The sequence below is a fragment of the Pollicipes pollicipes genome, unplaced genomic scaffold (assembly GCF_011947565.3).
Source record: "Pollicipes pollicipes isolate AB1234 unplaced genomic scaffold, Ppol_2.1 Scaffold_4881;HRSCAF=5763_pilon_pilon_pilon, whole genome shotgun sequence".
NCBI lineage: Eukaryota > Metazoa > Arthropoda > Thecostraca > Pollicipedomorpha > Pollicipedidae > Pollicipes > Pollicipes pollicipes.
The window spans coordinates 19580799-19652887 of NW_023596576.1; the positions used below are offsets into that span (position 1 = coordinate 19580799).

A 72089-nucleotide genomic window follows, 5' to 3' on the forward strand; every position below is an offset into this window, starting at 1 on the left:
CAGAGCGCAGAAAAATACATGTTAACAACGCAGTCTGTGACAGTACAAAATGTCATGTCATGCTGCGGCTGTTGCAATTTTTATGAAAACCGAAGTTATTGATTTAACAAAGTGATAATTATCGGTAATAATCCATGGCTCAGCACACCTCACCCTTAAAAATAAGCATCGCTGCTACGATCAGCCGCTTTGATCGGCAGCTCGTCTACTGAAATGAGACTGACGGGAGCTACGGCGTCAGCTACGGCTGGTTCAGCCCACGCCGATGTCAAGCACTTCGGCGTCACGACGCGCCGCTCCGTCGCCACGCCTCCGCCGTTCTCATAAACTGAGCATTCTCCACCGACCGCTGGATGTCGCCCGAATCGCGGCTGCCGCGCTCCATCGGCGGCAGTGGGCGGGGAGAGCGGAGCGCTGGCGGCCGTGACTGACGGACCCGCAGCCGGCCGCAGTTCGCCGCCGGTGCCGCTCGAGAACGATCAGGTGCAGCCCGCACGCGACGGCGCCCGTCCCAAGGTGACTCCACAAACGCTCCGCCTTCGCAAGGTGAGGACGAAGGCCGGGCCCCTGGGAGCTAGTGGGCGATGCGCGCTGAGTGTGGCACTGTGCGTTGACGTGCGAGCGCGGGTCCTGACGCTTAAGTGTTGTGACATCGTCCATACTTACTTGTCATGTTCCATTTCTCTCCACATTTGCATTTTCGTGTAAAAATGATGTCAACAGTTATGCCAATTCACGGTGTTTTGGTCAGAGGGACACCTGGACCGGTCATGCATTCGAACGGGACACAGACCTTTCGGAACACGGAAAATCTGCAAATCAGTACCCCCACCTGTCCAATGAGCTGCCACATCTTTTCCCAGCGACCCGTAACCACCGAAAACACCTCGGTCTCGGTTCGAAACGGGCGATGTCGTGACCGCTTTTCCGGTCCGTTCGACCGCGGCCAGGGAGGGCGGGAGGGGCGGGGGGGGGGGGGGAAGGGGCGGCCGCGGCTTCCTGCGCCGATCTGGCTTGGTCTTCGTTCGAGCCCGGTGGACAGAGCGGTAAGAGAGGTCCACGGGATGGAGCATTGAGAGAGATCCACGGGATGGAGCAGCAAGAGAGGTCCGCGGGACGGAGCATTGAGAGAGACCCGCAGGACGGAGCAGCGAGAGAGGTCTGCGGAACGGAGCAGCAGGAGAGGTCCGCAGAACGGAGCAGCGAAAGAGGTCCACAGGACGGAGCAGCGAGAGAGGTTTGCGGAACGGAGCATCGAGAGAGGCCCGCAGGACGGAGCAGCAAGAGAGGTCTGCGGGACGGAGCTGCAAGAGAGGTCTGCGAGACGGAGCATTGAGAGAGGTCCGCGAGACGGAGCAGCGAGAGACGCCCGCGGGACAGAGCAGCGAGAGTGGTCCACGGGACGGAGCATTGAGAGAGGTCCGCGGGACGGATCAGCGAGGGAGGTCTGCGGAACAGAGCAGCGAGAGAGGTCCGCGGGACGGAGCAGCGAGGGAGGTCTGCGGGACGGAGCAGCGAGGGAGGTCTGCGGGACGGATCGGCGAGGGAGGTCTGCGGGACGGAACAGCGAGGGAGGTCTGCGGGACGAAACAGCGAGGGAGGTCTGCGGGACGAAACAGCGAGGGAGGTCTGCGGGACGGAACAGCGAGGGATGTCTGCGGGGCGGAACAGCGAGAGAGGTCTGCGGGACGGAGCGGCGAGGGAGGTCCGTGGCCGCCGGCTGCGCCCGCCGACGCAACCGTGAGAACGTGAAATCGTGGGTGCGGCTTTTTCGCAAGCCGTCTCGTTATGACAATAGGCTTGGCCACGTTCTCGTCGTATTTACGACGGCCGGTCCTGAGGCGACACATCGAACAGGCGGAATGTGTCCGGGGTGAAGAAACCTGAGCAGCGGCCACGGTGAAACGACGGTGCCGGCGGCGCCACCGTCGATCCCGCATCTGCCACAGTGTTGGTCGGCTACCGCCTCCCTCTCCGTTTCGCGAATGACACGAAAACGGGCAAAAACGGGGGACGGCGGGGAGCGGCGGCACCGATCGGCCGGTCCGAGGCGTAACGAAGGCGGCGGCAAAAACGCAGTGGCGCTGGCCGGCGGCGGGGCACTCGCCACACTCCAAATGGGTTCTCCAACCTTCTGGCGATTACCATATTAACCGGGGCTGGGGTCATAAACACTATGCCCGGACCGCCGGTGCGGGCTTTGTTCGAAGCGGCCGGGCGCCGCCGCAGCCTGGGCCGCGTCTGTCTGGTCTGAGTGATCTGGGTGCCGATTTCAGAACCGACGTACTGTACAGTTCAGATGGAGCGCACGGCTGCAGGTTGGATGCTTAGTCAGATGATACTAAAGTCCAGACAGTTTTGGTTCTCCGGCACTGGACTGAAGTTCGGAATGAACCCGGATGGCTTAATTACGACGAACAACTTCATGCTTTTCTGTTCGAGCCTTGTCATAAGAGCCGTCGAATTTTCCAAAGCTTGAGGGAAGGATTGTGTGTGCTGAATTAATTAATTTGCGGAGACATTGTTGCGCGTACAGCCATCATTGAGGTATTCCTTGCGACTCTGGGAAGGCGTGCCGCTGAAAATTCCACCAAAGCTTGGTCGGAGTCCCGTAAGCAGATGATAACTCGCTTGAGTGTGTGCTGGCGGGAAAATTTAAAGGTGAAGGAGACGCATTTATTAGCAAAATGAAATTCAAATATGTGTACGCATGCCTAGAGTCTAACCATGATAACAGGGACGCGCTTACATCGGTATTATTGGGTGCGAGGGGCCTCTGCTGCATTAACATCATCTGTCCGTGAACATCGGGATTGCCTTAATGCAAATCTCGGATCAGGGTTTCTGACGAAAGATTATGTCCCTTGCCCCCATACCCCGTAAGCCTGCGAGTGCTTCTCGGTTGTGTAGGACCTGGTCGACATGTTTCTGGTCGTTGGCCAACAGTTACTATCGTCACGTAAAGGATAAGCCGTCTGCTAGTCAAGTATCGTATGGAGCATATTTATAATCGCGTTAGCAGAGTTGGTACAAAGTCCGAAGAAATTTGGTTTGTTTTATATTTTGGATAAGGTTTCAGAGAGTTTGTCGCAATTTTAAAGTCTGGTTCGTTCTCAGCATAATGGCAAGTAAACGCGCCCGGGATAACGTAAGCACCCGGGCGACACGCTGGACGCCCGCTAACAGGGGACGGCCGATAGGCAGCGGCTCGCCCCGACGCCCGCGTGTGACGAACCGCTCTTTCGCCGACAGGTGGGGTGCACCAGGCGAGTGCGTTTCGTGCTGCGTCCGCAGGAGAGCTGCCCATGTGCATTGGGTTGGCGCCTGACCGGGGCAGCCGCGTCACGTTTGTAGTGGCACCCACGTCGCCCATCACGGCCGCCAGCAGACATGAAGTGCTTCGGCACCAAGAACAGCACGTACCACTGCAAGATCATCCTGCTGGATGAACAGGAGCTGATTCAGGAGATACAGGTAGGTGGAATTCGCGATCAGTCCAGTGCTGATCAGGGAGGCATCAGCCCGTTTCAAAGACTGAGTAAATGGGCACAAAATAACCATCGTAGTCGGCGTGCCTTCATCACAAAATCTCAGTACCGATATTTTCGGAACGGTATTAACGTACCAGTAAGAGGTTTGCACAAGTCTATGGTTACCTGTGGCACGTTGTGTCGTGAAAATGACTGAAGGATTGCAAAAAGCGCGTCGAATTGCCACGTGCGTATGGTCTCGCGTTTTGCCGATGCCGCCGGCATTGCAAACTGGCTCGGTCCGCGCTTGACCAATATTGCGTAGTAGGCGTCAGCTGACGCGCGAAGCTGGCGCGCCTACACTTGCAGCCAACGTCATGACGCAGATAAACATCTTGCCCCAGCAGGCCCCATTCAGACCCCTTACTTGCAGGATTGAGTACTTAGTGACCGTTTTTGTGGCAGCGACACGATAATGGTCCGCGACAGGTTTGCAATTTTTCCGGGTGCGATTGACTTTCATACTTCAGTGGACTTTTCTGACTGCATGATCAAATTACCACCATTAAGTGTGACATGCCCTTGTCTGAATGGTAGTTGGCTGGGCTGCAAACAGGGCTATCATATTATCATGGCAAGTCGCACAGTTTCATGAGAGATCTTGGATCACACAGTGAGCCTGATGACCCCAGGGTGATGCCGCTAGCGTGGTTAAGACCGGTGACGAATTGCGTGACAGAGCGTTTCTACTTTGGGCCTGCGTGTGACTTGTGCATTTGACATCCTCGTGCGTATCGCCAAAGTGACAACTTACCCACACTAGTGCCCGCGTGTTATAAATGTATACAATACTGTACACTGTGTGTCATAAAGGTATGCAATACCACGCTTAAATAATAATTTAAATAAAATTTTGGTAATCAAATAATAGTAAGATAATAATTAAATAAAGAGTATGTACCGGCCTTTCATTACCGGCTCAGTGCGGGCTCCAAGACGCGATTCATTTTCACATCAGATTTGCTAATGAAGGCGCATATTTTGTATGTAATGAGCCTGTATAAATACTTTGTTAAATAACATTCCAGAAACGAAAATAAATGACCTTAGAAAATTGGTTTCAGTCGCAATAAAAATCCGACCACACGGAACATCGCCACGGCTACCGTTTTCTTCGGAAGCAACACTATTGAGTGGACCGATATCTTACCAGAACATAACGCCACCCATGCTGTTAAATACCTCCCATTCGATATATGGGAGGCAACAAATGTTACAAAACGATCAAGGCAAAAAGCTGTCCGACCAAGAGGAAAGACATTAACTGAATAATGACAATGTACTGCGGTGTTTAATACATTTGGCTCAAAAACAATTTTCGGGAGTCCAACCCCTTTGAAGGCGTTTGAAGGAACACCCGACTTTGAAGCAGCGCCGGCAACCAACTGCACAAGCACTGAAACTTGGGCCGCCTTGGCTCCCCCACCCACCCATTGGCCACCGACTGCAGTACCTCAGACAGGGCGGAGTCATGCTCACTCAGCGTGCGGCCCAGCTGACTTTGGTAGGAATCCGTCGATTGGTTCCACCAGCCGTCAGGGACGCGGCAGCAGCTCTGTCATTGCGACACTAATGTGACGGTAACAGGATGGCTTCCAAAAGAAAAGAGATGTGTCGATTAAAAGTCCGGGGGCTTCAAGGGACACGGCGCGATCAGGCCAGGTGTCTGGCAGCGCTGGAGATCTGGAGACTTCAACATGGCAAGACCACGGCCGGAGACCGCAGCACGGACCACTAGCTAACACCAGCCAGTGCCTGACCGAGACCAGCTGTTGCACAGCTCACACGCCTACACGCTGCGCCCACATCTGCCGCTCGATGGCGGAGACCTGCGTGGCGGCGGCGCCCGGACGGCGCGGCGGCGGCTGGCGTGGCCGCCGGCGGGTTCGGCTGCTCAAGTGCCGTCATCTCTGGCGGAGGGGCCGCGCTGCTGACCCGTCCGCGGCCCGCAATCTGGGCTCGAGCTAATCGCCGCCGGCCCGCAGGCCCGGCGCCTGATCGCCGTATTTTTCCGGGTGCCGAGCGCGGCGGCGGCTGTCGGCGGCCATTACCAGACAGGCGGCGTGGCCCACCGAGCCGCGCCCGCTTCGCGTTTTATTGGCCTTTGTGTTGGGGCGGCGCCGCTGCCATCAATCGGGCAGCTTTAGGGCCTCGCCGTCAACCGTATATCTGGCACGCACGCGGCCGGCCCGGAATGTGTCCCGGCCGGGGCCGCCCGCCGCCCGCGGAGAGCTGAGCCCCGTCCCGGCGGGCGGCGGCGCTGCGCGGGCAGGGGCCGCCCCCCGCCGCGTCGCCGCCCATTTGGAGCGCGAGCTGTCGCCGGCCCGGTACCGCCCGGCGGAGCCGGCCACCGCGTGGGGAGGCTTCGGGACGCCGCACAGGCTTTGATTGGGTCGGCCCGGTGCCGGAATCACCCCTTCGTGTGCAGGATGAACAGGCTGCCGTCTGCAAAAGCATTTTAATCTTGGTTATGGCGGCGCTTGCATGCAGGCGCCGCCGCTAGACCGGCCGCCTCATGAACCGGGGCGGCTGTGTAATTTGTCTCCCCTTCGTGACTGATGGCGTTTGGCCGGACCAGCCGGCCGGCGGGCACAGCCAACTCTGAAAGACCGGTGTTGAGCACGCCCGTTGCATCAGAGTCCGCTTCACTCCCCTGCAAACATTATTGGGCAGGGGTGAACTTCTGGCTGCTGCTGACATGACGGCAGTTTGATATTGAGCGCGACCAAAAGTATCCCTGCATAGTGCATAGCACTCACGACTGCTGGTGCTGATAGCATTGTCTTTCGAAACTGCACCAGCGGTTTGTGCTTTTACCGATTCCATCAATCGTTACCAGGGACGAACGACCAAACTGGCGTTCTGTGCCAACACCGAGCCTTTGTTACGCTGCAGCTCCCAACCTTCGGCGACGCGGCAACCAGAGCCGCGTTCCGACAAGCTCACGTTTCCGCCGCCAGGCGAGTGCCGCATGACTCAAGGTTCTTTCGTCGGGCCAGGGACACGTCGCGCATGTTCGCACCCGCGCCTGTTTTATCCGCCTGCCAGAGGCCTCGGCAGCCAGCCGGGCCGCATCGAGCCGGCGCCGCGCCGCCCGCCGATCTCGGGTTTCGGAGCAGGACGGCTCATTCCGACGGCACGGGTGCGGAATGCCGGCCACACCGCGCCCCGAGCGAGACGGCGGGCCCTGGCAGCGCGCGCGCGCGCCGTCGCTCTGCGCGCGGCCGTTCGCCCGGCGTGGTGCCGCCGGTGCGGGCCCGCCGGCGGTCATCTATAAACATGTGAGCCGGCCGCCCCGGGCGCGCCGGCCCTGTTATTCTCCGCATAATCTGCGGCAATTTATCACGGGCCCTGCAGAGAGGATTCCAGGGACGCGTGTGGAGAGTTAACCCTCGGAGGTGGAGCCGGACCGAGGTCCGATCGACGGCTCGGGGAGCAGTTTCACTGGAGGCTGACTCCAGTATGCTGACTTTCTCTCGGACTGAACGCATGGGACGAACGTAAACACTGATCGGGCAGGATAGAGGAGTTGGGCAACGGCCTTCCACGGCTTACGAAGGCACGCCGCCGGCAATAAAGTCTGTCTGAATCTACGCATTCCATCGATTCCTGTCGAGGCTTCTGTACATGCTTGTTCTCCGGCAACCATGATGTGTGTTCTCAATATTCTACTGCTGGTAACGAGCTTGAATAGTTCACATTTATCAAACATGAATCACGGCCGTTCCGGCTCTACGCACGAACGCTTCCGATTGGCCAAGACACAGCTCTCGTCTGAGCGGAATGATTTCCTACCGTCTTTATTGCGCTCCCAAACGTTCCAGCGCAGACGCACAAACAACTCGGAGGCAAACAAATTAGACACACAGAGCTGGGCCGACTGCCTGATTTAATTAGGTGGCCTTGTAGTCGAATGGCTGCGGAGCGCGCACGAGCCTGGCGCAGGGCTATACAGCGCTCTAAAAACCAACCGCCGCGCACAGCCGGCCGGAGCCAAGCGCTGGCTTTGAGCTGCTGCGCTTCCTTCATCATCGGCGGTGTGAAAAACAACGCGACGCTGCCCTCGCCTGTCGACAACGTGGCATTAGGCTGGGAAGACGCCGGCCGTCCGGGACAAAGAAGCCTCGGCCGAATTACACGCGAACTAGGTGTGACCTGCCAATCCAAATTACACGCGAACTGGGTGTGACTTGGCCGGCCGAATTACAGGCCACCTCTGCCGGGAGGTCAAGAGTGGCCCGGCTGCGGCCTCCGACACGCTGGCCGGGCGCAGATGTGGACGGCGGGGGCCACGACGAGCGCCGGCTGGCGCGCTGGCTCGACTGCTCGACACGCAGCCGAGCCGCGGGTCGGGCCGAGACGCTAACGGTGCCGCCGCGGGAGGGATGACCTCTCGCGGCCGGCTGGCCCCGACACCGAGGCTGCATCTCTAGGCGACGACGGCCCGGCTCAGGCTCAGGCTCAGGCGCGCCGCAGGCTTTTCATTTGTCCTCTGCGCGATCCAGCATGGCGGCAATCTTTTGCATCAATCTCTGTTCGGGCGCTTTGGTCTCAGGATCTTCAGCGCAGCCTCGCCAGCGGCACCTTGCGTGGTGTCTGTGGCCCTGTCTCGACGGCCGAAGACGGCCGTGGTGGCGGTGCTGGCTGGCTGCGGCACTCGACCGTGACCCCTCGGCTCGGCTGGTGGTGGGCGCGCGCCGAGCCCCGACAGCCGCTCTCAGCCCATCATGAATGCGCCGACTGGGCAGGCCGCGGCTCCGCCGGCTCCGGGACGGCGCGGCGGGTGGGCGTGTCTGGGTCGCGAGCCCCGGGGGGCAACACACCCCGGCTCTCGACGGGTGGCGAGCGCTCCGCTGGCGGGGCGCACCTGTTTCAACAGCTGGCCTCCTTTCCGGATGAAGTCAGGCCACCGAAGAGCACGGATCCATTGATATTGATGGGATTTCTGAGAATCGCAGCGTGGTGCTGACGGAGCAATACGATCGCGGGCTAAAGATGTTTATTATTTTCCTCTATTCGTCTTGTGGACGGACGGACGGTAAAAGATTGGTGAAAGCTATCGGCATCAAACGATAAACAGATCTATATACTTTGGACAGCCGCGCTATTACCGGGTCTTGGCCTTGAATGAATGACAAGGCCAGCATTGAAGGTCGATCTTAAATTCGAGTGCCTATTTTACCTCCCGCCGTCATCGAACCGAGCCCTCAATACACGGACACTTTATTTTCGAGCAACGTACGAAGTCGACCACCTTTGTCGTCGCCATAACGCAGCGTGCTCTGTCACCGGACCATCGCTGTCTTAGGCCGTCCGTGGGCGGTATTTGTTTGACTGTAGGGGCCGGATGACCCTGAATTCCGACCAGGTAGATGCTAATCTCCCCACCCCCCCACCCTCCCCTACCCATTCGACATGAATCTCCCTGGGCGCCTACCCCTCGCCGTTCGCCGGGCAGATACATACCTGGCGATACCCGCCTGCTCCGACTAATTCCCGCGAACCTCCGCGTGGTGCGTCCCACCGCCCTGACACCGACCTGGCAGCGAGGGCCGCGCCGCCGGGCCGGTCTGCTGCCCGCACGTGCGTCGCGCGGCACCGTGCGACACAACCGGCGCCGGGTGCGTCGCCGGCCCGCACCGGTATTGGCCGCGACAGATCCGTTCATCACGCCGCTCGGCCAGCTGGTGGCCAGCCGGGCGAGCGGGCGGCCGGGCCTGCCATCGGCTGGCGTCGATCGCCGCAGGGATTGTCATAGCCGGCCGGCGCCGCCCGCCCTGCGATGGAGTCATTCATGTCTCCAGATGGAGCCGATTGGGCGCCGTCTGAATGGGCCGCCGCCCGCGGACGGATGCCATCGGAGCACTGACGAGTCGCGCTGGCGGCCGGGCGCCGCACGACAGAGCGTCACGGCTTGAATCAGACTCACCACACGCAGGCCTCGCGACGTCTGAAGACCGCACAATTGCCGTGTCAATGGAAAAATGCCCTCACTGAGGATTCGTCTCTCAGGCCGCTGAATACGGGTTGGTTACTTGACTAACTGAGCGACTGACCGGATCGATTCAGTCGTGCAGTGCTGATGAGTGCCGTGCCGTGTTGACGACTGGTCTGGCCATGGCCCGGCGGCTACCAGCTGTGGCTTGGGAGGCACAGCTTCCGTCGTCACTATGCCAGTCGTGGGACCACGTCGTCGTCGGTCACCTGACCATTCTCTGTCTCTCGTAGGATACCACGCTGGGCCAAGAGTTGCTGGACAACGTGTTTCGCCACCTGAACCTGCTGGAAACTGCCTACTTCGGCCTTCGCTTTCTGCACTCGTCAAACCAGCCGGTGAGTGGACAGACGTCACCGTCGAAGCAGGCGACGTTCGCTGACGGTGGGTTGCACGATGCACACACCCTAGGTGTGGAATGCGGCCGTTGATGGCCGTATGCAAGGGATAAGCGGTTGGTGGGAAGTGCACGGATCGGATGGCTTCGGCGCGGCAGGCGGCTCGTTCGTCAGCGCGTGACGCTGACAGCTCTGTGGTCAGAACAGTGGTGAGTTAGTTGTCAACACGTGGCAGTGATGTCTCGGTCGCCAGCCGGTCAGCAGGGATACCGCTTGGTCGACCAGAGACCCTGCTCGGTAAGCCAGGGCATCGCTTGGTCCGCTGGGACACCACTCGGTCAGCCAGGGACACCGCCAGGCCAGCCAGTGACACCACCCGGCCAGTCAGCAACGCCACTCGGTCAGTCAGGGACATTGCTCGGCTAGCCAGTGACACCACCCGGCCAGTCAGGGACCCTGCTCGGTCAGCCAGGGAATCACCCGGCCAGTCAGGGCGCCACCCGGCCAGTCAGGGACACCACCTGGCCAGTCAGGGACATTGCTCGGCCAGCCAGGGAATCGCCCGGCCAGTCAGGGACGCCACCCGGTCGGTCAGGCACATCGCTCGGTCTCACCTGAAGCAGGTACGGATGTCACCCTACCTGCCATGGAGCGGTGCACCGCAGCTGCGGTCAGGCGGGGTGGGGCATTGCGGGGCCAGCGAGCGATACCGCTGCCGAGAAAGCCGCGTGGAGCTGCTGAGCTGCGGTGAGTGGAGACCGTCTGGAGCCTCTGAACTGCGGTGAGTGGGGACCGCTTGAAGCTGCTGAGCCGCGGTGAGTGGAGACCGTCTGAAGCTGCCGAGTTGCGGTGATTGGGGACCGTCTGAAGCTGCTGAGCTGCGATGATTGGGGACCGTCTGAAACTGTTGAACTGCGGTGAGTGGGGACCGCTTGAAGCTGCTGAGCTGCAATGAGTAGGAACTGTCTGAAGCTGCTGAGTCGTGGTGATTGGGGACCGTCTGAAGCTGCTGAGCTGCGATGATTGGGGACCGTCCGGAGCCGCTGAACTGCGGTGAATGGAGACCGTCTGAAGCTGCTGAGTTGCGGTGAGTGGAGACCGTTCGAAGCTGCTGAGCTGCGGTAGGTAGGGACTGTCTGAAGCTGCTGAGCTGCGGTGAGCATGGACCGTCTGAAGCTGCGTAACTGCGGCGAGTGGGACCGTCTAAAGTTGCGGAGCTGCGGTGATTGGGGACCGTCTGAAATGGCTGAACTGCACTGAGCGGGGACCGTCTGAAGCTGCTGAACTGCGCTGCCGAATGTCGTGTGAAATATCTGAAAAGGAGAGCGAGAGAGCAGCAGGGGAGAGAGAGGGACGTGTCAGAAGGGGAAATGGATGACGTTGGTCCGTGGTCCGCTGGCCGGCCCTGACCCGGGACGCACCCTGGACAGTTCTGTCCCCGACCCGGCCGGGCCCGTCCGGCGCCGCATCCGGCAGCAGACCACGCCGTCTTCCGGCGACGGTGAGATTTTATCGCGGCCTTTTCTCACGCCCCCTGGGAGCCGTTGCCGAGGTCCGGCGGTGGCTAATGACGGCGGCACACGGCACCACGCTCCGGGCGGCCGCGGTCGCGCCAAAGAGCCCCACTCAGCCGTGATGTACGAGCCGTGGCCGAAGGCGGGGCCTGTCCTCTGTAGTCGGTGGAACGGCGACCGGGTCATTTCGCTGATGGCGGTTGTCGGCTCTTGATGACAGTTGACCACTATTTCGACAATGTATGGTCGTTTGTGCTCAGGAGCAGCTAGCCACCTATGTTGTTTTATGACGTAAGGTGAGTACACAGGTAGCCATGCACAATGCGTTTGTTTTCGTGCAGCACACCGAGCCGCCATGACATCTGAATTATGCAATCGTTCCGCGGCCACGGCGATACCGGTCGATTTGAATGGCGTTGTAAATGAATGATGTGTGTTCTGTTGCATTGCGGAAACCTTAACCCTTTTGCAAACATTTGCATGCCAACATTTTTGTCTTCACGAAATACTTCTTTGCAGGACGGCCTATTTCTGTTCTAATGCCGAGGAAAGGAACCCTATCCTGAAAAAATAGCGTGAATCGGGCAGCTTGTGCCAACAATTCTTCGTAGTGGGATGCGCACTGTATTGAATGCAGTCTGGTCACGAGGGTACTGAGTGAATTGTGTTCTTGTAGATATCAGCTCAGCATGTCATCCTGGGAAAAATATATCTGCGCTCACGGAGCGACGGCCGGGCTACGCCCCACCCTACTCCTCCCTCGCCTCGCCCCGTCACAGGCTGACATATCGGCACGCCAGGTCACGGCGCCCGGCTGACACGGCGTCTCTGATTACGTTACCCGGAGCACGGCCAGCAGCGTGTCGCGTCGGAGCGCGCGGACTCGGCGCCGTGCGGACGGGGCGGCGCTCTCATGTCGGAGCGCGCGGACTCAACGCCGTGCGGACGGGGCGGCGGTCATGTTCAGCCGGGTGCGAGGGCGGCTGGACAACAGCACCTCTGCTGGCACAACGGCTCCCGGACTCTCCGACTGCGCTTAACCGAACCAGCGCAGGATGGTCGCTGCTGATAGGGGGGAGGCCGCTGACATCAAGAGAAGTGTATAGAAATGTCGCGGCATGAAAGCCATTTTAACACTTGTCAAACATTTGCAAACGGCTTTGGAGCTTGCCAGCAACTGGGCATGGAATGCAACGGAAACATAGCCTTCCGTTACAGCGTGCCTCTTTCAGAAGCCAGCCCATCACCTGTTTATCACTACCGTGGAATCTCGCCGGCTCACGTTTTGGTCTCGTTTAAAGCATTCTTATAGAAGTATTTCCACCGTTCCGTTTCCCTGACTCCGCTGCAATGGTGCGCCGCGAGACCGGAACAATGCCTCTCCTCCAGCCTCTATTGTTGGAGGCGTGACTTGGTCATTTCTATCTCTCCCCGGTGATGAGACGTAGCCGGTTCAGTGTCTTCTCTGGTGGTGCGACGCGGCCACTTCCATCGCTCCTCCTGTGGCGTCACGGGCCGCTCCAGACCACCACCAGAGGCGTGACGGTCTGTCGCATCCTCTCCTCTGGTGTCACGGCGCCGCGCTATAGACCGCCCTTATTGTGGCGAGCCGTTCCAGCCCCTCCCCCCTGCCTCCGGGGTTATGGTCCGATCTCTCCAGCTTCCTCACTGGTGTGCTGTGGCGGGCCGCTCCAGCCTTCACTCGAGAGGCCGAGGGCCGTCCTCCCCTCCCCCTCCCCTCCGGGGTTATGGCCCGTTCTCTCCAGCTTCCTCACTGGTGTTGTCCTGTTGCGGGCCGCTCCAGCCTCCGCTCGAGGGGCGGAAGGCCGGCCTCCCCCCCCCCCCCCCCACCTCCCTCCGGGGTTATAGCCCGATCTCTCCAGCCTCCTCACTGGTGTGCTGTGGCGGGCCGCTCCAGCTTCCACTCGAGAGGCGGAACGCCGGCCTCCCCTCACCCCCCCCCCCCCCCCCAGCGGCCACCCCAGCGGCCAGTCACGCGGCGCTGACACCCAATCTGCGCCGTGTCCCGCGCGGAACGGCGGCACTGTCACCTCAGGACCACCCAGCGCCCCGCGTCCAGTCCCAGAGTGCGGTTGGTCGCCTCCCCCTCCCCCCTCCCCCTCTGCCCCCGCCGCACAAAAACCCGGCGGCCATAATTTTCACCGATCTCCGCGGCGACATAAAAACGCAGCTCGGCACCAATTAAATGGGGTAAGCTAGATAATAGGGGAGCAATTTGGCCGGCTCCCATCCCGGGGCACGGTTATCTCCTGATTGCGTCTTTGACGTACGCTTCGATTGAGGCTCACGACCCTCTATAGAGGGCTTCTAATGGCCGCTAAGCAATAACATGAGACGGGGTGCCGGTCGGCCGTTCACCTGGGGTGGGCGCTGGCGGTCAGCCCCGGAGCGTGGGCCAGGTGACCTCTGATCGGCTTGTCAAGCGGCCGCTATCACGTGCGGACACTGTTGGGAGTCAGCCGCGTTTTCCGGTGCACATATCTGGGCTAGCGGGATATTTGTATTCCACCGATGATATCGTAATTAATGCAATGCAAGCTGAGTACTTAGTGTTTTATCAAGACTTCAGTGGTTTCTTTCGTGTCCACAACTCAGCGAGACCTCCGCCTGATGAGGCTCGGATGGTAGCATTCTCCCGCTCTGAAGATATGCGTTAATAGTGAGAAGACCGGCCCTGAAGGCAGCAATTGGATATCTTTGACAACATTTGGAATTGATTCACGCTATGAGCTAGAACAAAATAACATCAGGGAGATAAGGTTTTCTCGATACGCGGGAAAAACAACGCGAATTTGTGTAGATATAACCAGGACGAATAAATGGGGGGGGGGGGATAAGCTGTCCAAATGGTTTCTGCACGTGCCAAACATTTTGTCGCACATGCACAGGGTAAGTTATGACAGCGGACGGATTGGTTGTGACAACTCTTCAAAACCTAAAAAGTGAAGAGCACGTAATTTTTGTCTCAACAGCAAATGGTGAGAGTAGGTTCTCACTAGATAGGTGTGCAATAACCTAGATATTTTATTCCAAGCCATTAACAAAGTTCAAAAGAGGCGCAGGGGCAGTGTCGGTCGCCTCTCGGTCAAGCACGGCTCCAAATCACCCTTCAGACTAAGACCAATGCAAATGCGCAGGAACAGTTTCTGTCGCCTCTCGGTCAAGCACGGCTCCAAATCACCGTTTAGACTAAGGACCAATGCAGATGCCGCCGGACAAACTAATAACATTTGTGGTCCTAGGAGGAAGATCTCTCAATCGATAGCTTAATTTTATCATGTTTAATGCTGTTACGATATGCCCCAGGTCAAATGAACCAAATTGCCGCGGCCAGACGGTGCATATTTAACCTTGCCGCCATACTAAAAAAGTGCGCAAATTCAGGGCAAAGAACATATCGACGTCTACTAGTTCAACAAAATTTGACAAATAACGGGAGCAAATCTCACGAGACGTCAAGAAATACACCACACGTTTTATAAATTGTGGATTCTTGAATAAATACAGCTCAAATCAACCTGCTTCGGTACCACCGCGCTCGCCCGTGGCTCCCACGTACACATGTATTAGAGGTACATATTCGCCTTGCAGGTTTCCATTAAGAAAGCTGTACTACTAGAGTGTGTATACGGGAGGCTTTTAGGCATTCTGCAATTTGTCCCGTGCTGCTTTTAACCTTGGTTTCCTCTATGTCGGCTCTATGCGGATATACCCTCCTGCATATTGCAGTGGACTGACAGTGTGTTTCCTTTGTTTCAGTACTGGCTGGACCCACAAAAGAAAATTGTTCAACAGCTGAAAGGTAAAGCAATGAAATACGGAGTTCTGCTGGGACTGACCACATTTTCACTACTCTCAGGCTTGACCTTTGATCCTTAGATGAATGCAAAGTGATCAGAACCGTGCCGATACTATGGCTAGAAGTTTTAGCATTAGAACCGTTCAAGAGATTGCTTTCTAGCTGGTCCCGCCAGAACTCTATTGTATTGCAGATGCAAAACTGCTTGTAATAGCCTGCCGTAGCCCTTTCTACGTCATAAGCGCATATTGTGTTAGATTAGATTATGTTCGGTTGGGTTTCGCAAGGTGGAAAGTTGATAGGTTTGTGGGGTCGTCGATTGGGCTGGGTTGTATTGTTAGGCTAGTTAGATTAACCTATTAATTGCATTTATACATGCTATATTTTATTAGTCTAACTTGTAGGAGAAGCTGCTGGCTTGATTAGAGATACAAATTAAGACTGAAAGGACTTTGCGGAAAGATCAATGTGTCCCAGACAGCCATATGTTAATGGCATTAAGGTATTTCTCGTGTGATTTGGAAGTTAGAACTGCATGGATACCAATTCAAGGAAGCTTGCACAGGCGTGACAACCAACCCGGAACTTCGAAATAAGCATTGACTCATTGCACGGCTAATAATGATTCATGGTTGTTCTGAACTCCTTCCTAGCCGCTGCCGTATTTGGCTGCTGAACGGCGGCACATGACTGGAGCTTTCCCTATCATATCTGACCGAAGCGCGTGTAAGGGGTCCAGCAGATCATGCCCGGTTTTTACCGCGGCCCAGGGCGTTACGCCTCAGGCTGAGTTGCATCACGTGAAAGTCCGCACGGTTTCACCAGCTCACCAATACTGCAAGGGCAACTTTTGCCGCTGTCCGGCCGCGCGATCGATCGATAAACACCGGCACCTGCCGGATAAGAGCGCCCCGACACGCCAATCATGGCGCGTCTTGCAAGCTCGGTCCGGACTGATACCGGCGCGGAGCGTCCAGAGCGGACGCTGAGTGTGACAGGGGAGTCATCAGATCACGCCGAGTGTGATGGGGAGTCATCAGATCACGCCGAGTATGATGGGGAGTCATCAGATCACGCTGAGTGGGACAGGGGAGCCATCAGATCACGCCGAGTGTGACAGGGGAGTCATCAGATCACGCTGAGTGTGACGGGGGAGTCATCAGATTACGCTGAGTGTGATGGGGAGTCATCAGATGACGCTGAGTATGACAGAGGAGTCATCAGATCACGCTGAGTGTGACAGGGGAGTCATCAGATCACGCCGAGTGTGACAGGGGAGCCATCAGATCACGCTGAGTGTGACAGGGAGTCATCAGATCACGTGTAGTGTGGCAGGGGAGTCATCATATCACCAAACTGAATCACATGATATTACTATGCCGTTTTACTTATCGTACCACAGTTCAAAAGTGAAAAAACCTCAGCTTGGCGCAGTTTGGATTTCTATGGTTATGCAGATATCAGCACAATGTGCCGCTCACACTACTTCAACACATCATCATATTGCAGGGCAAAAGTATAAAGTGGATGGAAACGAACAAGTGAACATGTCCCTTGAATGTCTCGTCACTCAGGGCCAGGGAGCCACAGAGCGGCAGATACAGTCCTCGTGCATGGAGACCACGAGACAGATTCCGAGTGCCGTGGGCCTGCCACCACGTGATGCTTTCCGAGCGCCATGCACTCTTTTACCATGTGAGACACCGAGCGCCATGCGCCTGTCGCCATGTGAGGCACACTGAGCCCCAGACGCGTGTTGCGATGTGAGGCACACCGAGCGCCATACGCCTATCACAATGTGAGGCACACCGAGCGCCATGCGCCTGTCACTATATCAGGCACACCGAGCGCCATGCGCCTGTCACAATGTGAGGCACACCGGGTGCCATGCCGACTAAAACCTTGTGAGACTCATCAAGTGTCATGCGCCTGTCACCATGTGAGACATACACGGAACGCCATGCATCTATCTATGTCAGACACATGGGAGAGCCATACACCTGCCACCATGTGAGATACGCCGAGCGCCATGCACCTGCCATTATGTGATGCACACGAAGCGCCCATGGGCCTGCCGCCATGTAAGGCACAAATTGAGTGTCAAATGTCTGTTACCATGCACTGATCTGGTTGGATCTCACATGGCGACACATGGCGACCGCGTCCGGTTAGCAACTTAACAGGGTATCGTGTAACCAGGCGGTTTTGCAGGAAAACCAATCAAAGCTGCGGGTACAGATATTGACCCGCGTCCCCGCCTAATGACATCAACCAAGGCTTCCAACACGAAGACCCAAGTGCGGCTATCGAATAATCGTTCACCAACTGAACCACAGGGCTCATGGTCGGATACGTGGGCTGCTTTCTAGCCGCTTGCGCTCGACAGATTGTGACTGGTTTCAGCAATGGTTTTCAAGGTACAATCGGTTGCATCACCGGACTGGACAACCCACCAAGCCGGGTCTGTAATTCCATACCTTCCTGCGTAACTGCTTCCGCAAAACTTTGATGAATTGCTCATCTTCATGGGGCTGGAGGCGCGCGGGTAATCAAAAACCTCATCAATGAAAAGCGCTGGTCGGCCAGCGACCGGGAAACAGTCGTGGGGGTTCGGAAGCAAGGTGAGTGGGTGTTAGGTTTACGCAATCCTCTACCAGCAAGGACACAAGCTGAGCCAATCTTATCTGAAACATGGGATTGTTCAACTTGAGCAACCCGATCCCGCCCGGTCATCACGTCTTTTTTGGTAAGAGCTACCATATTTTTGGCCACTGATGGCAGCACCGTAAAGTTTTAGCAACAAGAAGTGCAATGTTTTAAAAGCTATGCTGAATAAGCTATCGAACATTGGGATGCGGGTTGCTTCCTCGGGGGCGGGTGTTCCTGCCACGTTACAATGTGATGACGTTCTCACCCCTCCCCCGTCCCCCATCGATTGACAAGGAAAGGCTAAATCTTAAAATCGTAAAAACACTAAAGAACATGGTTTTAAGCCGGGTCCACACCTGATTGGTCCCTTGTCGCACGTCATGCAAGGAAGGCTTTGCGTCACCGGCTGGAGGACTGCGTGTCGTCCAGCTGCAAGTGGTTCTGTCTCCCGTTTATCAGCATCCGTTCGGAATCCAGTTTCGCGACTCATCCAGCTTGGGGTGCGGTGTTAGAGTGCTCTGAGCCGCAGTCATCACCTGAAGGCAGGTGGCATAATTTGCAGTTCGTTCTGAGCCGCGAAAACGGTACAATATCACATGTAAGCAGTAGGATTTTAGTCCGGCAACGGCCTCCGCGGAGGCTCGACAAGCGAAATTAGAGCTGCAGTGGATGGCTTTCTGGTCCTCATTGTGCGATAATTGTGTTTGACGGTGTGCGTTGGGCCCCGAAAATGGTCTGATATCACATGTAAATAGCAGGGTCTTGCCCTGCAACGACCGCCACTCAGGCTAGAGATGGGAAATTAGGGCTTCATTACAAGGACCTACAGTCCTTAGTGTGCTGCAGGTGTTGCAGGTGAATATGTTGTAATAAAAGCCGCCGGTGTACCTCACATGATTAGCGTTTTTAGCAACCAAGACCGGTTTCATTAACAGACCATCTGGAAAGCTGAATTATAAATGCTTCATCCCAAAGATAACTCAGGGTACCGTGAAGCGCTTGGCCTTGGCCTTCGTATTCCGCTATGGATGAACGTAAACCTGTGGTTCCGGCTGCCGGTGTGTGGCAGGGCGTCGGATAACGGGGCTCGACTTGGCAGTCGAAGATGTGCCTTCATGGCTTTGGAGAGCTTTGCTCGGTGGCCCACCCGTCATTTTTACATCGGACAACAGATGCAACTGAATACAAATGTTTTATCTATCCAAGGTGCACTTCTACTCGATAATTCTGAGTGCTAGAGTGCTGGAATGACATAAGGCAATAAATATACGTCACACTCATACGCTCCTCCGCAGACCAGATGCCGTCCTTTTCAGAGAAAGCTGATGTTCCCTAAGAAATGTGCTCAGTGTTCACCATACGGGCTGACTGACGGCCATTTTACAGTACAACATCTAGTTTCTGTAACTGTGGATGGGGAGTCTTCAGATCCGGTACGGCGCGTCTCTGCGCACTGTTCTGACCTGTCCCCATATCCTTTTTCAGGGACGGATCCATTCACATTATACTTTTGCGTCAAGTTTTACGCAGCGGATCCATGCCGACTCCTGGAGGAGATCACCAGGTCAGTCAAAGACCTTGCACGTCCGTGCGTGAGTGTTTTGTTGCATGCTATGTGCATGATTTGTAACTAAGCTGCTGGTAGCGGACTCACATTTCGTCCCTGATCACCTCCAAATGATATCGACGAGTTTGACTGACGTATCACCAAATCCCCTTTACACGAGACAAAAAAGGCTACATAGCTAAGACAGCTAACCAACATTGTGTCGGTCAATCTACAATAGTGGTCATGCAATCTTCGCATCTCATTAAACGCACTCCATTTTATTAATCCTCTAAAGGGGAAGCAAGATAAATACCGTTCCCCAAGCGCCATTTGTGAGACGCAAGCAAGAACGATTAAGGGTATATTCGCAGCTCACCAAGAATGTTCTATTGCACGTGACGTGACGTAGAATCTTTGCTGGCGCGTTTGTAGCGTGGTTCGTTTTTTGTCTATATCTTCGTAACTGCCGTGACAATGACTGCACATGCTGAGGCTTGCGATTTTCGTCTGCAGGTACCTTGAGTGCTCCTGGGAAAGGAACTGGCAAATGCTGCTCATTGTAACGTATAAAACAGCTTTCCATCGTTCGTGGTCGGTCCTGGTCATGCAAATTGACCTTCATTTTTGAATCTGTTGCGCCATTTCTGTCCACGCCAATGGAGTCGAGGAAAAAAAATGATGCGTGTCCTGCAAACATTCTACTTAACGCCATGTAAAATTGTTGTCGTCCGGGCCGCTGCGAACTCCAAACGGCGCAGAATCTATGGGGTATGACGTCATACCAGACGTCGACAGCGTATAATCTGGGTCTCCTGGGTTGCTACAAATACAACATAAAAGGCAGCACAGCCAAATTCGGACAGCTGATAATGTTTTACAGGGCAAGTTTGGCATACTTTTTTTTTGCTTCGTTCAGTTAAGCTCTGGCTTCCCCTTTGGACGTTGGGGATATCATTTTACGGCGAGTCTCTGTGTCCTATTGTTGCCATGAAATGAATGGTGACCTAAACTATGCACGGTGAACGGACACCTTATACTCTGCAGGCGTGCAGGACACTTTTTATTGATCACTTCCATTTTTAAGGGCACATGAAATAGATAGTATGGCATTACCTTGTTTGGCCTTAGATCAGCTACATGACCTTTTTGGTCTGATACTGATTCAGGACCTGATTTTGTGTTCGCTGAGCTGGAAAAGCTTTGTTCCAGGCTCTGGATCCCAGCCTTAATTTTTCGGTTCTATGTTCGTGGTAGTCTACGCAAGTTGTTCAGTGCATTAACGAGGCGCATTGTTCACATAGATAAGACAGCAGTATTGGCCTTATTTCTCGGAGAGAAGCCAAGAGAAAGGAAATATAATTGGGTTGATGGTTCGGCAACATGCCTTTATCGAAACAGTAGCAGAAGTTGTTTTGCTATTGCTTCGATACAGGCATGTTGTCGAAATATCAACCCGATTATATCTCCATTCTCCTGGTTTTCCTCCGATGAATAAGGCCAATGCTACTGTTTTATTCACAGCATTTAATCTGACCTGGAGGGTACTGGCGGACTGCATGGGCCCAAATCTGACACCGTTGGATGTCTTAGAGACCAATACAGCCCTGGGTTTTGTTGCGTAGCTCAGTTTGGGATCAATTGGCAAGGGAGCGCGAGCCACCACCACCTCGCCAACGACACCAATCAAAACACCCTTCTTCCCAACGTTGATTAATCTTGCGGTGAAAGCCATGGTTGAGGGCATTACGTTAGCCATGTGTTGCCACGTAATGTCGCAACTAATCCTGATATGTGTATTTTGGGACGGATTTCTTCGTTCAGGCTGAAATCATTCAGGCTCCACTGCATTCCTTATGACCATCAACGTAGTGTGGATGCTCCTAATCCGTTATTTTTTCAACAGGTACCAGTTCTTCCTGCAAATAAAGCAAGATATCCTGGAGGGCCGGCTGCCGGTAACCCCGGAGCTGTCTGCAGAGCTTGGGGCTCTCGTCATTCAGTGTAAGACCTGGCGAGGCGGTGTGGGTGCAGTCAAGACCACCGAGAACCCGTTTCCTGGGAGAGATGAGTTCCCCCAGGGGCGTTTCTTTATACTGCTTCCTGGCGTGGGTTGAAACCTTCATGGGTTTCGCTTATGCTGTGACATTCTTTGCTGATTCTAGAATTGAAACCTGCTGGTGTGATATGTTTTTTATCGTTTTGGTCACGGACCACATTAGGCATCGGGGTGATGGTGCCAGATCTAAACGTCGGCAGAAAACGGTTTAGCATAGCTTTATATGCTGCAATGTCCGCCGCGGTAGCTCAGCTGGTTAGAGCGCCTGCCTTACTTCGAAGCCGCCCACCCGTGGCGGGGTGAATGCGGGTTGCCAAAGGCGCTCATTATTTTGCCCAGACAGGTATGGCCTACGGCTGGTGGCAGCGGTCGCGCTAAATGTCAGGTGACGTCAGAGGGCTTGACGGACCGTGCCGAGCATTGCGGCACGCTAAACTTTTGGCTGCCACGTTCTGCCGTTGACTTGGAATTGCACGATCGAATGGTGATAGTCAGGACTCACACAACAAGCACTGCTTAGCGTGGGCCCTGATCCCAGAAATCTATCCATGCACAAGGCTCGGATGGAATCTTTTTTAATTGGAGTCTGCGGAGAACAATACCGCTATAACGGTCGCTTAATCACACGCCTTTTGTAATGATGGCACTGGCAGACCAGTCGCTGCAGTTCCCATAGCATTCGTTATTCAATGAATTCGTCAGATGATCTTCTGTAACCATGCACCTGCACAGGAATTCGGCACATTACTGTGGGTAGCCTGCGAACTAGTAACGCATGCCTGCACGTAGAGCCATTGCGGTATTCAACTTCACCGCGGTTGTCAAATCGACTGACTTCAACATCATGTCAACGAATTGACCAATGCAAGCGCATCACCCACTCCCATCTCTCATCGAAATCACCTACCTTCGTACTTCAGTCGCGATCGCGCGGTGCGTGATGCGACTCAATCGCTTCCGCAACCGCGCTCTTCTGGATTCACTCTCGTGGTCTCCCTGCAGCGGAGCTGGGCGATTATGACCCGAAGCGTCACGTGGACGGCTACGTCGGCGAGTTCCGGCTGCTGCCGACTCTCACGCCCTCGCTGGAGGAGAACATCGAGCAGATCCACAAGTCCCTCGTGTGAGAACCGATCCGCGTTAAACATCCCGCCGCCCCCACATGAGCACGCCAAGGCGATGTCCATTACGCGACACGTTCGCGTCACCGCTGAGAATGGTTTGCACGACACATGACGTCGTCTCGTACACCCGTGTCTTACCTGCCACATGCCAAATGGAGCACTTAACCTGTCACGTGTTTTTTGGCAGCCCGATTTGCAGGCGATTTCCCCGGAACTGGCCGTCTGTCCGCCTGGATTCACTTGCAGCGCTGTGTCACAGAAACAGTGCCTTCCTCACGCGCACCCGAGGTGCTGCCATTACGATCGTCTGTGGCGTCATTGGCGAATTCCCGTAATCAGTGATCAGTGGCGCGTCTGTACAGTTGGCTTACGCCAGCGTTTGACGATCATTTTTGCGGCTGGCAGGGGTCGCGTGCCATCAGTGGTGGAGTTCAACTACCTGGAGAAGGTCCGGTGGTTGGAAATGTACGGTGTGGACCTTCACCCCGTGTTGGTGAGTAACAGCTATGATCTTTTTTTACGCTCTCTTCCATTTGTCCGTATACTTATCCCTCCTTCTGTCTTCCATCTCTCCGCCCCCTTTCCTTTCCCCCCCCCCTCTCTCTCTCTCTCTCTCTCTCTCTCTCTCTCTCTCTCTCTCTCTCTCTCTCTCTCTCTCTCTCTCTCTTTCTCTTCCTGTGTCCATTTCCTCTCGCGCTCTCTGTTCCTATCTGCGCTATTTCCGTACAATTCCGTTTTCCTCCCTCCACTGTTGCTAAACCGGCGTTATATAATGGACCTGGATTAACGCTGACAGTTCGCCTAACGTCAATTGTCATTTGGCAGCGACGTGCGCCAGAAACGAGCCTTTTGCAACGTTACCTTTGTTTATAGCCCTCGTTCGACATACCAGTGGGGACGTAAGCCCAAACAAATGCATGGTTAGCCTTTCACGCCGGGTTTTAGCTCTAAAGCTGCGATGAGCGTGGTGACCTGCTGGGTGTTTTGACAGCCCAGTGACGGCTGCAGTCCCAGAAATATTGATGTCCGTATCGGCCCGAGCCAGCAAACGCGAGTTTTCCGATAATCAGTGGTACAAAGCTTCCCAGCGCTACATTTTTACCCGCCAATTCGACTTGTGTATCTCCAACTTCGCCAGCGATCGGCCTTTTTCCCCGTGCGTGATTTGTTTGTATTTTTATTATTGGTCCGGAACAGGTCGTCTCCACATCTCATAGCTGGTACTGAACTTGCCACACCCAGCTTACATTCCTGTGGCATCGGCTGCCCAGAAAGAAACCCAGAAAGCTGCATGATTTCATTCACATGCTTTGCTGCTGCTGCTGACAATACGGTCTTCAACCCTCGCACGGTTGCTGCTATGCGCCGATTTTAAACCGAGGGAGAGGGGGAGGCCGTTGCGCTTATAGTTTGTGGCGCACAAAAATCAAGAGACGATTGAAACATCAGATAGCTTTTGCAGCTCTATACCTGTACAATGCAATCGGGCGCTTGCAAGCAGCCCGCCAGTGCCCTGTTTAAGTGGACTGGGCCACCAACAAAATATGTGTTTGTGTTAAAGGGATTGGGCCCACAGACACATTGTCTTTGAGCTGCATACTAAGGACGTCGCAGTACGCTCTTTTGATTTATTAGACATCTTTCTTGTTGCTATGAGTTTCATATTTATGCTGCAAAAGTTACAGAACTTTTTGGGCCAACACAGACCCAATACAATGACAGACAATTGCTGCAAATTGTTTTCGTGGTATCACAGCGTTTTGGTGCCTTTCGTTATGTCCGAAGAGATCACACAACAATGCTATTATTTCAGATGCTAGAGGTTTGCTCGCTTCGAAAAATGTGTTTCGGTATCGGAATGCTGTACTCGCTCTAGGAGAAATCAGAATGGAAACCCGTTTAGTAGTTCCACTCGCTAATATGCGTGGATTGTAACATGTACTTATACTTCATACATTTGCCTTTACCAGGTGCTCGCTCTTTTGCGCTGCGATGATTAGGGTTTGGCTGCAACAAGGAACCTTGATGAAGAGTAGTGGTTCCCTTGATTACGGTATCATTTTTTTCTGGCACTTAACACGCACCCGGGTGGCCGACTGGATGCCCTTCGCTCGGGTGGGGGTTAATTTGACCCCCCTGAGGTCTCGGGAACTAAGAAAGCTAGAAACACCAAATTTACAGTGTGTTGACCTGTACGTGAACTCACTTAGGTCAAAGTTTGAGGTTCCTAGGTTATAACTTTTGGGTCAAATAAGGTCAAACAATGCAGAATTGCAGACTGGCCACCAAGGTGCCCCAAGAACATAGGTAACTGTTTCTAAGCAAAAGCTCACATGCTCATTTAAGGTCAATGGCTTCGCTTGACCTTTCAAATGTCATCTTGACCAAAATCATGCAGGACCGCTCTGAGGTTTGCATTTGAATAAGCGACAAAGATTACGCTAGGCAGTATGTTTCTAAAAACAAAAATGTTGACCTGGGTTATTTTAGGTCAATTACCTATTCTCACCTCTGAGAAGTCAATGGAACATGTATAATGCTGTTCCTACTATCAATAAATTCGAAATGAGCACCAGAAACTATCCCATACATCAAGCCTAAAGAAATTAAACAGGTTAGGTTTCACCGTGGGTGACCTTCATACCTAACCTTAGGTCGATGTAATTTGCTTATTCAATATTTGTGTTGCCTAAGAAAGCATCTCAGAGACGTATGGCTTCGTCTAACACTCCGTTGTTGCATCATATTGAACAAATCACTAGAAATTGACTTCGCTGAAGCCATGGCCTGACTTTGACCTGCCATAAGTCAGCGACCTTATAAGGTACATCTAAATGTTCTCGAGACGCCGGCTCCCGGTCCCGCCAGGGCGCCTGAAGGAGCCCGTCACCAGTCTGGGGTAGACCAGTCTCGAGACGCCGGCTCCCGGTCCCGCCAGGGCGCCTGAAGGAGCCCGTCACCAGTCTGGGGTAGACCAGTCCCGAGACACCGGCTCCCGGTCCCACCAGGGCTCCCGCAGGGCCCGTCACCAGTCTGGGGTAGACCAGTCTCGAGACGCCGGCTCCCGGTCCCGCCAGGGCGCCTGCAGGGGCCCGTCACCAGTCTGGGGTAGACCAGTCCCGAGACACCGGCTCCCTGTCCCACCAGGGCTCCCGTAGGGCCCGTCACCAGTCTGGGGTAGACCAATCTCGAGACGCCGGCTCCCGGTCCCGCCAGGGCGCCTGCAGGAGCCCGTCACCAGTCTGGGGTAGACCAGTCTCGAGACGCCGGCTCCCGGTCCCGCCAGGGCGCCTGCAGGGGCCCGTCACCAGTCTGGGTAGACCAGTCTCGAGACGCCGGCTCCCGGTCCCGCCAGGGCGCCTGCAGGGGCCCGTCACCAGTCTGGGGTAGACCAGTCTCGAAACACCGGCTCCCTGTCCCACCAGGGCCCCCGCAGGGCCTGTCACCAGGACGAGCACAACATTCTGAGGACTGAGGCTTGATATCGGGTTTGAGGCAGGCTGCTGCATTATCACCGCCTGCTTGTCTTTCTCCTTAATTCCACAGCTCAGAAATAGCCCGGACGGGATCAAGAAGCTCTAACCAAACCCAGACCAATCAAACCAAAACTTTCCGCTTTTGTTTACTACGAACCCAGCGCTACATATTTAGGCGGTCGGTGGCGTAAAACTGATAATGTAATGTGCATGTTTCGGGGGGAAAAATGCGGAGAGCAACTTACCAATTCTGTGAAGCGTCCAGTATCGGTGTAACTCGCAGTAAACAAACGCGTTATTGTATGGAGGTAACCGGTACTGCACTTACAAGTCATCACGTGTCCGATACATGTAACTGCATAGATCTGCCCTTTCAGGGTGAGGACCACACGGAGTACTTCATCGGCCTCACTCCAGCCGGAGTTATCGTTCTCAGAGGGAAGGTCAAGGTCAGCAACTACTTTTGGTAAGTAAAGCCTGTGTTGGATTTCTTTCTGTGCTTTCAGATGGACACTCGTTATTGTTCTCGCATTTTTGGTATAGAACTTCGCAGACTGGGTAAACCTTTAGGCGCCCATATGAAATGGGTGACGGTTTGGAATAGGCGCATATTTGGGGAGAATTATAGGTACGGCTGCAGGAACGGGTTGGGGAGAAACAGTCGAATATGTCGAAAAATATATCTTCTGCACAATATAATTGCTTACGCTTTTTATCTAGCATTTACTCCATTCATATGGCTTTCGTAATTACCACCGCAATTTGTAAGTTTGCGTTTAAACACTTCTGAAACTTTTGCATAATCTATAACTAAAATGCTGGAAAATGCAAACGGGCAGGTGATCGGTGGGTACAGGTGATGAAAAGTGAAAAACGGGTGGGTACAGGCACAGCCATGTGGGGGCGTTCATTAGGTAAGGAGCATTTGACCCGGTAAGGCTCTAGCTGGTAAGCTCAGCTGGCGGACGGCGCTGGATAGATTTTGAGGAGTCCGTATCCGATACAGTAAATACTTGTCTTTGGGCTCCGGATTCGGGATCCACGCACCAGTGCCAAATGTTCACATCCTTCTGAGCCGTGAGTTACCGATGTCGATGGCTAATCCACACTTGTTTCGAGCCAGCATGTTCGGTAGCACCCTTCAATAACGATTCATTTGTGTGTGTTGGCAGGCCTCGCATCTCCAAAGTGCACTTCAAGGGCAAATACTTCATGCTGCGTGTACGAGATAAAAATGTAAGTCAATGAATGGCAGACAGAGCAGTAGAACTGGCTACCTGACTGAGAAGCAAGGCGGATCACGTGGTCACCATCTTGTCCGCATTTTGGACTCAGTCTCCACCTTTGCCTCCTTTAGTTGCGGGTGGTGTGTCTGTCAGCTGCTGTGCTGTCACTGTCATGTCATGTTGGCGTTGCCTGTGCTTCGGAGGTGCCCCGCAACGTCAGAACCCTGTCAGGCGGCGTGACAGGCGGCGCTACTGCTACGCCATCACAGCGTAGCGAACCAAGTTTTCAGCCTTCGACATGACAGCTGAATTGATACGCTGCATTGGTGCGCTGTAGTTTGTCATGCTTGTCAGGACGCTTCACAGGACATTAACGCGACGGTGGCTGGCAGGCAGCACTGACATACTTTGGACTTGCAACGACAGAAGATACTTCTCAAGTTGGAAAGCATTTCTATTAATGAATTATCTCCAGCCCTGAGCAAATAGTCTAACTGATGTACTAACTCTTGAGCTGCTAAGTGTTGAGCGTCAGCTACCGTTGACTTCAACGTGAATATGTGTCCCCGAGTTGTTTTCTTCCTTTGGTCATTGCATTTGATGCACGTTCAAGTATTAGCGTCATATAAATATTTCTGCCTTTTCTAGGATTATTTGCCTCCTCCTGCTTCAAAAAAGCGATAAAGATATAGATACGCAAGCAAGATCGGTTAGACCTCGGCCGCCGCAAATAGACGAAATGATATCGACCTACACATCAGTAATTTTGTTCGCCCAATTATTAATTTGAACGAGACTTCAAAGACAAAATGATAGAGCCTCGCACGATGCATTACGAAGCTTGTTAATGCAGAATCAGTGGTGTACTAAATTATGCATACATATATATAATATATATATATATATATATATATATATATATATATATATAATATATATATATATATATATATTTATTTATTTATAGAACTATGCATTTACACATCTTTAGATACATGCATGTTTATAGATATGCGTATATGCATCTTCATATATAAATATATATATATATATATATATATATATATATATATATATATATATATATAACTATTTCTTCATCAACGGAACTTTCTTTAATAAAACAATTGAGACCTTCCAACAGCATTTGATCGCTCTCTCCTGCTATAACGCGAGCATTCCAGCGCAACAGCTCACGGCATGCAAGCATTCAGTCCGCTGCCATGCCTACCATATCAGCACGGCGCCGCCCGCTCATCTCTTTCACTCGGCAGAACGAAGAGAACACGTACGGGTTCGAGACGCCATCCAAAGACGCTTGCAAGCACCTGTGGAAGTGCTGCGTGGAGCACCACAGCTTCTTCCGGCTGGTGCAGGTGAACCAGCCGTCCGGCGGCCGGCCGCTCTCCATCAGCTCCAGGTTCCGCTACAGGTGAGCCCGGGCGGCGGGCGTGCGGCCTGGCCGCGCTCACGACCGGTCTGCGCGGCCGAGACTTTTCTCCGCCGGCGTGTATTGTTCGATGACTCCGGCCGGCCCAGGACGCTGACGTTAACGAACGCCGTCTGTCATTGACAGGAGACGTGTGACCTTGTTATTGCGCGGCGCGCTCGTCCGGGTAATTCCGGCCGAATGTTCCAAAAGCAATACTTTCTATCGACGCAGACACTGATGACTAATGCCGGCGCAGTGTGCAAATTTAACCGCTCTTGTTCCTCCCTACAACGCAATGCATCCTGCAGCCAAGCCGCACCCTCCCTTCCCCCCCCCCCCCTTCTCCACCAGCTCCTCACTCGATCCTGCCTGCACCGTGCGTGCGCGCCGTCAGAGGTGGCCGCGGGCGGGGGTGGCCGGCCGGGCGGCCCGCCCGCGGCCACGGGCTCCATATGACGTCATCCGGCTGTCGTGCGAGCGGGCGCGCGCCGCCCGGCCAGCCGTGGGCCCGTTGGAGCCTCGCCGGCGAGGGCCGCCGGTCGCCGCCAGCGCCGCCGCGCCGTCGTAAAGGCGCTGCAACCGCACCTGAAGCGAATGGCTGACGCGGCCCATCCGCGGAGGCCGGCTCGCCTCGCTCAATCCGGTTTCGGCAGACGCCTTTTATGATTGCAAGGAACGTTAATGTCCTGGAACAATTTGTGTGCAAACCAGCGAATATTATGGGTGCAGAAAGATTCCCACGCGATCGGAGGCCGGCGCGGCCATTCACTTCAGCGGCGTGACCCGGGTGCCGCCGGCGGCTGCAGCTCCGAGCACAGCGGCCGGCTGCAGGCAGCGGCCGCAGCTCCGGCTGCAGCACCCGACGCTGTCCCGGCAGCTTCAGCTTAGGCAGTAATGCTCGGGAGCTGCAGCTCCGATGGTAATGTCCGGTTGCTGGAAGCTGCCGCGACTCCAGCGCCGCGCCACCAGGCCTGTCGCCCAGGCCCCTGTGCGCAGCGTAAGAAAGCTACGAGCTTTCGACCCAAGAGGACGGAATCAACGTCTGACCATCTTTGCCTGAATGTGTGTTGTTTAGCAGTGCCGCTGATCCCTCCTCGCTAAAGAACCACGAGCGCTATAGGATGAACTCGCAGAGGTGCAGTTGCTCCTGTGATGCCGAGTCCGTGCAGTGTCTGGCTGTAGCTAGCCGTCCTGTACTTGGGCCACATTTGTGACGTTCCGCCGGGTCCGACTGACTCGCTTTGGTACCCTCCTCCGCAGCGGCCGAACGGAGAAAGAGGCGCAGCGGGAGGCCAGCCTGCATCGGAGACCGCCACCCAGCTTCAGTCGCTCGTCCAGCCGGCGCTCCAGCGCCTCCAGTCGCGCCGGCGACTCTGCCCACCACGGTCAGTCCCACAGCCTCCCGTCTGTGGGTCCCCACCCAACCACAGACACCCGCCCCGCTCCAACACTGGCCCCCGCCCCGCTTCGCCATGGGTTCCCTCCCCGCTCCGCCCCACATCATCCCGGTCCTCGCTCCCCACGGTCACGGACTCCCACCCCACCACAGACCCTCGCCCTGTCCCGCCATGCGCTCCCGCCCAGTTCCACCCCACACCACCACAGGCCCCGCTCTCCCCGGCCACGGACTCCAATCTCACATAAGACCCTCGCCCTGTTCCACCACTGGCCCCCGCCCCGCTCCACCGTAGGCTCCCGCCCCGCTCCGCCCCGCATCACCACAGCCCCCGTTCCCCGGCCACAAATCCTCGCCCGCCCTGCACCACTCCAGGCTTCCGCCCCAGGCCCCCGCTCCGCCCGCACCGGGTCCCGCCGCGCGGGCGAGAATAGTGTCCTCGTGTGAACGACCGCGCGCCGCCGCCTGCGGCCGTGCGTCGCCTGTATGGCACGTCCGCCGGTGAAACGCTGCTAATTTGTGTTAGGCCGCGCGAGGCGGCGGCGGCGGGACAGCTCGTCAGCTGGCGGCAGATGCTGGCAGACAGCTGTCCTGAGCGAAGCTCTCCCCGCCGGCTGTCGGACAGTCTGTCGTTTCCGCGGCTGGCCAGTAACGCGCACTACAAAGCTGCTGAGAAATGCGAGGTGCTCGCTTCGGCTTGGGGAGATTTTCCCATTTGAAGCCCCATTGAAGAGACCGAAGGCTTCGCGTGCGGCAAATCAATCGTCAAAAGTCCATTTACGTCTGATAGCAATCCTTTGATGTGACTCTGCTACGGCTATTTGCAAATCCATACCCTTTCTTACGAGTGACGATTCATCCCAGATTATGGATACAAACCAGTTTTTAGGTTGACAAAGATGGCGAGCGTTACAGAGGAATGGATTCGCATAAATCCGATAAAACGTTTCATCGCTTTTACCGTTCGACAACACCGTTGCTGTATGTGAAGAAATATTGCAATGCTTGAAAGCCGCTGCGGCGCTTCTGAAAGAAGACTGATTTGCAGTTTAGCTGCTCTCTTTTCAGTGAGCGTAAATATCGTCAAAAATGACGGCGATTGTGTACAAAAGCAGCAAGACGATTAAACAACGGTTGCATCAATTTTGTAACTTCTTGTAGAAATGAATGGAGCTAGTCATCATAATTCAGAAGCAGACGACTTCCAAGAAATACCACAGTTAAAGAATTATCTTTCAGTTTTAACGTGCATCCAGCAAGAATGCATGGATTGCTGCAGGGACAACAAACCGTGGCCACACGATGCAATTAAGTCTGTCAGCAGCTGTGCTGATCGGTTTAGCACAGGCACGATCATTGTGCAAACTGGTTTGGTCTGGGGTCCGTCAATTTGAAAGTCAAATGCATGTAATGACCACGGAAACGGCTACTTGACGGCTGTAAGGCAATTATCCTGCCCACATCAGTCACTCATGCAATTCATATAAACGGATTGCTTACGATTTGGGTTGGTCAAGACCTTGAGCTGATGTTTGGGCTGCCCTATGTCGCCTCGACAGTTCAATCTAGGATGGAATCTGCGGTTTTGGACAGCAAAAGGCTGTCACAGGGAAGTGAGGAGTACTACTTCAGGTGCTTTTCAGACACACGCAGTTTCAAGGAGTTCTGTTTGTTTTCAGCTTCAAGAAGGCAAGAAGACGACACTGACAAAAAGTCTCTCTGTCGTACCGCTCTCTCCATACCTCAACCAGTACAAAGGTATGTCAAGCATAGCAATTGGGACATTTTTCCCAAATACGTCGATGAACACATAGAAAAAATTACACACATTTAGAATAAGGGCACATATTTTTCTTAAGCCCTGATCTATCTCAAAGCATTCTAAAACGCACAATCAGCGCAATCAGGTGTGTCATTCCGCCCCGTCCGCTGCCAGTGTGTCAGCCCGCCCCATCTGTCGTCAGTGCGTCATTCCGCCCCGTCCGCTGCCAGTGTGTCAGTCCGCCCCGTCTGCCGTCAGTGTGCAGTCCGCCCGGTCTGCCATCAGTGTGTCAGTCCGCCCCGTCTGCCGTCAGTGTGTCCAGCATGAGCCGGGCCGGCTCGGTGTCGCTGCAGTGCGCGTCGCGACCCGAGTCGCCGCGCTCAGTGCGCTCGGCGCCCTTCAGCGCCAGCCACGCGCCGGCCCTGTTCAGCGGCGTCAGCGCCGCCGGCAAGGCGCGCCGCAGCGCCAGCGTCGAGAGCCAGTCGTCCGTCGACAGCCGGCCGCACCGCAGGTCAGCAGCGCCCCGGTCGGCCCCAGACCGCGGCCAACAGGTCACGGCTGGTGACGGCGTGCCTGTCGACGGTCGCCCGGGGCTGAACGGGGCTCAGATCAGGGCTCTCTTTCAGCTGGCGGGTGTGGTCCCAGACGCTCAGTTTAAATGACGACTGAGTTGAGCCTACTGCCAATGCGTAGTGTAAGTGCAGGAACTAACTGACATGTGTCTAACAACACGGGCCACCGAAGTAGGTACTGACCGGTGTTTGCGCATTGAATTGCCTTCCCAGCCCCAATGTCGAGTATTGGTCGGATATATTAGACATTTTTGCCAGGAACTGGTTCCTAGAATTGCCAAGCCTCTGAGGTGACTGGGCACGGCCAGCGGTACAAAGAGGTCTGTTTCCAGGCATCGACACGCGCGTAGCTCGGGCAACGAGAGCGACGCCAGCTCGGCGCGCGGCTCGTCCAGGTCGCACCGGAAACACCGTCACCGGCGGAACGAGTCGGGCTCCGAGTCGGAGCGGAGCAACAGCGGCCGCCGGCACCGCAGCAGACGGCACAGGTAACAGATCAGCGGGAGACAGCACAATTGACGGGTCAGCGGGAGACGGCGCAGGTAATAGATCAGCGGGAGACGGTACGGGTGACAGATCAGCGGGGACGGCACAGGTAACAGATCAGCGGGAGACGGCACAGGTTACAGATCAGCGGGAGACGGCACAGGTAACAGATCAGCGGGAGACAGCACAAATGACAGATCAGCGGGAGACGGCACACGTAATAGATCAGAGCGAGACGGTACAGGACAGCACAGCTGGCATGAAGAGATGGCCCAGTCCGGATCACCAGTGGAAAACACGTGGGACACATATCAGCACCAGGCGCCACAGGCGCCACAGGCAGGTTAGATCAACGGCAGCGGACACACAATGTACCATTGCTGAAGGCAGTGCATACGTGATGCCACGAGCAGCATGTCCATCTGGTTGCACCATTACATGACAAACGTGCTCGTTTTACATTTTTGCGGTGACCATCCGATCTGGCAACATCACTGTTGCAAAATCTGCGAATACTATGCATTCTCCGATGCCAAACACCGACTTTTGAGCAAGGCCATCTACGATCGATAGCATGTTTATAGCCCTCCCGTCTGCTCATCACATGCACTGCGGTGATTTCGACGCGATCAACATGGAGCTGCTGCGCATGCGCGGTAGATCGAGCGCACCGGTCGGCAGGCGGCCGCTCTGTGACCGTCTGTTCTGCTGCAGACCGAGCGGCACCAGCTACGAGCTGGTGGACTCGGAGGCGCAGTGGCGTCAGGTGCAGCGGCGTCAGGCCGAGGGCCAGCTGGCTGCGCCCGCCACTGCCGCCGTCCAGCACCGCTCCGGCTACCTCAACTCAGGCATGGAGACCGAGTCGGAGCTCTCCTACCACCCCAAGCGGCGTGTCAAGAAGCACAGGTGAGACGGACGTGCGCGCGTGGGACGGCCGTTTGACGGCAGCACTGATCTCTCCTCTGTTATGGCACCGGCTGACGGCGGGACGGAGTGATGCGGTTAGGTGACGCTCCGCTATCCACACCTCATCGCAGAATCTCCTGTTGGCGTCTGAGCACGTTGGTGCCGGTCGTGGCTTCGCTTCCTTAGCAATTCTGACCTGCCAGGTCTCTGCCTTCACCCGTACGACCTGACACACCTGATGCTCTAGGTACCACGCATCTACACCTCTGAGCGGGGCAATCCCCAGCCATCCAGACTCGCAGCTGTCGGTCACTGAGCTGTGCTGAGCCGGCAGGTCCCGATCGCGGGTCGCCGGAGACGGAGCGCAGCCTGCGCCTGCCAGCTGAGCTGCGGCGGCACCTCCAATTCGAGCTGATCGACCCGCCGGCGGTGGACGGCGCCGAGGCTATCCCCTACACCCGGGTTGAGACGGATGCCCGCGTGCCTAGGATCAAGTACGCCACCCGACGCCTGCAGAAGGACGAGTGAGTGATGCAGTGATGCGGGCGTGTCCGGTGTAACGTTGGTTCAACGCGACGCTCCACAATACTCGCTGTTGGACGTGTGGTGCTCAGTTATACTCGTCAGCAGCTTCTTCTTCACGATGAAACTAGTAAATATAAGCCATCGGCTCTGTTGGCACCAGCCGTCGTTTAAACATGTCGCACGTGTGGACGAATGGGATGCACAAAAGGTGTTCTTCACGCCGTGATGAGTTTTACATGCGTCATGGTATTCTACCGCGAGGAACCCACGACCACACCACAGCTCAGCTGGGTTTTGACACATTGCGCCGCGCTGCGCTGTGGGCAGCCGGACACACTGAGAGCAGCACACCTTGAGCCCACCTGACTAGCGCCGTCCTCCACCAGCGCCAAGGAGCCGGGCCCGGAGGCGCGCCTCGACGCTGACTCCAGTCCAGGTGGCGCCACCTTCTCGCCCATCCCCCCGGTGTCGTCGGCAGCGGCGACGTCCCGCTCTGAAGCCGGCTTCAGCACTTCGACGCCCCTCTCGGCGCACTACTCGGTGCCACCGGCCCGGCCGCGGCCCGTGCCGGCCGGCGGCACGCTCTCCAGCTACTACGTGACGACGGCGGCCGAGCGCGCCGGCCGCGCCTCGCTGGCCGTCCAAACGGCGCCCCCGGCGGTCGACGGTCGGCCCGGCAAGCCGGGGGTCGGCGCCGCGTCCGCCAGGTACGGCTGGCCGCTGCCGGGCTTCTTCATCTGACAGCCTGGCGGGCCGGGACGGCTTGACCGCGGCGCCGGTCTGGTGACGCTTACCCGTGATCACGTGACGTGCAGCAGGGCGTGGGCTGTGCGGACCGATGGCGAGAACAGTCGGAAAAGTGGAAAGCTGAGAAACCGCGCATGACATTAAATTACTGGTGCCTGTGATTATTTTGAGAGCGATCAAACTTCGATAAAACGTACCACCCTTAGAACGTTACAAACAATGCATCTAACTCTGGTGTAACTTCGCCGACGTTAACAAGATGTACATCCCTGTAAGATGTGTACATCTGCTCTAACGATCTGCCTCCAAACTCGCCTCTCCTGGCATCTCACCAAACTTTTCGGTAGTAGACTAACGAGGAACAGCTGCATCGCATGCATTTAGTTTGTCTAGTCTTAACTCGTAGAATTTTCTATGCATTTTGTGCATTTCATGTATTGTCGTCTTTTCTGGTGTACTTGAGCCTGAAGCCAAGCTCAAACAACGCTCAGTCTGGCAATGCGAATTATGTGAGATGACGGCTGTGATGATTTCAAAGAATGACGAAGTACAGTCTCAGATCATGTTAATACAGGTCGTGACATCCAACTGGTGTAGTATTATCTACTAACAACCAACGGAACCCAAGGGAAACGCGGTCTTTCATCACTAACATACCATCCACTTTGTGAGTACCATTCGCCATGTTGTGCTTTGTTGCTCTCCTCGCATGCTTGGTGGCTTTTGCTTAACCTATTAGCCCTTTCTGTTAGCTTTCGTGGATTCGGCCGAGCTCTCATCACCAAAGGCTAGCGTGTCAAAGAGTGGCGGTTTGTCCTCTGTGTAACTCATGATCCACCCGCTGTCTGCGCACCTCAGCGCGGTGTTCCGCCACCGCATGTCAAACAGTCGCCGAGGAGGTGGCTGCCGATCTGGTCTGGACGGCTGGTGCGCGCGTGCCGGCAGGGTGACGCTGCCTGCCTCGCGGTACGGCCACCTGGGCGCCCCGCCCGCTCACGCCGTCGACGCTCACCACGAGCACTCCGACTCCGGCCTGGGCAACGAGTCGCCGAATGGTTCACCAGGTACGACCGGCAATGAGGGAGGTCAGCGGCTGACGCTGAGGGGAGACCAGCGGCTGACGCTGAGGGGAGGTCAGCGGCTGACACTGAGGGGAGGTCAGCGGCTGAACGCTGAGGGGAGGGTCAGCGGCTGACACTGAGGGGAGGTCAGCGGCTGACGCTGAGGGGAGGTCAGCGGCTGACGCTGAGGGGAGGCCAGCGGCTGGCACTGGGGGGAGGCCAGCGGCCGGCACTGGGGGGAGGCCAGCGGCCGGCACTGAGGGAGGCCAGCGGCTGGCACTGAGGGAGGCCAGCGACCGGCACTGAGGGGAGGCCAGCGGCTGGCACTGAGGGGAGGCCAGCGACCGGCAGTGATGGAGGTCAGCGGCTGACGCTGAGGGGAGGCCAGCGGCTGACACTGAGGGAGGCCAGCGGCTGACGCTGAGGGGGGGGGGAGGTCAGCGGCTGACTCTGGGGGAGGTCAGCGGCTGAGACTGCGGGGAGGTTAGCGGCTGACACTGAGGGGAGGTCAGCGGCTGACACTGAGGGGAGGTCAGCGGCTGACACTGAGGGGAGGTCAGCGGCTGACGCTGAGGGGGGGGGAGGTCAGCGGCTGACGCTGAGGGGGGGAGGTCAGCGGCGGCTGAAACTGAGGGAAGTCAGCGGATAGACCGCAGCGATAGTGTGACTCATGTAATGTGGCTGTTCATGTAGCCCTTCATACAAAGGGCTTATATTCAAAGTTCGCTACGCTCGACAAACTAATGTCGGGATACAGCTAGGAATGGGTAAGCGATCCCATTGTCCTTTCGAGCACTTCTCCATCTCCCACGCACCGTCTCTCCCATTCCCCAATCCCACTCCACCTTCGTTTTCTCTGTCTAGCTCTCGTCTACGTGTCTCCACCTTTCGTCCTTGGTTAATGGACGTCTTACAAACAAACGGACTAGGTCAGTGTCAGACCCCGGACCTGACACTGGACGTCATGGCCGGGTCAGCCAGCGTGACAGTGACCCCGGTTACCCCGGTGACCTCTGTGAACTCTGTGCCGACAGGATGACGAACGGGTCGCCTGTTCTGAGCCTGGCGGCCACCTCCCGTGTGAGTAGTGCGCCGCTGGCGGTCGCGGCTGCCGCCACGTCGGAGTCGGACCGCGTCTCGCCGGCCCTCTCGCCGCTCTATGACTGCGCTCTGCCTGGCTCGCGCACCCCTGGGCCGCGGCCGCCGCCCGCTTGGACCGCCTCGCTGCCCCGACCACCGCCGGCGGCAGCCCGGCCCGCAGCCGCCGCCGACACCGGCTCGCTGCCGCGCCCCGGCTGGCGGGTCACTTCGACCCTGCCCAGACCCTCTACCAAGTCCTCAGCCGACATATTCTCGGCGTACACGGGCGCGGCGGCGCCGCGGCCCAGCCACGTCATCCTGCCGCCCACATCCTTCCAGAACCCGGCGCCAGCGCCGGCCGGCGGCCCTCACCACCACCACAAACGCCACCATCGCCCACCAGCGCCGCCACCACGGCCTCCTCGCCGGTCACTAACTGTCCAAGCACCACTAACGCGGGCTTCGAGAGCGGAGGCGGCGTGCCGGGGCTGAACGGCTTTGTGACCGAGCGTCGGCAGCTGATGAGTGTGGAACGCGGCGAGCGGACGTGGGCGCAGAGCGACAGCAGCGCTACCGCGACGCCGCGCGTAAGTATAAACTTTCTTTGCTATCGACAGGTGGCGGTAGAGTAGAGTTCGTGTGCTGCCTGCGCTGCTTGCACTGAAACAGGACGCTGGGCTTGGTGGTGGATATGGCACCAGCGCTTGTTTGGAGGTCGTTCGTGTTCCACGCTTTTCCCAATTACGTGCCTCATGGTGAGGATACTTTGATGCAGATGTCTAACCAGCCATGTCGAGTCAAAATATTTTTAAGCACCTTGGCTGGTCCTACGCGCAATCGCACTGTTAAAAATGCATATACGTACTTCGACAATGCAGCTTCACCAGTAACGCTGTACATATTTGGTTTTTGTCGGTTTTTGGAAATCACATGACTTGGACTGCTAATTGCGATGAGATATTTCAGATCTAGCGATCCGGGTAAAACAATAGATCCTCAAGTACAGAAATCATGATTGAAAAAAAGCATCCACCCTGATTTTCACCATTCATCGCTTTATCCCAGGCCCTGGTAACACCGTCTCGCCGGGGTCTGCCACGGCCGCTAGCCATAAGTCGGCTTTAAAGCCGCCACGGTTGGAACCGTGCCGGGGCGCCCGCACCAACTCCAGGGAAGGGACCCGCACGGTTGTGCGAAGCATGGCCCGTTAGTGTTGGCTGCCCACTAGGACTGCAGACCTGCCCCAGTGCTCACAGATCTCCTCTATCGCATAGCGCTCAGGTGGATATTGCTGGTAGAGCGGCCCTAATCAACACCAAAGCAAACTGGCCAACTACTGATCACTTTGCTGACAACCTGAGCAGAAGTGACGTTCAGTGGCGGGGTTCTCCGCCAAACACAGCCTCATAGTTTTTAAGGCATTTGACAGGGTGACCAAATTGCTTTTCAAACTTGCGTTCATAGGGAAATTATGTAATCGGCGGGAATTTGTTCGTATTGTTTGCTTGAGCTCAGATCAAGCCACGACGCATTGCCGGTTTGTTTAAACCTTGTGCTTCTTCCCGTTTTTCCCTTGCAAGAAAATGTAGGAGTTTGCAAGGAGCTGTAACGTATTACCTGTCATCACACAAAGCATTCCAAAGTTTCCTGAGCACCATGCGTAACGATCCGCGAGGCCGTGGGGGTTACCACTTGTGCTGAGTCGATGGGGGCAAAGCTCCGTTCACACCGTCACCCGTGTGAACGGGTGAGTACCCCGAGTGCACCCTGAGAAGACCTTTCACGCTCGGGCAGCCGACGGCTCCATCAGCCGCCGCCGCGTCGCCGCCTGAGCCGCGTAAGCCCACTCAGTCGGCTGCAGCCCCGTCAGCGGTGCTCATACCGCGCGGCGGCGTCGGTCGCCGCGCCGGCTGGTCATCGCCACGGACGGACGCGCGGCGGTGGGAATAGGCGGCCCCGGGGCCGGGCGCGCGCCGGGCGGCGCCCCCTCTCGCCCCCCGTGTACATAACTGGCCGGCTGCCGGGGGCGGGCTGGCTGTGTGACTAACTACCGCCGTGTGCCACCAGCAGGGTCGGCGGCCGGGCGGCGGCGGCGGCGGCGGCGCTGGCGCCGGCGCCGCGGCCGGCCTCAGCCGCGCGCAGCGCTCAGACAGCGCCGGCTCGCTAGAGCTCATACTCACCCCCGCTTGTTAACTCCACCACCCAGTGAGTAGAGCTCGGCACGGCACACCGACTCATCCACGGCCGCATGCGTGTAGTCAGGCTCCAGAATGTCAGGCTGGTGCGGGCTTCTAGTGACGGCTGTATGTCTGCGTGCGGTTACGTGCATATGCAAGTGCGCGCATGCCGTGCGCGTAAGGTGTGTTGCCATCGTTTTGTCACGCCACGAGTGTCTACGCTCGTAGATACTCATCAATTAACTTAGAAGTGGGCTAAAGAATTGATCAATAAATATACGTATTATGCATTATATATATACATGCATATATATATATATATATATATATATATATATATATATATATATATTTCTAAATTTAAACAAGCATGTTATGCATTCCATTTTGCGAAAAGCTCGCTGGATCTTTTAAGTGCCAAAATGCAAATGGCTGTCCTAAACGCGACTTTATTGCTGGCTTTGCATGATCTCTAAATATGTTTTTCACAGTGGTAAAACACAGCATATCGACCTTTCTTAATAATGCACACGGCTGTTTTTCATCATTTAGTCTACTTACGTTAAGTTTAAAGGAACCCTGTGACGTCCCATTTATTGCACGCATCAAGCATGCCGCTGCTCGGCAAAGAAAACAACGACTTTGACGTTACGATAGAAATGTGTCTACTGGTTGTAACACGTGGCATATCTCACCCATGAATCAGTTATGCCTTCATCCTGCTTGTCAAAGCTCAATTACTGTACGTGTGTGTATTAGTGTCGTTTGTCAGCACCTTCTCGCCCACTACCTTTCCCCGAATGTCATGACAGTATGGACCTCAGCTGACAGTCCTGTCCTATGATGACATTTGCCACGTACTTACTGGCTGCCCGAGACTGCATTCATTTGCTTAACCCAAACCATATTAGACGCGCCAAATGACAACTCAAGATACAATTTGCCTGAGGCGCTGCAATCCAAGCGATTGGACTTAAGTTGTATCTCAGAAAGAAAGGCTATCTTTCGAATATGTGCATACATTGTAATGTAAAAGACAGAAAGGGTGATAATCCTTCAACAAGAGACATAAAGAACAGGGACGAAACATCAGCTGACGTTGCATGGCGGAGCAGACGCTGCTGTGACGGGATCCGCCGCGGGAGTAGCGACGAGAGGGGAACAGCCACTGTCACGTCCACGGAAGGCGAAGGCGCGAGCGCGCCGTGTGACCATGGACGCTGTTCGCACTCCATCACCTTAATATCGACACCGCGATGTATATTCTGATCGATGGCTACCAGGCTCCATACCATTATGCAAATGCACACACCCGTAACTATTGGCATATGAGAAATGTGGGGGGCAGGGGGGGGGGGACCGTGACTAGATTGCGACCGCGCCGGGCGGTCGATACAGCCGGCTGTCCCGACACTATGACATTAGTGCGGGTCGTGGCACCAGCAAACCCGCTGTCCCGGATCGTGGCACCAGCTAAACCCGCTGTCCCGGGATCGGGCACCAGCAACCCGCTGTCCGGGATCGTGGCACCAGCTAAACCCGCTGTCCTCGGGATCGTGGCACCAGTGGGCCTGGCCGGATCGTCCCAGTGGTCCTGCTGTCCCAGGATCGTGGCACCTGTGAGCCAACCGTCCCGGGATCATGGCACCAGTGTGTCAGTGTCCGGATAGTCACCAGTGTGTCAGCTGTCCTGGGATCATGGCGACCAGGGCACCCGCTGCCCCGAGATCATGGCACCAGCAACCTCAACTTCAACCAGGGATTTAAGTGTTCTGACCGCTACTAGTGCCGCTACACCGGCGTGGTCGGCGCGCTGCAGTGGGGATGGGCGCTCGGACATTGTACACCAGTTGATCAGTGGGCCGTGTTTCAGACAGTGTACCTGTCGTTCGGTGACCGGTGCTAGCCTTCACGTCATACTGTTGCGTGTTGAGGCCGTTCATTTGTGCGACGTGCGTTTATGCTGTTGATCTGGAACGCTGGCCGTCGCGTGAGTCAACAATGTCTTTTATCAAAGGCATCTTCTACAGCGTAGTGTCACGCTGTCTTATGAAAATTTCGTCTAGTGTTTCAGCTTCTGCCGCTGGAATGATGTCAAGCCGTTCAACTTAAAAAAGTGAAGCTTGAAATACTAAACCATGTTGGTTCTGAAAAATGGAAGTAAAATCTAAGTAGGGCATTACATATGGTAACAGATAAATGTGTAGCGTCTCATCACTTGGAATGTGAGATGTGCACATTTAAGGGCTCATAACCATGCACATACGTGGTAGGAACATTCCCCCCCAAAGTAAATTACTTTTTTAGTTTGATAGCGTTTATACTGTTCGGAATCTGTTGTGTATAATGAACTTGGGAATACATACGATATATTATAACCTATGGTGACACCATGGCTAATTCAAGCCTTTTTACGCACATGGGTTTGTCACGAAAATATTGGGGAAACCCGAAAAGTCTGCCCAAAACAGAGTGGTACACAGCGAAACGCGTTTCATATTTACGTCATGAAAACGGTACCACACACATTGATGCGCAGTTATTCCTAAGAAGACGGTGATCTGGTTTAACTTCTGAAACAGTCATAACAATGACTAGGCTGCAAACGCGGATGTCCTCAGTCCAAGTGGCATTCTTAAGCTCTCCTTAATTATGAGCTTAAAGTTTAAAACCCAGGCTAAACTGACAATTGAGCTTCATAAAACTGCTGAAAATGTCACCACCAGGAAGGAACCAGCGTTGGTTGATGTGCTTATTGATTGTGAGAAAGCGGTGGTGTAAATAAGACTGGGTGGCAGAGAACGACCGGTTGTTACTTCCATTGATTTTCCAAACTAAGGAATTTAAAGTGAAGCCGGTGGTACCAATTGTTCGTTTAATATTGACCATTCATTACTGCTAGCGAAAAGGCTAATGCATCTATAGTACTAATGCAAGACTATGACGTTTAAAGTCATAATGGTAACACTGTGAGACATGACCATTTGTGCGATCGTCTATGTCATTTTACACGAATATTGTTGAGATTTCTTTCACTTCTTTACGTCTTGCAACGTAACGGAGTAATTGGTTCTATGAAAGTAGCTCCGGTGGTCAATTAAGCTTGCACACCGGGTGCCTCACTTGATACGGCGCTTCAGAACTTCGTGGAGCTTAGACCCGAAGTTATTCAATATCTTACCGGCGTTAATCGTGTCGGGCGTACGTCGTGTAATTGAAATTATGTTGGGCGGAGGCGGACTCGCCGACGGGCCCAAACTTGCGTATGGACGGACCGGCGGTGGCGCGGCTCCTGGGGCACCAGCCAGGGTGGCTTTCTAACTAAACCTCCACCCTGGACGGAGACCGCCGGATGGCGCGGACCTCTGGGGCACCAGCGAGGGCAGCCGTCTCAAGTAAGCTGTCCGCTGGACGGACCGGCGGATGGCGCGGGCTCTGGGGGGCACCAGGCCAGGGGGGTGCGTCTCAAGTAGCTCTGCCGTTGGACGGACCGGCGGGTGGCGCGACTCTAGGAGTGCATCCAGCCAGGGTTGCGTCTCAAGTAAGCTGCCGTTGGACGGACCGGCGGGATGGCGGCGGGCTTCCGGGCACCAGCCGGGTGCGTCCTCAAGTCAAGCTGCCGTTGGACGGACCGGCGGATGGCGCGACTCATAGGGCACCAGCCAGGGTGCGTCTCAAGTAAGCTGCCGTTGGACGGACCGTGGATGGCACCGACTCTAGGGCACCAGCCAGGGTGTGTCTCAAGTAAGCTGCCGCTGGACGGACCGGGATGGCGCGACTCTGGGGCACCAGTCAGGGTGCGTCTCAAGTAACTCCGCGGACGGACCGGCGGATGGCGCGCTCTGGGGCACCAGCGAGGGTGCGTCTCAAGTAAGCTGCCGCTGGGCGGACCGGCGGATGGCGCGGCTCCGGGGCACCAGCGAGGTGCGTCTCAAGTAACTGCCGCTGGACGGACGGCGGATGGCGCGACTCTAGGGCACCAGCAGGGTGCGTCTCAAGTAAGCTGCCGCTGGACGGAGGCGGATGGCGCGACTCTGGGCACCAGCCAGGGTGCGTCTTAAGTAACTGCCGCTGGACGGACGGCGGATGGCGCGACTCTGGCACCAGCCAGGGTGCGTCTCAAGTAAGCTGCCGCTGGACGGACCGGCGGATGGCGCGACTCTGGGGCACCAGCCAGGGTGCGTCTCAAGTAAGCTGCCGCTGGACGGACCGGCGGATGGCGCGACTCTAGGGCACCAGCCAGGGTGCGTCTCAAGTAACGCTGCCGCTGGACGGAGCGGCGGATGGCAACGACTCTAGGGCACCAGTCCAGGGTGCGTCTCAAGTAAGCTGCCGCTGGACGGACCGGCGGATGGCGCGGACTCTAGGGCACCAGCCAGGGTGCGTCTCAAGTAAGCTGGCCGCTGGACGGAGCGGCGGATGGCACGACTCTAGGGCACCAGTCAGGGTGCGTCTCAAGTAGCTGCCGCTGGACGGACCGGCGGATGGCGCGACTCTAGGGGCACCAGCCAGGGTGCGTCTCAAGTAAGCTGCGGCCCAGCTGATCGCGGCCGCGGCGATATTCCGGTGTGCCCAGAGTGGCAGGTTCTCTGGCGCCTATAAGCCAAAGGACCATCCCATGAGAAAGCATCAAAGCTGAACAAATTGCTGAGGATGTGATGCCTCTTGCACGTGTGGACTAGAAATGAAATGTGTGTCGTGATGTAGACACACAATAACAATCGAGATTGATATAATGAGATATTTAAATTGATACGGTTCAGCGGATTTTCGGCAGCCTGTAGTACGGTGGAAAATGCAAATGAAGTTATGAAATAGCAATTTGCACATACTTCGGCAACGGAAAGTTGCTTAAAGCCAAGGCCATCTGGCTCGGTAAAATAGCGAGACGATATGCTTAGATGTTCCTAGCAGAATGCCGTCTAAACTAGCAATGAGCTGCTGATATGAATGGTAATGTTATCGGCACTCGACAGTAGCTCCTGTCTGTATGATGGTTGTTAGAATTTGTTTTTGGGGGTCGAAAATAGCAGAGCTGATTTATCATTGATAACCAGTCGATTGGGTGAAAAGGGCCAAATATTGTGACAATTGGAGGAACAGTACGTGGTGATTTCGTTGCGATGGAAACAGTAGATCCTATAATAATGTAATATTGCAACAATATTACAGGAATAAAACGTATACTAGTCGCTTTGCTGTGCCGGAATGCTACCAGCGCGCATGCAGTGAGCGCATTGGGTCGCATGGTAATGCTGTTGTGTTTGATATGACCGGACAAGGTCCCTGTGTAGCTGCAGCTTGTACCGTCTAATTGGGCTGTGAAAAGGGACGCTCCTGAGATTTACCACCAGTCCAAGTCAGTCGCTCTCCAAACACTCACAACACGTGCGACCGACCACTGGCTAACCCATAATCACAGCGGTTCGTTCCCAGCTATTGTGGCACCGTTCCTAACCCTGCCGACCCTTACCCTTGTACCCCTGTGACACTGCTCCTGGACCTGCTGCTCTCGCACAGATGTTGCGACGCTCTTCCTGACGTTGCCGCTCATTGCTGCCGTTGCAACACTGTTCCTGACCCTTGTCACTCTCCCGCTGATGTGACGCTGTTCATGACCCTGCTTGTCCTCACCGTTGTTGTGGCGCTGTTACAGGCCGTGCCGTCGGTAGCCGCCGGTCATCGCTCCGATGTGCACCTGCCTCAGAGGTTACACGAGATAGCCACGCCACTCTGAGAGCCCGCCTCCTGCTGTTGGCGAGACCAGACCGGCGGGGGGCCGCGCGTAGCGTAACCTAAGGTCAGCTGACAGCAACGGGGCGGGGCGTGACCTGACCCCAGCTGACAGCAGCGGGGCGGGGCGTGACCTGACCGCAGCTGGCAGCCGTACGGCGGGGCGTGACCTGACCCCAGCTGACAGCAGCGGAGCGGGGCGTGACCTGACCCCAGCTGACAGCAGAGGGGCGGGGCGTCGTGACCTGACCCCAGCTGACAGCAGCGGGGCGGGGCGTGACCTGACCCCAGCTGACAGCAGCGGGGCGGGGCGTGACCTGACCGCAGCTGGCAGCCGTACGGCAGGGCGTGACCTGACCCCAGCTGACAGCCACGGGGTGGGGTGTGACCTGACCACAGCTGACAACAGCAGGGCGGGACGCGCCGAGTATCGCACCCTCGACTTCACGGACCGGCCGCATTGGTGGACTTAAGCCGAGTACTGCTGATCATGCAGAGCGATGTGATCGTGGAATGTGCCACAGACGTGGGCCAATGCGCCAAGTATTCACAACCGCCGACATAAGGTTGCAAGTGCATGCACAAGGCAGGTTGACTGCTGCCTATTTGTTTCACCGGACCTGATGATACAGTGCGTGTTATTCGAACGAGCAAATCAATGCTCAGACTCGTATTACTTGTTGCTGGTTTTCTGTTTGTCCGGTGCGAAATGTGCGTGCTGGTTTTTGTGAGCCACCACATCTATTGAATATGTATTAATTATACTGCAATTTTGCGAGTGGCCTTCAAATGGCTTTTTGTAATTTATGCCGTCCCAGCTGTTGCATGATATGCTTCCCCAAGTGAACCAGTTCGGAAATAAAAAATGATGTGTTCAAGTCCCTGGTGTTCCATGGTGTCATAGAATCAGGAATCATTTGGGAATAGTAATTTAAAACGCGCTGTTGATTCAAACAAGATGGTTTTTTTGCCAGACAGCTAATGCGTTTTTATCTTTGTGAATGTCGAGGTGCAAACCTTCAAACCGAATGCGCATGCGTCAACATCAATAATATGGCATCTTTTCGCTGATTTGCTACTTGAAAGCTATTAAGGTGTAGTGAATGTACGTAAATTAAAGATGCGTCATTCTCAAAGGCTGGCTTGTAACATGTGATTGCAGCAGGAAAAACATCTTCAATTAACTTTTGTGGACAAAGAAACTTTACGAGAACATTCACTGGCATTGTTTTGAGATATTTGCTAGATGACTCCAGAAAAAATTGTTAAACTGAAGCTGACCCTGTAGATGAACCTTTTACACATTGCAGCGCTCTCCCCCATATCCCACCTCATCTATGTGGCATTCACATCGCTTACTCGACTTGGCAAAGGTACGCATTGACTCAAGATTTCTGCGGTGTTATGGCTTTTCCAAGGCGGCAATCTGGTGCTCCGATCTAGACTGGTCGAGCAGCGCATCAAAACCCAATAGCATGCCACAACCTATATCACCCGAGGTTTGGCCGGCGAGTCACTGCTCTTATTCAACCTATCAAGAGGTCACCCGGTCAGTGGCGTCTCAACCGACCAGATCCCATGTCACAGAATGGTGATAGCCTGCCGTATACATCGCCTGAGTTAAAGCCTGACAAGAAGTCATCTACGGACTCGGTCGCCGTCCATGCGTACTCGACGTGTGTATCGCGCAGGCGTGGTATTCACTTGGTGTGAATCACAAGCGTCGGGGGTGGAATTATTGTGTGGTGCTCGTCGACTCATGAGTGAGAAAGCGGCGAGACGCCCAATGAGTCGCAGACGAACTTGAATGGGAACAGGATATGAACAAATTGACGAATGGATGAAAATTTGGATCTTATTTGAGCTTAACTGTTGAATGGTTAGTCGCTCGGTGTAATCCAACTAGCGGCACGGCCCTACGCGGAAGCGTATGATCATTGGGCGGTATGCCAATCGGCAAAGTTATTTACAACAACCGCCGAGGTGATGAGCGATGGGTGTTTTCGTTCCGTTGCGCGTCGTTTTGAGCCATCTGATTTCGACGACTGCACGCGCAACCATGCTGAACTGACGCCGTCACAAGTCGCCAACTCGGTCGTAAAAACATCACCGCGCTCGCGTTTGCCAGCCATCGACGTTCTGACGTCGACCAGTCGTCTGTTTTCGCAACACCAGCCTCCATTGGCGCGAGAGATTTCAGCCCCCTCAATCCCCAAGGCAACCCCGCTGTTGGCCTGTCATTTCCAGTCGGGAAACCCATTTGACAACCGGGCTGGCGCCATGGTGCACAAGCTGCAGTGGAGATTCTGCTGTTTTTGTCGCAGTATAGTTGGCCGCGTGACAGAGACGGTCTGCACCATGGCTCTTTGAAAGCGGCCGGCATGTGTGCATGATGTGCATGCAATACGCAATATAAATGTGAAAGCACCGTTCGAAAGATGAGCATTTAGTGACAAGAAATAATTTATTTCAATTAAAGTGAATCGATCAAAATACGTTTGATGTCAGAATTAGCGAGGGATTTGATGTTAGACCTTGTTTTGGCCGAAACTAAACATCATTGAATTTGCCCGGGTTTGATGCAGTGGCGCTGCAAATTATACCGTCATGTTTCAAATTCAATATACGGCCCAGTCTGCGTGATGATGGTTTGTTAAGACTAGGCCAATCCTGATATATCAACTAGGAGTAACATTCATGTAATTGTATCAGTTCACCTAGCCACATCTTAAAAGCCAGCTGGAACCTTAGTTCTTAACTACGTCAGCAACCAAAACCAGGAAGCAATACTGTACGGGCAGGCACTGAGATGCACTAAACGATGTTAGGAAAGCCGTGACACTGGATTAGGGGTTTACGAGCCTCGGGTGTGAGATGGCGCCGACTTAGGCGCGGGTACACAAGGATGGAGCTGAGCTTGTTTGTGATATTGGAGATTTTCTCCTCCCGTGATAATGACCGGTCGATGATAGCAACGGGCATCGTTTCAGACGGATAATGTGTTAGTGTGCATTCGTCAATCATGCGCCGCTTTACCTGCTGGGATATTCGAAAGTGTATTCCAGATAGTGGTCACCAAATCCTTTCAAGAAACATCACGTCAGTGATTAGGACCGGAAAGCCCAACCATAATGTAATACCAAAATGGTGTGGAACCGCGCCTGGCCGTCTTAACGAGGGCACTGGGTGAGGCGCTAGTGCTCCTTTGCTGACTACCTCGCGTTGAGATCTGCGCCTTCAAGCTTGTAACACTCACATACGCGGAACCACGTATGATCATTTTTGGAATGACCGGTCGATTCGTCATTTTCCTGAATGTTGTTCCCTCTGGTTCTTTCGTAAATCATAGACCTGGTTCCTGGTTCCTGGTTTCTGGTTCTTATTGTTGTTTTTTCGAAAGCACTGGACCTTGAGCACTGGTTGTCATGTATTTTTTTTACTACAAGACCCAGACTCATGATTCTTTGCGGCAAAGTCATGCAAGTCACAGAGGATAACCCACATGTTTTTGCTTTTACATTTTTTACACGTCATACACCACAGGATAGTACATATATTTCTCCTCTTGCACCACAAAAAGGTCACACATCACAGGAAAGTAAAACAATCAATATGCCCTGATACACCACTGCAGCTAACAGGGCTTAACTGCTGGTTGAAGACCATTGCCCACGCCGTAGAAGTGATTGCTTGCTTAACAGCTGAAAATATGACCTCAATGACCCATATATGTGCATTAAAAAACAGCTAAACGTCACAAACCACAGACAGACATAGCAACGAGCGCACCACGCTTGAAAATATAATACGGGAGAACCAACTTATTTCTGCTTTCACACCACATTAAAGTCATACGCTGCAGGTAAGTTCAGCAGCCTGCCGTCATGCCACCATTACAACGAATCAAGCTTTACTGTTGGTTGAAGACGGTTGCCCACAACTTAGAAGTGAATGCCTGAGAGCTGGAACTATCACCTGGATGACCCACACATATTCAAAAGGCTACAGTTAAGGTCACATACCACAGACATGTCAATTGTCACGATACCACGACTTCAGCTAATAAGGCTTTATTTTTAGAACTTCAGCCACCAGCTATCAGGGTCTCCCAAATTGCTATCAAATTAGCAATTTCCAGTGCTGCAGCAGTCTCTCTTTGTAAAAATTTGCATTCTCCTCTAACAGGAGTGTGACGAACGGGGTGACCAAAAGTGGTTGAGACCCATAACTTGAAGAATTCCATTTTCGACCTTTTAAGAAGGGATCAATGCAGACTATGTATTTTCTGAAAAGAAACAGAAGATATAAATACTGGGGCCCTGCTGCCTGATCAAATTTGCAAGCTTGTAAATTCCTATCAAATGGCGCCATTCCTGCTGATATCGAAACATGTGGTCACAGAACCCACGGCCATATTTCAGATGAGATGAATGTGACCCAGTTCAGAAATCAGATACTGGCACAATCAGAGCGGTGTCGCGAGTGTGGGTCGCTCAGATGACAATTCGTTCCTCATCCATAGTCTACGAACCAACAAAGCCTCTGGGAAAATTTAAAACAATGACAAGCTCGTTTCCCTGACAGGTCATCGTATCTGATTCTATAATGATGTTTTCTGACCAGAACAGGGTTTTCATGAATATCATTAGTTACAAACTAATTATTTTCCAGATGGTTGTTAGCCAAACGCCAGTTGGCCAATGTCGTTTTGCGGAGTCTGTGTTTTACTGTCGATTCGGTGGTACCCAATCTCTGTTACAATAGCCAAAACAGATATGGGCAAATCGGATGGCGGAATGGAGCAGTCAGTGCAAGTTGGGCCAGATACCGCCATTATTTGATGTGCTATGCACGTGTTCCTGGTCGTGTTGCTAATAGGCTGTCATGTAAGCCTCCGATATCCTGTGTTTGTGGCTGCTGGGTGGTTATTGGTTTGGAAAGGAGCTTGCATGACAAAGACCTGTAAGAAATGACTTGTTGGCAGGCGCAATGGAAGGCAAATGCGCGTTAATTTCAGTGAATCTGGGGTTATCGTGGCGAAGGAGCAATTTCCCACGTCTGCCGACATTCTACCAGTCAGTCTCCGAGAAAAAACTGATGTTGCAAGTGCCAAAAGTGGGTGCTTAAACCATATATGGAAGATTGCACGCGTGCAGGGAAATGAATTGTCAAATTCAAATAACTGCATCCCCCATGTTCCATTTTGCAAGTTTGCCAGGTGGTTGTAAAATCTCATTGTGGCAGGGTTGCATTAGACGACTGAAACTTGAAAAGCTTTCTTAAATGTTCAATGTACGTTGTCTCTACTAATTTACACTCACTTAAATGAGGTGTAGCTTTAGATCAGTTGGTTACCTCAGCCCTTACAACTCTAAGACAAAAAAGGAATAGGTTTAGCCCTTTTCCTGCACGGTCTCTCAAACCATTTGGAAATATTATCCCACTGCACAACACCTGCTGAACATTGAAAACCAAGGCTGATAGGAGTCACAAGTAAGCTTCTGGTTCTTGCTGCTTCTTTTGGCTTCACTTTAGACTAGAGATCGGTTCTTGATGGAACTCAGCTTAATCCTGAGCCGTATCTTGGTTCTTGCTGGACTTCTACATGTTCCAAGCTGGATCTTGGTTCTTGTATCTCTTGGCATGCGCTAGGCTGTATCTTGGTTCTTGCCGGATCTCTCGATATGATACCAGTCAGGATCGTGGTTCTTGCGGGCTCTCTTAGCTTGGTATCAGACTTAATCTTGGTTTTTGCAGGAATTTTTATTATTGTCAGGTTGGATCTCGGTTTTTATTAGATATTTCGACCTAATATTAGGCTAGACTCTGATTCTTGCTAGACCTCTCGACTCAGTATGGAGCTGAATTCTAGTTTTTAAGGATCCCTCGGCCTTGCGTTCTTGTGCTTTTTTTTCTGGTTACGAAACCAGCAACCAAATTCCCGGGGAACAAATCTCAGGAACCAGGCACATGCCTCATTGGAAACAAAGTAGGATTTAACAAGACGAGTCGGGGTTCTGTCGGGACTTCACCATTAATAAGCTTTCTGGATGTGCAGAGTTTATTAACTGGGGCCACCGCCCTGGTGCAGAACCACCTCGGGTCGACGATTTGCTTCTAGAGCTCAATCAGGAGAGCACCAATGTCGACGCTATCAAACGCATGACCAAAATCAGCTGAGTTGACGATTGCAGCTTGACCGCCAGCGGTGAGGCGAGCAGCCCACTCGACAGCATCGACCAGGACGTCCTCCATAGAATGACAGGGTCGATGAGAGTGCTGTGAGGAAGCTGAAAGACGGCAGGCGATGAGATGATGAGATGGTTACGAACATACGATCTTCTAACAAGTTTTGGAGAGGGCCGGCGGGATGGCGGCTGGTCTGAAACTGTCAGCCGTTTCACCACGGCCAGACTTCGCAAGCGCACGTCTGAAGCAATCGTCCAAGAAGATGGAGAGACGCACGAGACAATGACATATTGAGGGGGTGCATCACGTAGAGTCCGCACGCGGCGAGACATTGGCGGATGACATGCAATGGTATGTCATCGCGACAAGTATTGCATGGCTCGATAGTTCTGGCAACACTGCGGGGCGAAGCTGCAAGCTCGCCGTCATAACGCACGGTGGTTTGGGCAGGAAAGGAGGAGATTGTTTGACGCGCCTGTGTTGTAGGTACCCTGCCAGTACTGCAGCGATGCGCCGGAAGACAGCTGCGAAATAGCCAAAGGATTCGACCGCTTGTTCCGGTGGCATCTCTCTAATGGCACCGTTCCCTGGTTAGCCGCCTGAAGCGCAATGTCCCGGATGCCCCACTAGAGCCTGCGACAGGCGAGCTTTTCGACCTTTCAACCCACTGTAACTCGCGCTGTACATCATGATTGCAATGTGCAAAAAGTTCTCACACACGGCTTCGAAGACGCCGACAGCATTTTTGTCAGCGATTGTGCCTGAGCGCTGTTACACTCAGTCAGCCTCATTACGCGCCTGCACGAGATGCCGTAGCCCTGAGTTGTCTTTGACCTAGGGGCAGTGCGGGCGACAAGGATTCACGGCTTTAGCCCGCATGGGAAAAACCGTGTTAACACCGATCAGCCACAGCGCGTGCGTAAAATCACAACGCTTGTTGCCCATATTGGGACCATCGTGCGTGGTGGTGCAGTTACGACGCGGCAAGTCGAGGTTGGCGGCGTCCCAATGCGTCTTCCGCCGCGATCTTACAGCTGGAAAACGCAGCGCGGTCTCGCTGTCGGTGGAACGATGGCCAGTGTTGGCCTGAATGGACTAACTGGCCCTGTCAGACAATGGCTGTAAGGGGATCAGCGATGGCTCCAGGTGGCGCCGAAATAATCGATTCTAGATCCGAAACATTGGTAAGATGTGGTCGATAGGCACATTAGACGGACGTAGCGCGGCGGTGTTTTCACTGGCTGAAAGGGGTCCAAGGTGTGAAAACCAGTTTCGTATGGATAACACAGCAGTACTATGCTCATTCCTTGGAGAAAAACCAGGATATGGAGATACAGATGTGGTGATATTTTGGCAAATGTCTTGATCGAAATATCAACGTATCTATACTTACATGTCCTGTTTTTTTCTTCTGAGGAATGAGGTTACTTCTACTGTCTTATCCATGCTAATAATATTCCTCGAAAACGCACTTCACAACTTACGTAATCTAGAAACCAATTTCAGTTCGATCAATGTTTAAGTTAAAATACGTGAGCACTGGACCACAAGATATCGCACGGATCTATTGGCACTGCGATGGAATCGACGTTTGTTGCGGCATTAATGCTGAGGACATTGCAGTGCGTTCCACAGTTCAATGAAGAACAAACTCATTGAGGAACTGGCTGCTCCGTAGAAAGTTTGACAATGACGTACTTCGTACGGCCTTCTCGTTATAACTCGTCTCACGATCTAAAACAGAGTTAGCTGACGTGTAGAGTGCCCAGACCTGGTGCTGGTTAAAGGGAATGTTTCACGTGTAAAGATATTGAAGCAAGCGTTCAGTATGATGAAGCAAGCTCACTTATAACTCTTGGTGCACTTTTTAAATGGAAACGACCGCTCTAGATAACACAGTTGGTTTACAAAATACGCTCTTCAATGAATTATGGTTTGACTATGTCATTGCACATTGCGTAATATTTATTGAGAGCCAGTTGACAGTTATGTCTGACAATAATGGTTCCGAACGTCAGATATGAACGGCTCGACAATTATATTTGTATTGGCCTTAATCACCGCATGGCTTATGGAATGGCATAATTTGAATGACGTTATCATGACATCATGAATGCCAAGATGACTTTGAAATACTCTCCCTGATATACCTTTCCCCATTTTTGCGGGTGTGAGGCTCCGAAATTATAGGGGATTAGATCTTAAGAACAGCATTGTGAACAGCACCGAAAGGTCTTTAAGATGGCTGTTCCACTTAAAAATCCCATATAAATGTAGAACACTGTACTTTAAAGTGAGTGTGTCTTGTCAAGTTGGGATTTTTAACTGTGCGCGTAGGCTGGCAGGAAATTTAGATTAAAAAGCTTTGGTGCCATTGATTTCCACCAATTTGCCTCCACTGACGAGATATTTCCAGAGCCCCCATATTTTCGCTGGTTTACATGGAAGAACAAAGTCATCGGGTAGCCCGCAAGCAATGCTCACTGTTAAGCACGTCAACATCATTGAGAAGATATCGTTAGCTCTAGCCAATGGCTTTTCGAGGATGTCGCTTGTCAGCGCTGACAGCAGCTTGCGAACACAGCAATAGCGCTGACAGCGACTTGCGAGCGCAGCGGCCATCATGCTGATATTTTCTTACATTCAGTTGAGGGCTGCGAATGTACGGGTTTGGACGTATGGTAAGGCTGGCCAGTTGACACGCACCCGATCAATTCATGTTGGCCTACTTTATACTAAGATGAGGCCCAAGTATTGTGTCGTGTCAATGGGCTGCACTAGGCTCTAGGAAAATGTGATGGTTCTACGTTGTTTTGGTAGCGGCTATAGGCGGATAAGATTACTATACCCTGAAATTAATGACCGAATTCCGAATGCACGTGCACCGAACTCAGCGTTCGAAATAACAAGGCACATGCGCTAGAACTGTTGCTGCGATGTCGCTGGTACATCAGGTGTGTTCAGGGTATTATATTTTTCCGTCTCAAATTACGCAAGGGATCTTCAAACGCGTGCTGCTCTATACCTCCCGCGCTCTCCCCATACGCACGAGACCGTGGCAACCAAGATGATGACCATGTCACCAGCGCGCAGTTACTCGCCACATATAAGCCAGTGCATTCGTCCTTTCCTGCCCGCTGATTGGTCCATTTTTAACACTGCATTCTTCACGCACGGTCATTGACGCAATCGATAGAAATAAATAACTAAAACTGCTCAAAACCCCAACGCACATTCATGCACCAAAAGTAACCATAGATGATTGCAAAACTCCTCTTAGGCGTGTATTTGGGGACTCGAAAACACTAGGCACACTCGCTTGAACCCACGACATTACCTTTTTTAACTCATGTAAGCTCACACAAAAAACGTGTGGCAAAGTTCATAGAAAGAGACATCCTTGGTCTAGGGGCAATCAAAGCTATTTATAGCGAAGGTGTACCCCTCTAGCCTAACAGACGCGCAGCATGCTATGTGAACCACATCATTTCTTCTACTATCGTTCTTGTCTCATTGTAAGTCGTTGCATGCTCGGGGACAGTAAATGAACTTTGCATGTGTTGCTTCAGGCATTGATTTCACACAACAGTGATACAGCTTAGCCAGACGCACCACTGGGGATAAAAGAGACAACAAATTTCCTGATCCCTGGCTGCAGTGATTTAATGGCGCTGTAACCCCTGGTGAACTGGATGGTGAAGAGTGTTCCTCCCCGCTGAGCAGCCTTTTTGAGACCTGGAACAAACGATAGGAGGAGATGCCATACAATTTGACATGGGTAATGCCAGATACAATACGCATGGTTTGCAAAAATATTGGTTTGTGTAATGTAAGGTGATAAGATCCGTCCCAGGTAGACAGGTGCCTGGTTTCCAGCTTTGCTTCCTGGTTCCCGCGGATCTCTTCCTCAAAACGAAACCCTGGATCCCTGTTTCTACCGGTTCTTTTGATAAAACAGGATCCCGGATCTTAGTTCACACTGTTTTTTTGACAAAAACCTGGATCCTGGCTTGCGCTGCTTCATTTTACAGAAGAAAACCCTGGATCCTAGCTCCTGCCGGATCTTCCGACAAATTAAGATCCTGGATATTGGCTCTCACTGGTTCTTTCGACAAAATCTACAACATGATCCTGGTTCCCGCGGTTCCTTCAAAAAATACAACTCCTGAACCCTGGTTCCCTCTGATTCTTTGCGAGACCATGGGCCCGGTCTCTACTTCTCATTGGTTTTTCGAAACACTGGACCATGAACACTGGTTGCCACTGAATTTTCATCCGTGCAGTACTCTGACTCATGGCTCTCAGCCACAAAGTCACGCAAGTTGCACTGGACAATCCACATGGCTTTGATTTCGCATTCATTAAAAGTCTTACACCAAAGGCAAGTCAAACAATCAGCATGCCCTAATGCCACTAATTCAACTAGCAAGGCTTAAAGAGAATGCTCAACATTTGAAGATATGAAGCAAGCGTCAGATATGACGAAACAGGCTCACTCGTGACTATCCGTATAATTTTCAAGTGAAACGACTGCTCTAGACAGCACAATTCTCTGTTAAGTAAACATGCTCCTCGATTCGTCATGGTTTGATTGCGTCAGCATGCCTAGTACAACATTGACTGGGAGCCAATGGACGACCGTTATATCTGAGAATCATGCTTATGAACACCAGATATGAACGCTTCGAGACTTATATTTTGCTTGGCCTTGATCGCTGCATGGCTTGTGGAATGGTAAGATTTGATTGACGCTATTATGACGTCATGAATGCCAAGACGACTTTGAAATACTCCCCCCGAAATATGCTTCCAATTTTCGTGGGCGTGTAGATCAGAAACTAGAGGGGCTTAGGTCTTAAGAATGACGGGGTTGTGAACAACACCGACAGGTCTTCATGATAGTTATTTCTGTTTATAACCCCACATAATATACAGGTTTATTTATTTGTATATATATATATATATATATATATATATATTGGCCAGAGCTGAAATATATCCAGCATCAGAATCTCTCAGCACTGTTTGACGTGTCTTGCAGCTGAAAAGTGTGTGTTGAGGTCAAGCACAGCAAACCATGAAGAGGTAACAGACCACCTGCATGGATTTCAAGTAAAGGCCGGGTTTGAAAATGCCTTGAAGTTGAGCATTACAAGGCAAGGCGCTCAGGCTGGTCTGATCTATGCGGAAATGGCAATCAAGAAAATACATCAAGACACGTGTCACTATTTGACCCGATGACAGATGGTCAGCTGAAGGCCAACAGGGTGTTGGGCTCGAATACTTCCCCAATAGTTATATCCTCAGTTATATCCTATTAGAACCTCACGGAGGGGACCAGTGGCAAGAACGGCTGAAATCCAAATGCACTCGGTTCAAACCGGGTGACGACATTTTCAAAAGCGGATGATTTTGCCTCACGATCCTAGCTATCACTTAATGTGAAACAGGACAATGAAACTGGCATAACCGTGCCACCTAAGTTGGGCAGATGGCCCAACTTGCCATTACCATTGCCATTGTCATCGCCAACGGTCCATTGCAAAAAGATACCGACAATTCCGAAACAATATGCAGATCTGAACTCCCCGAATTCCAAGTTTTCGGACGGTGTCGTCATGTGAGATGTACATCCGACCGTTCCCTGCGAGCTGTGTGCGTTCGAAACAGGCCTCGAAACAAATCTGAAGCGAATGCTGGGGTGCCGCAGCTGAAATCGAATGCGGCACGCTGCCAATGGGTTCCCGCTGATGATGATAAATGCATAATTCAAGATATTCTCCCAGCAAGTATTCCGTCATACCCGTGGTTATTTGATTGTAATGCTATTTCCCAACTGTCATTCACCGAGTGAAATTCCATTTGGGCTTAAGCTCAGACCTATTTGCGTATGAATGCTGAACTGAGCAGCGTGGTTAATGCGAGGAAAGGAAAGGAAAGGCCGGATCTGTGCTTTGACAGGGAATGCAAAACAGAAATTTGTCATACATTCAGACGCAGGAGCAGTGGGCTGAATGTGACGAATTTAAAGCAACAGCCATTCAAAAGATTCAGTGCTGATTTCTTTGCTTTACTTATACCTTCCCTTTAGGCTGTGACGCTGGAAAATGCAGATTTGTACTCGAGGAATATATTGAACATAACTCTCCTTCATTCCGTTTTTGTTGCTTGCGTGGTACATTTCTTATCGAGCTTTAAATTACAATGACATAGATATAGGGCATCCTACGTGTTGGAGAAACCAAAGATTTAGACGATCGGTCGTGGCTCTCATGACGGCATCTTCATCAGAACGTTTTTCGCCAATACAAAATAATTCTGAAAAGTGCCTCCGCCATGGGTTCAAAAAGCTCGCTTAAAACCTTTTTCGTAGCCCCTTGCGCGTTCCATACATATTTTAGTTTGGTCTTATACACAATTATATTTTTCTAAGGAGCAGCTAACATCCTCAACCATCCAATGAACGAAAACGTGGTGGATGATAGTGAGCCTTAGTTTCCTACGCGAAGCACACAAACCCCTGACACCGGATGCCAGCTATTGACCGCCGTCTGACTGCCGTAGGGCACGTAACTGTAAGACGGCCCGTTAGCTGTAGCCGTTCGATCGCAGCTGTCTGCCGCCACGCCGGCTGGGCCGATTTTAGCCCAGCTCGGAGACGGGGCTGCAGGCCAGAGGCGGGGGTCCGGAGCCCACCGGCCGGAGTGTGCTATCTGACCGAGGCCGCTGGCTGCACAGGCCCCGCCTCCAGCAGTCTGGCTCCATCAGATTATCACCATCCGGATTGTGCAGCTAATGGGGGCCGTTTTGCCGGCGTTGCGCACTTAATGTGACCGTGCCGCTGCGGTGTAATGGCTGGGATCGGTCATCGCAGGGACTGGACCGGGCACGCCGCCCCGTCCGCAGCTCCTGCTGCGAGAGGCCGCCCCGTCCGCAGCTCCTGCTGCGAGAGGCCGCCCATACCGTGCGCAGCTCTGGCTAAGAGAAGCGGCCCCTCCCGTGCGCAGCTTCTGCGGAGAGACGCCGCTCTCTCCCGTGCGCAGCTCCTGCTGGGAGACGCAGCTCTCTCTCGTGCGCAGCCCCCGCTGAGAGACGCCGCTCTCTCCCGTCCGCAGCTCCTGCTGAGGGGGGCTGTCCGCCTGTACACCGGCCGCGCCCAGCTTACCTCTGGCCGCCGACGGTCTGCACTGGGGGCAGACCAGGCCATCGGTGGCGTGGCGAGCCTGAATTGAGAAAGCGCACACGCGGGGATCTCTCGCACGCCAGCCTGTGTCACCTGCAGCCGCTCTTGACCTGCCCTGGCAGCAGCGCAGGCCATTAATGCCGCGACGTGACTGGCGGGAGCATGCACCTGCCGGCGGGCTGGCTGTGACGTCCAGTTGGCGCATGGGTTGGTGTTCCAAGTACACAAGGCCAAGTACACAAGGTTCCAAGGCCACGACCGCAATGCCCTTTAGCAGCGATAAGAGCTGGATATAATATGAAGCTTGCGGTGGTTCATAACTCCATGCTGATGAGTTTCATACTCACCTACGTTGCATGTTGTGGGTATTTTACGACATAAAAAAACTTCAGCCTGAAGTCGCCATGGGCGTCTTTAAAAAGCCTGCAAGTCACACGAATCCCTTGCAGAATTCATTGGATGGAATCTAAATTACGAACTTAATGAGCTAGCAATTTAAGCCATACCAGTGTAATTTGATAAGTGTAACCAGGGCGCGACCAATCCCGGCTCTTTCGATGGCCTCTGCGAACCGTTCTGCTGATCGCAATAAATTTTGGGCTAGCTTAGTTTGGACCCTCTTACACTGGACATGGGTGCTCTATTTCTCATCTTGAGAACCGGTCGGTTTTTTACGTAGATTTCTACATCATTTTCTTGATTATTTTTCACAGAATGCTTGTTTCTGTTTTTCTCCGAACGCTTACGCACAACAGCAGAAGCGCGGAACACTTTTTTGAATACGGTTGATATCTTGCTTATATATGCATACAGAGATAACTTTTTTTGTAAATTATTGGGTGGGCCAAACTGATGGCCCGACGACCTATCGCCCCACCCATTTTTTCTCACTGGATTTAGCCCCTTTATTTTGATTAAAGCACCCACCTAACGGCGCCGATGGCGCTTTTCTATGGCGATCATGGGAGGCGGCACGCATTTTGGTTGTGGAGGACTGGGACGGGGAGGACTGACCATGAAGGACTTAGGTCACCCCCATTCTCCAGAGTTTCCCACATTAACCTCACAAATCCTTGCGTGTCTTATGGTGTTAGGTATGTGAAGTTTACTGCAACGTTTATCCGCTCATCTGTCACCATTTGTATATTGTGATGAGAGCAAGCATGACGTTTTGTTATGAGAGTGGCGCGAGACACCAATACGCAGAAAGACCAAAGAAGATAGTCTTTGCGTTACAATCATCTTTTACTCGCATTCTTTGGTAGTAATCCAGCCAAAAACATTGAGGGGGTCCAAGCGAACATGGAGGGTCAAACTCAACACTGGTGGGGCCAGGGTCTTCAAAAAAAGAATACAAATAAACACCCATATATATATATATATATATATATATATATATATATTACACGCATATATATATATATATATATATATATATATATATGCATGTGATGTAAAACAAAATAGCCCATATCAGATAATCACCTCAGCATTGTTAGCTTTTGTCATTGTCTACGCCAGCATTGACAGCTTTGTCGCCATGTCAGCAATGTCATCCTTGTCGCATGTTAGCATCGTCAGTTTTGTCGTCATTTCAGCATTGTCAGATTTGTCGCCATGTCAGCGTTGTCAGCTTTGTCGCCAAATCAGCACTGTCGTCCTTGTCACTATGTCAACATTGTCAGCTTCGTCGCCATGTCAGCATTGTCAGCATTGTCAGCTTTGTCCCCATGTCAGCATTGTCCGCTTTGTCCACATGCCAGCATTGTCAGTTTTGTCGCCATCTTAGCATTGGCACCTTTGTTGCCGTGTCAGCACTGTCAGTATTGTCAGCTTTGTTTCCTTGTTAACACTGTCAGTTTTGTCGCCATGTCAGGCACTTCGTGGTGCGTTAACATCATTTGGTTGCGGAAGCTGGTTGAAATGAGTGGCCAAATGAAATGATCTGGTAAAGTGGTAGAGCATGTGGCTTTGAACAAGCTGGGCGTGGCGAGGACACAGATTCCAGAAGCAATGCCCCAAACGTCCGGGCAAATTAAAAGAACCGCGTCGAGGCAGTGAAATGGCAAATACCTCGCGGACAACGTTGTTATGACGCTGTTATTTTGTTAGGTTCGTTTCTCCGTCCTCTACTTCGATTCTGTATTCATTTGCCGCACCAATATTTTGGAGATTGCATTGGTATGCTCACCATTGTAGGATTCTCTCTGTGCCTGGTATATTCTGACTCGGCTGGATTTTGACGCCGGTCACAACAGCCAGTGGCACCACATCGTTTGCAGCCAAACTGACCCCACAGCGATGTGGCCGACCCGCCGATGGGACAGCCGGAACTGCTGTCGACCAGCCCGACTTGGTTTCCATGCTCGGCCGGCCGACACGGTGACGCGGTGAATAATAAGAGGGAAACATTAGCTGATACGGCCGGGCACCGCGCTGAGTTTCACCACGCCGCGGCAGCCGCTGTTCGCAGAAATCCCCGGTGGTGCCGGCGCTGTCGCCGGAGCCGGAGACCCTGCCGGCGCTGCAGCGGCACTTAAGCCGCCGGCTTCTAATGGCTTATAAGACGAAAACAACATCCGTCGGGGGTAAAGCTTGTTTTTAAAATGGGGTAATACCGTATTTCACTTGACTCTGTCGGATTAGCTGGAAGGCGCAGCCATTTCGGCAGTAAGCAGCCGGATGCAGAGAGGCAGAGGGCAGCAGGTCCCCATAAACTATAGACATTTGTCTACTTACTAGAGATAGTCGCAGCATTTGGGTGTATTTATATAAACAGGCTTAAGGTAGTTTGGTCTATCCAAAGGCATGTTTCTCGCTTAATTCTTTTTCGAGTTCGGAATCTTGTGCCTTTTTTACCCCAACAAATCCAGAACGGCTAAAATAATACTTTTCCGCTTTGCCTTTGGTCGTGACGCTCTAGGCTAGGATGTCGACAGCAATCAAGTGTCACTATGTGACAGCGCGCCGCAATGATTCGTGAGAAGACCAAGACTGTACAGAATTATTACAGCGTGAAGAGAAAATCCTTACCAAAAAGAATAACACCAACTTAAACCTTGAGAATATGCTTAAACATTTTCGTTCCAGGCACACAATAACCACCCCTACCCGTTGTCCTTCCCCACGTGCACTGCCCTCTTCGGCTTCATCCACGCTCCAACTTCTTTTCAAGACGTTGCATTAGATCAAAAGAGCATAATAAATAAAACTGACAGTTTTTATTTACCGACGCTTCATAAAATGTGTCGTGACCGTTGGTTCCGCGCATTACGGAGTTCACGTATTTCCTTTAAATCGATCATGCGACCCTGAGTGGGCGTGCACCTGTCAGCTTGTTTTCAACAGTTCTGCAACGTACAAGATGATATTGCCTTGGCAACCCAGGTTTCAAAGAATTTTGTTGCACTAGATGTTTTGAATGTTCAGCAGCACGTGCGACGGTTTTCCAGACGTTTTGACGGTTGACGGAGGACGTTTTGAAAACCACGCATAAAATCATCCGAACTGGTAGGTCGCGTAAACGATGCTGCTTGCATGTCAGACAACACAGCATTGGATTTTCCAGTTGAAGATGATAATAGGAATATGAATGTTTAAGTATTGTTTTATGATTTTACAGATTCGACCGTTGCGATTATCTGGCTTCATCAGCGGCAAGCAATGAATGAGCAAGACTAAAGCTAGATGCGAATAAAAGTACTCGCTACATTTTTAGTTCTGCTTCAGACCCATTCTGCGAGTTGTTCGTGCGAGGACTGCTCCACCCAGACGGTGTTGTTGGCGGTGTTGACGGCTCTGCCTGGATTGATTAGTTGGCGGTCTTGACGGCTCTACCCGGATTGATTAGTTGGCGGTCTTGACGGCTCTACCCGGATTGATTAGTTTGCGGTGTTGACGGCTCTACCCGGATCGATTAGTTGGCGGTATTAACGCAATGTGGCGTTTACTCCCGGGGCGGCCGTTCGAACTCCGTTTTAGGCGACGTCTGATTGAATATTGAGTACGTGCTGGGCAAGCAAACGTTCCGTTATTGGCAACGGTCTCAATAAGTGAGCTGATATTGGGAAGAACTAGCCTGGTCAGTTGGGTTAAGAAAAGTTTTACAGATTAACGAAGTGTGTATTCGGATATCGCCGGTTAAGGTACTTTCATTCTGCCGTTGAGCAGTTTGCTTATTGCAGCAGCATCACGACGCTTTAAACGGCGTGAAATAAACGATCTGAAAACAGACGCGAGAATTCTGAATGATCAGCACGCAGTATGTTTTGGTTATACGCCTGCTTTAGTGACCTAGACCTCCTCGGTTTACGTCGCATCGTGCTGCCTTTGACTGGCAGCGCACCGCCTCCCGATCGGCTTCTGCAGCATCTTAGCGTTGGAAAGTGTCGGATCGCATAGTGACTTCCAGGTAATATATTCAATACTGTGCGGCCGGTTTCACGACGATTGCCCGCTTTCTCCTCCGTCCCAATGAGCGGTTCATGTGCCGCCTCTATTGGCGGTCGCGGCATCACCCATGTGGTGCAGCTTTTTGATATTACGGGATTTTACGTGCCTAATACTAATCGAACCGGATATGCTTAACTAGTCTGACACCGCGATGTTGAGGGAAATCGTACCTGTTCGAACAATTTGCACGCCGATGTTAAACATTTTCATAAAGCCAACTGTTGAAAAGTAACTACGTTCCACGTCGCTGAAAATTATACGGAGCTGCAATCAGCGACTGCGAAGATATTGCCTTGTGGGAAGCATCACGGAAGGACGGGTCGGCTCAAGCTGGTTGCTCTTGTTCACTGTTCAAGTGGGACTCGCGTGATCGTGCGGCGTCATCCGCTATGAATGGAACTTGCTAAAACGACCAATGCTTCAGTCTTTTTTTTTAGATCAGTTCGGTCTGTGTTCTGGTTTTTGGAATACGATTGCTGCGCTTGTGCCTAATTGTGAACCAAAACAAAAAAGCAGACTTTGTCTTGTCTAGCTTGGTTACAAACTTATTTCTTTTGGAAATATGTCTCCATTGCCGATGGGATCACTGGTAGCAAATCAATACTAACGCTTTGTGTTCGATAGAACCACAAGAAGCTAAAATTATGTCATGGTGGACGCGCCTATCGTTATTGCGCAATGCCATCACGTGCACCCCATGTGAGCAAAAGTAATAACTAATAACATGAGAAACGTATGGAAATATGAAAACACCAACAAGTCACCAGAATAAGCCGACGCTTCCCAATGATTGAACACAGCCTGTTGTTTTGATAAACTCAGGGTTTTTTGCCAATGCGGCGTTCTCTTAGATCATCCAAAAGGCTGCCATGAGTTCTTAAAATTCAAGGGTGTGTACAACATTTGGAACACATTTCAGAAATATGCTTTAGTGAACTTTCAGGACCTGTTCTTATTATTAATAGTGCTGGGGAGTGGTACTGTAACACCGCAAATATCTTATGACCAAGCTCTGCTCGTTTATGAGCCTCAGTCATGCGTCAACATTGCAGTACAGCGATGGGCTTTTTTCTCTTTTAGTATGCCCATATGCGATGATATGCAAGACGGCGGCTCCTACTGTAAAGTTCATGGTAATTTTGGATCATCAGAAATTGTGATTGCCTATTCATATATACAATTGGTGTCATCCAAGCAGTAAATGAATAAGATGTCTTGTTTTATGTGTCTTGTATCTCACTGGTGCTGATAAGGTGTTCACTGCATATTTCTATTGTCTTTTTGTTTTTGCAGGTAAAATGAAGACATGTAAATGAAAGATTGGAGGGCTTCAGCCCAAATAACTGAGAACATCAAACGTTCTGCAACATGAGCGTTGTAATTCAAACCATTGTTATGTTGTGCTCTTGTCATTGTCGCACGCCTAAACATGGTTTAATGGATTGAGGAAATGTGCTCATTTCGTTGTACTGTCCATTTTGCTTTGCCGGTACATCACGTCGCATGACTAATGATATTCAAAATTGTACTGGATTATAATCAATGCGTTTGAGCCACAGGTGGGGAGAACGAAAATCGCGTGGGATGTTTATCAAGATGTCCACAATATTACACGCGACATGCGATGCCTGGTTTTACCAAAACATTGCATGATAATAGCAGAACAGCTCTTGAACCCCACGTTAAAACAGCTGATCAAAGACAGTTGTAAGGGGTTTCATTTTGGAAACAAAAATCAACCAGTTACGGGGTTCAAGCGATAAATAAATACAGTGTTTGTAGGATGTGCCTATTGCTTTATTAGTGTCATTCAAATGTTTGCTATCGTTTTTGTGCAACTCCGCCGGTGAAAACCGGAGAGGTTCCTTTGAAATAATTCAGCGATCGTTGTGCAACATGAATGTGGGAATGGCAAACATCATTATGCTCTGCTTTTGCCAGCATGACACCTTAGGTGATTTGTTCAACCGTTTTACTGCTTGGATATCATGGATGGTTGATATTGACGTCAAATGACAACCTCGGATATAAATGTTTTCAAAATGACAACATTTGCGGCCTTTTACCAGTTGTTTCAACGTATGCAGAAGTTGTTATATAATTATTGTGCCTTAAAAAAGCAGCCATGGCATAGGTATTGGAGACATTGAACATCTCGGTAAACATGTTATTCCATTGCCAGTCTCCACATCTGTGACTCAAAACGAATAAAGTAGCAAACTAGGCACATTTACGCATTTGACCAGCTATTTCAAGGTGACGTGCGGTTTTGATGTCAAGTTGTGCAGATGCTGTTTTGTAACACTTATGTAATATTTACGGAAAATCAGCCATTGCATCCTGAGTAAAAAGCATTTACATGTTGGCAAACATCTTAAACAATTTCCAGTCTCCACACATGTGGTTCAAATGCACTGATAATCGTCTAGCACAATTTGGAATGACACTGACGTCGACTGTGGGCTTTTTGGCTCTTAACTGCACTGGTTGGCGCTGTGTGAGGAAAAATGCTGCCGGGCGAAAGTCCACCCTGATTGGCGCTGGTTTTGGCGCCGTACGGGGACCGAATCGTAAGGATATGTGTAGCGTCCCAGCGAACCACTGCTTCGAATGATAGCAACCGTCGTTAAAGTGCCATACTCAACAGCACCACTTAAACACGTACCTGCTGCTTTTGTCACATTCGTTTGGCTCAAGAGATAAAAAAGACATTTGTTGGCGCTTGTCTTGGACTTTTGCACCGTAAACTTCCAGAATGCCTTTGTGCTAGCATTAAAAACAAAGCTGATTTTTCGCATTGGGTGAAGACATTAATGGGCATAAATTGGCATAAAGTATATTAAATATCCTGTCCTTATTATGGATTCTCTAGACTATTTCGACGCATTGATATGCTCTGATATTCTTGTAGCACAACTTTTCCATTTCAATTTCCAAGTTTTGCGTGAAGATCCATGGGGATAATACAACTCTGATTTCCTCTCGCAAAGCATCTTAAGTTTTTGATTTCGGTACCAAATAGCGCACGGACAACCACGAATCTTTCGATTAGTGAAAGAGGAGCTTGACAGCATATCAGTACAGGACAGTTAAGTTTACTTTGTGGTGAGAATACGCCAGAAATTGGTTGTCCATTTCATCAAGGACGTAGCTCCGGTCCGGGCGCCATTACGGCACGTTATTTTTGTCCTCGTACGGCGCCATTGAGGTGGGCCATGGTACCAGCACGCCATGTCGGACTGATTGCCCACTAACAGCGCCTTCAAAGAGCTACGTTTGGCGCGGTATGTGGAAAACATCAGAATGTATGTTAGAGCAGATAAGTGCACCTAAGACAGCCCACGGACACCCATGAAACTTCTGGATGAAAAAGAGGATGCTGACAGCGTGTTAACACAGCGCAGACTAGTCTTTCCATTGTCAGAATGCGTCAGAAACGGGTATTTTCTATTTCAAGAAATGTGCTAAGTCCAGTATAAACGCCAGTGCGGCGATTTACTTCATGTGTGCTACGGCGCCATTATGTAGGCCTGGGTGCATCCTGTTGCCTGCACACTTTCAGCAGGTTCAGAACCTAAAGTTGGCATTGCACGGGAAACAACTGCAAATACTGCTCCCATATATCATATTTGGACATTCTAATTGCTGTAATAGTCTGTTGATCCTAGATTATTGCAACGAGAGCTTTCTTTCTATAAAAAGTCTAGGTGTAGCATCGCTTTAACGGCCCTTGTATTACGTTTCATGCTGAGATTTTAACTTATTTATATTTGTATATTATGTCTAAGCAGAGGCGTAGTTTCCTTTTCAGCTGGGAGAGACTTCAGCCCCTCAAGCTTTAGAAGAGAGTGTATGTGTGGGGGGGGGGGAGGGCAAAGCTGGGGCTCTCTTGAAGGTCCTATCTAAAAAGAACCCTCGCTTACGTCCAAAGGGGCCCGGTTGGCGAAATTTTGGACCTAAAAACAGGGTCCTCGCAGGGTCTTGACCTTCAATGAGGATCCTCTTTAGCCCAAGGTCTATCCACGCCTCTTCAGAGGCGTGGCCAGGATCTGGCCCAGGAGGGGGCCAAGTCGAGTCATAATGGGTCCTTCCAGTCAAGGGGCGCCTCCTCGTCGCTCTGTTCTTTGGCAAACAACGTTCTCCAAGAGCCTCTACATCCAAGCAATTCTCTCCTAAGGTCCAGGCGTTTTAAGACTACATCCAGGACAATAAATATCTGATAGAAATAGGGTTCTGATTTCTCCATTCGCGAGAGCTTTTTGGCGAAGAATCTCATTTTGATGACTCGAGGCTGTTTATGTTTAGAAGCCCTGTGCGCGTCTTTAACTGCCAAAATTTAGCGAAGGGCCCCGCGACCCCCAGGACGGGGGGAGAAAAGCCTCTAGCAGCCCCCCCCCCCACCACTCCCCCCCCGATTGGCTACCCCACTGTGCCTCTTCAAGTTCAGAGCGTAAAAATCCCCTGTAGACCCCGCCGAGATCAACACGAGCATGGGAGGCGGTGGAATGGGGTGGTCGCAGGAACCCTTTCAGAAAAAGGGATGGCAAAATAGGGATGATTGCATGGAGCGCAGTCGTATGAGTTGGGGCTGTCGTGGACATTGGGCCCTCTCTGGAAGACTTTCGGGCTGTTCGCCCGTTTAGATCACAGAGAGCTCGATTTATTATCATTGCTAATTTTCCTATCTGTCAAGCTTCTGAGAAACAATGCGAAAGGGTCGTTAGACCATCTAAGAAAAATTGGATTGGAGCAGATCCCATTACGAGAAGAAAGGCCTGCCCTTTGCCATATAAACTCTCCAGAGCACGTTGAACTATGTTGTTACACACAGCGCCAAAGCCAGGTGCCAAAGCTTTCAATACCCCTTAACTGAATTTGAAAGCGCCATTGCACCGAATGAATAATTTTCAGTTTCGGGGGATATCCACCTACGGCGCCAAAAGCATCCACCAGGTTTCTGGCGACGGGTTTTTCTTCGAAGCAACTTGCAGATCAAAGTGGTACCTAGATTTCAAGTAAATGGATATGGCAGTAATTCAGTATACGTGTCTCACCAAATTCATGCATATCGCTTGCACAAATCTCCAGATGCCTTGCCTATCTTATTAATTGATTGCCTTCATACAAAAAAACGCGAATTGCTGGTGCCAATACTACCGTCTCGGATGCCAAAGTCCATTTCGTTATTTACGTCCAGTAGGTTCGTTATTTACGTCCAGTAGGTCCGTTATTCAAGTCCAGTTACGGGTGCCAAAGTTCAGTCCGTTACGTTCTTGTCATTCCGTTGATCTCTTTTGACGCCCGATGGTACAGTCAGTGCAATGAGATATCTTGCAATGAGTCTTTTGGCCCCGTTACTGGCGGTTAGTGCAATGAGACATTCTGATATTGTGCACTCACAAATAGAAATGGACGTAATAGCAAATAAGCACATCTACTCAATTCAATACACAGTTTTAAACTTAAGTTGTTCAGTGCATTTGCGAGGAACATTATCCACATAGATAAGGCAGTAGTAATAGCCTCTCATTAACCTCACTAACCATCATTAACCTCACGACACTTCTGCTGTTGTTTCGATAAAAGCACGTTGCCGAAATATCCACCAATCCATTCCTCTATTCTCCCGGTTTTTCTCCGAGGAATAAGACTATTACTGCTGTCTTATGTAAGTTTTTAATCTTACCGTAACGGAAAGAGTGGGTTAATGATATGAGTGATGATAATTAACTCTAGAGTTGAGAGGAAGTTGGTAAATGTGAGGTGAATCTGATATGCTTTATAGTGTCCCACACTGCGAACTCGCGACGGCCGGGCCGGCGCACGGGAGTTCTCGCTCTCATCGGATGAGATGTGTTTTTTTAAAGATATTCTGTTTATGAAAGCCAACTACTCAATGCACGAAAGGTAGGAGTAGGGCAAGATAGCCCCAGTTTTTACCGCTGGAAAAATGTGATAAAGTCTCCTTACTTTAAAAACAGCATCCACCCATTTTTGATAATCAAACTCTTGTAGCGACCAAAATGTACTGCAGGCGTACATTTAAGCCCCTCCCCCCATGATTGTCACATGTTTTTTAGCCCCTTCCATTAAAGAGCAGGCAGATACTTTCAAAAAATAATGCCTGGTTCATTCCATGACAAATCGACCGCGGATATGAGCATTTCAACACTACATCCCTTCAAATTGGACGAGGACAGGTCTATAGAGTAATGTTTTAGCCAAAACAGGACTATGCAAGTTTCTGAACTGTGCGACGTGCCGGTAAGGAACTAGGAGCAAATGAAAATATTTGATGACACCGGTAACCCTTTTTGACTTGCTCTGGCGAAAACAGCTCGTGGAGTATGCTTTTTATAGAAACATCGGAAATGTACATACCAAATTATTTCAAACATAGTTCAATATAATACTCAAGTTAAACTAGGTCATAAAGTAACTTTGTTTGTGCTTTGACCTCAGATGCTGAGAGCTTGATTGTTTCGATTTGATTTACATTGTTATGCAATTGAGGATCAATTTATTGCCGTCCAGACTTAAAAATGGCACCGCTGGCTGCGGCCATCCATCATGTTACCAAAGCGTCGTTTACAGTGGTTCGAAGCAAGTTATGTTCCTGATAATTTGTTCATGCCAGTTGAACGCAGCTTTGATGTGTTTTCGCGTGGTTAATGATGACTGCAGTTGTGTGCGATTTTCAGCGTGCTTACGGTGTTTAACGTTTATCATAGCATTCTTGGCGTTGCTCCGTTTTGCGGATTTCCTCAGCTGCCACATACATGAGAAATACGCACTCGAGTGAAAATGAAGCGGAAGCTACATAAATTAGGAATAAATTGCGTGACTGTTCGTAGAAAGGTACTTTGTGAGCATATGCCTGACAGAAAAGCATTAATTGAAACGCATAAAGCTGCACCTCTCCGTGTTGTACCTCGTAGAGTATTTCATGAACTACGTCTTTAATGTACCTGTTCACTATCCAGTGATGTGGCCGGAGAAGCCGCGAAACATATCATGTGACGCCAAGGTTTGATCGTATCGGGTGTATATGGTGACGCATAGTCAGGAGCTGCCCTTGTTTTATACTAGGTTAGACAACAATAGGTAAAGCAGTGAGTTTGTTTTGTCTTTAATGGAAACTTTGCAGCATGCGTAGTACCTTGCTGAACAGAAATGCCACCCTATCAAAGCTGCACCCTGTTAACACACAGTCATGTGGTAGAGCTCATCCACCTGTTGAGCATTTGCATGGACAAAGAAATAGAACTGTTCTCGCATGAAAAGCTACCGACTGCCCGAAGATCTTAACTAATCGACTGCTCGAAAATCTTAACTAATCGACTGCTCGAAAATTTTAGCTAATCAACTGCTAGTAAATTTGTCTAGCCTTAGACATTATTGTGCGCAATTACTCCAAGGCGTGCATTACCCCCCGGAATCCTGATCGCGAGAACCATGATCATGAATCAATCATGAATCTCGAGATCATGGTCTCGTGATCAGGGCTCACACTTCCGTGCCTGAGCTCGACCCTGCCGTTGATTCGGAGCATAGGTTATGATCGTATATTGATCGTCCATAGGTTATGGCTCATAGACTGCGGCTCCGACACATCCACTCGCTGACGGGATTGCATCGATGTTCGAAACGGCAGATGACTTTCCTCAGAAAGCCGTGCGCACCTTGAACCCAAAGGCAATCATGCAAACCACCCGGAGTAAATTGCTAAAATACGCATACAAGTGGGCAAGGATAAGCGAGCAGGCCATTTGCCATTTATAGGGCTAGTGAGAAAACACAGAGAGATTGTCTCACCTTTGGAGCGAGCAACAAAAGCATGGTATGTTGAACTACCAGGACTTCCCATCAATTTAGATAACATTCGGGAGTGAAACTACATCAATAACAGGATATAATGCGCAAATCAGTGGTATTTATTTTCGAGTTCAAATCACGTGGTCAACGCTTTAGACTCGCACTCGGCTGCATGTTTATGGCCTTGCACAGTTCTGGCGCACCCTAGACGACGTTCATAATGACCTGCTGGGTGTTGCACACCGTTTGTAAGTTGCGTATGAACGGTGTTAATATGTTAAAACAGCCCTAGTCAACATGTGATGACTTGTTTTTTCTAAGATATTGTCTAAGCACCATGGCAGGAACGGCATTACAGCTCACGTCGGATCATCTGATCAAAGACAACGACCAGGAGCCGTGATTGTTGTTAAATATGCCATTTGTGGCATGGCAACAGTGCAAAGACATCAAATACATTATACTGACCCGTTATGTATTATGTTACCAATAAAATGCTAAATGCGTACTTCTACGCTGTGTTTTGTTGCGCCTGAATGATGTGAACAGTGATGTGATGATTATGATGAGATGATGTGATGTGATGATGGAAATGTGATGACGTGATATGATGTGAACAAATTTTCATCTGTGAATCATGACGATTTTTCAAAAAATCCTCTTGTTGGCCATATTTATGCTTAGAGGCCACGGAGCAATGGGGATTGGAACCCAAGCCCCCCCCCCCCCCCCCCACCTGGAAGTCCAAAACGCTATCCACTGGATTATTACGACCCATGGGTGTAGCGCAAGACTAGAATACGATGAATGTTAAGACAAAATTATGTTGCATGCCAGATTGTTTTAGCAGACCATTTGGATCAGAATCACTTCCCACAATTACATGATGGCAACTAACCGTACATCAGCCATCGCAGCATTAACGCCCGAGGTGAGCCGGTTTGTTTTCCCGCCCTGATGGGTGAATGGAAAACGGTAAGGCGTGACATGGTATCTGAGTATGCTGCTCAAGTATGGTACACATTGTTTGGGTTGGCTTAATTGGATTCCGGTCGCCTGAACGTCGCCTCTTTCATTATCAGCATGTTTGGCCATCGGTGTGGTTTCATGTCACAGGACCGCATTCATGCATGAAATGCATGTGACAAGCAGGCACGACATGTTACGGGATCGCATAGCACCGGACCTAGATTCTGAACTAATGATAATGAGTCGCATTGCATTACATAGTCTTAGGAACTCCTGGTCGCGCTGCATAATTATAATGATTCGCGTTGATAATACAGAGTTACTTGA

At 52.1% G+C, this 72089-nt stretch overlaps 1 protein-coding gene across 1 annotated transcript; it reads left to right on the plus strand.

The window, feature by feature from the left end:
* The first annotated feature begins 460 nt into the window (after positions 1 to 460).
* Positions 461 to 30552, plus strand: LOC119100091 (band 4.1-like protein 4A). Its single transcript, XM_037223204.1, has 13 exons — positions 461 to 546; positions 3253 to 3474; positions 9759 to 9863; positions 15158 to 15200; positions 19332 to 19410; positions 21299 to 21396; positions 22454 to 22574; positions 22981 to 23068; positions 26429 to 26517; positions 27224 to 27287; positions 28552 to 28709; positions 29970 to 30094; positions 30494 to 30552. Exons 2-13 carry the CDS (start codon positions 3391 to 3393, stop codon positions 30550 to 30552), a joined length of 1113 nt encoding a protein of 370 aa, XP_037079099.1. The 5' UTR covers positions 461 to 546; positions 3253 to 3390.
* The last annotated feature ends 41537 nt before the right edge of the window (positions 30553 to 72089 follow it).

What these genes read in the sequence shown, in the direction of transcription:
- LOC119100091 (XM_037223204.1), top strand. Translation starts at nt 3,391, where the DNA reads ATGAAGTGCTTCGGCACCAAGAACAGCACGTACCACTGCAAGATCATC. An exon ending in CTCCTGGAGGAGATCACCAG is followed by an intron (nt 19,411 to 21,298) that starts GTCAGTCAAAGA and finishes TTTTTTCAACAG; the next exon opens with GTACCAGTTCTTCCTGCAAA. An exon ending in CGGCGACTCTGCCCACCACG is followed by an intron (nt 30,095 to 30,493) that starts GTCAGTCCCACA and finishes CTTCCGCCCCAG; the next exon opens with GCCCCCGCTCCGCCCGCACC.